This window comes from Chamaea fasciata, unplaced genomic scaffold, assembly GCF_029207755.1.
Source record: "Chamaea fasciata isolate MVZ Bird 193981 ecotype frontalis unplaced genomic scaffold, bChaFas1.0.hap1 SCAF_3, whole genome shotgun sequence".
Taxonomy (NCBI): domain Eukaryota; kingdom Metazoa; phylum Chordata; class Aves; order Passeriformes; family Sylviidae; genus Chamaea; species Chamaea fasciata.
In genome coordinates this window covers 101,069,638-101,141,726 of record NW_027094088.1, presented here as the reverse complement: position 1 = coordinate 101,141,726, position 72,089 = coordinate 101,069,638, and the positions used below count along the sequence as shown (strand labels likewise).

General features: G+C 35.8%; 1 long non-coding RNA gene across 1 annotated transcript; it reads right to left on the bottom strand.

The window, feature by feature from the left end:
- Positions 1–26,970: 26,970 nt before the first annotated feature.
- On the bottom strand, positions 26,971–69,327 carry LOC136287856 (uncharacterized). Its single transcript, XR_010720390.1, has 3 exons — positions 69,122–69,327; positions 28,061–28,171; positions 26,971–27,472 (listed from the first exon to the last, which is right to left on the bottom strand). It is a non-coding gene; the product is annotated as an uncharacterized lncRNA (long non-coding RNA).
- Positions 69,328–72,089: the final 2,762 nt, after the last annotated feature.

Below are 72,089 nucleotides of genomic sequence, written 5' to 3'. Positions count from 1 at the left end.
AGGTTGGACATGACCTCTAAGATCATTTGTTCCAACCTTTGACTGATCACCACCATTTAGTGTGGTGACATCCAGTCATTTCGTGAACACCTTCAGGGATGGTCACTCCACTACCTCCCTGGGCAGTTGGTTCCATTTCTTGGCAAGATTTTCAGTGAAGGAATTCTTCCTAATGTCCAAGCAGAACTTCCCTTGGTACAGCTTGAGGCCATTTACTCTTGTGCCATCATTTGTTGCCTGGCCCTACCTCCAGCCAGTTACAGCCTCTTTTCAGGTGGTTGTAGAGAGTGATAATGTCTCCCCTGAGCCTCCTTTCCTCCAGGCTAAATATCCCCAGCTCCCTCAGCTGCTCCTCATATGACCTATGGTCCAGACCCTTTCCCAGTTCTGCTGGTGGACTTTCTCCAGCACCTCACTGTCTTTCTTGTTGTGAGGGGCCCAGAACTGAATACAGCACTGGAGGTGCAGCCTCAGCAGTGCCCAGTACAGGGGGACAATCGCCGCCATGGTCCTGCTGGCCACACTATTCCTGATCCAGGCCAGGATGCCACTGGCCTTCTTGGCCACCTGGGCACATGCTGGCTTTTGTTCAGCTGTTGTTGACCAGCACCCCCAGGTCCTTTGCCACTGGGCCACTTTCCAGACACTCTTCAGGGCGTTGGTAAGACTAATATTCATGGGAGGGGGGGAGGGTTTGTTAAATTAAACAAGGGCTCTCAAATCTGGTTAAGTACTAGGTATACAAAGATTTTGTCGGTGTTTCACATTCAAAATACAATGTATAGTCTAAAGTATAAAAAGATAATTCCAAGTCTGAAATACAAATTATGCATCTGAAATTATTCTCAAAATCATGCCAATGGAGGCTGCTTTTTTCTTTTCAATTTTCTTTTTTTTTCCCCTCTAAAACCAATTAAAATTTTATATGAAAACCTTAATAGATTTCACATGGCTCATAATTTTCTGTTTCATCAGTTTGCTAAAGGTGAAAATATCACATTTTTCCCTACTCATCAAAGGCTTACAGGTGAAACAATTTAAAGAAAATTTGTGTTTTCATAATCTCATTAAGGACTGCAGAAATTAAACCCATTCTGAGGAAGAGCTATCTCAGAACCTTTAGTGTTATCTTTCCCAATTTGGAATAAAATTATTATGATTTTTCTGTCATCAGAAATAAAGAAATATTTCTTCTCTCAGACTCAATTAATCGTGCAACTTTTGTTTATTTTATCTCAGCCAAGTCTCTGTTCTTTACTTCAGCTGCTGAATTAAATGTGCTGCTGTGACATAACCATTCCCACTTTTGTGTTTTAATATTTTAATGTTTGATTTTTCAAACCCTAGAAAAAGTTCCTTTGTGGCCAAAAATAAGCATGTCCATGTTTTATTGATTTAATTTAAATGTAAATGAATATTTTGTGTATAAATATTTCTACTTCCTAGACCTGATCAGGTCCACATAAAAGAAAAAGTGAAAGGGGTTATGTTTATGCTAGGATAAAGAAATCTGCAAAACTAAAAAGTAAAGTTTCTAACACTTTGTATATTTCTTTAAAATTATTTAAGATAATGGGTAATAAAATAGGTCATAAGGACAAACCTGTTACTGGTTACTATTTCTTTCAATTTTAGAACTATTTCCAGTTCAGACCATTTGAAATCTGTTTGAATTATTTCTTTCACTCTACAAATATAAGTATTTTATACTTGTAGTGAACTATTCAAAACACACAGAACTGTTGGAGGGCATGGACTAAGGCCTACTTTTGTCATTGTGAATTGGTACATTGTATCTCAAACTGGCTTTTTTTGTGTTTCTAAGCTTTCAGGCATTATACTTACGTCAGAAAGCACAATGTTTTGTCCAAAAAGGCATTTGAATTTGTAATAAGCTGTAGAATGAAAAAAAACCAATAAAGTATTAACGACAACAGGCTAAATACTTTGGCCATTCTAATCAAAACCGTTTGCCAGATATTGTGAAAATAGACAGAAATACAAAATTCATACTTTGAAACCCTTTTAAGTCACACTGATAAAAAGAAATACATATTTATGTGAAGTGCTAAAGCTCAAACAAAGCATCTAAAAGAATATTGTCCTAGGTAACAATTGTCAATATAACTAGAAGGGTATTTTTTTAAGCTTTGAATATCTGATATTACCAGATGAGTAAATATTGATTAGAATGCATTCTTTTTTAAATCCTTTCCATATCTGAAATAGTTTTTCCTGGAGGTTTCTGCTTCCTTAGAATCTCCATGGAAAATCAGTCCTGCAATTCTGGTTAGAGTGACATTATAATCTGGAAAGTGACTGTCACCTTCTTAATCAATAAATCTACTCTTCAACTCTTATCAGCTTAGTGACAAGAATGAATTTTTTAAAGTTTTTTAGCCATGCTGTGCTAACAGACTTTATGTGCGATGGATTGGATTTTTGTCTCGTGGTGCCCATCAGCTGAATTATTTCCAATGTTTTGCCTCCAAAAACAAGCTCCAGCTGACTATACCATTGTAAGCCCAACTACTTCAATTAACAGGTTTGTGGATGGACTCTGACAGGATTCTGAAAAATCCACTTTTCACAGAGTACCCAACTTTTTCTAATGGAAAATTTTCTGCTGGTTGTAGATTATTAAAAGATGTAATATGTATCCATACAATTTTTACTTTGTACTTAGCTTATAATCCTTGTAGCATCATTAGCTTTCCTATCTACCAGAAAATAAAGCCTGCTAATATCCAATGGAAAAAAAAAAAAAAAGTCATTTCTAACTTAATTTTAAGGTTCAAAAGAGAGTAACTATCCACTTAAATAGTTTAAAACTCTGAATGGTTACTTCACCACTATTATTAGTAGTTGTATTTGTCCTGGTTTAGGGCAAATTTTGGAGGAAACCTCTGAACGGGGTCCCTCTAGAAAGAATATTCAAGTCACCCCAGGACATTATTGTTATTATTATTATTATTATTATTATTATTATTATTATTATTATTATTATTATTATTATTATTGATTTTCTTTGCCTTTTTTAGCAAAACTACCCAATCTACTGCAGGTGAGAATTAATGTAGGGAAATTCTAAATTCTCTGACATAAAACATAGAATAGCTTGTGTTGCAAGGTACCTTTGAAGGTCTTCTAGTCCTACAATCCTGCAGTGAGCAGGGACTTCTTCAACCATATCAGGTTACTCAGAGTCCCATGCAACCTGAGCTTAAATGTTTCCAGAGAAGGAGAATCTACCAGCTTTCTGGATAACATCATCATTGTAAGAAATTTATTCTTTATATCCAGTCTAAATCTATCTTCTTTTAGTTTAAAACATTACCCCTTGTCCTATTGTAACAGGGCTGGTTAAGAAGTCTGTCTCCATCTTTCTTATAGGCCCCCTTTAAGTAGTGAAAGACCAGGATAAGGTCTCCCCAGAGCCTTCTCCAGGCTGGACAATCCCAATTCTCTCAGCCTCTTTTCAAAGGAGACGTACTCAAGCCCTCTAACAAATTTTCTGGCCCTCCTTTAGAGCACCTCCAACAGGTCCATGTCCTTCCTGTGCTAGGGATCCCAGAGCAGGATGCAGCAAAGCAGAGGGGCAGAATCCCCTCCCTCACCTGGTGCCCACAGTGCTTTAGATGCAGCCCAGGGCACATTTGGCTTTCCATGCTGCAATGGCACATGGCTGGGTCATGTCCAGCAGTTCAACCCCCAGCACACCTACATCCTTCCTGAGAGGGCTGCTCTCATTCCCTTCATCCCCCAGCCTGGACTGATACCAGGGCTTACCTTGACCCTGCATGGCACTTTGTTGACCCACACAAAATTCCCATAGTCTCACTTTTCAAGCTTGTCCAGGCCCTTCTGAATGGCATCCTGTCCCTCAGGAATGTCAGCCCCACAACTCAGCTTGGTGTCACCTGCAATCTTGACGAAGGTGCATTTCATCCCACTGTCTATGTCACAGATGAGGACATTGAATGGCACTTGATCCCTGTAGGACACCACTCATCACTGAATCTCCATGAGGACATTAAGTTATGGACCACTACCAGTTGATATGACCATCCAACCAATTCCTAATCCTCCAAAGACTCCACCGACCACATTTATATCTATCCAATTTGCATAGAAGGATGTGGTAGGGGGAACATGTCAAAAGCTTTAGAAAAGTCCAGATAAATCACATCTGTAGCTCTTTGTCCACCGATTTATTCAGTGTATCATAGAAGGCCTCTGACTTGGCCAGGCAAAACTTGCCCTTGGTGAAGCTGTGCTGGTTGTCCCAAATTATCTCCCTGCCTTCCACATGCCTTAGAGTAGCTTCTAGGAAAATCTGTTCGAGGGGAAACAACATCTTAAAAACATCCAGACTCTTGTGCCAAAACTGAACTTCGGCATTTTTGTTTGATTGTTTACTGCCCTTTCTCATATAAAGTCAGATGCTAGAGGACCGATAGTTACGCATCAATTTTCATCCATTGGCCTTTGTGAATTACTTCTAATCCTATATATTATGAATGCGGTATAAGACTGCCATTCATTTCAGGATTTTAATCCTTCCTTCTCTGTCTGCCTGGAATACACACTCAGCCTCACTACTGGTTAAAAGCGCAAACAAAAACATGAGCCAGGAAAACAGCGATGGGCTGCAGCACACAGGCAGAAGGAATTGCCAGGTCCAGGTGTCTGGGGAATTTGGCAGCTACCCATAACATTCTTCATGGTGTAAGGTTCCCTCTGTCGCAATGATGTGAATTTGGGAGGATGGTTTAAATTAAGCTCTCTGATAGAGTCAGAAGTATGGAGAACTCAAGAATGTGTGTGACTCACACCCAAGAGCTGTTATATGTAAACTTATGGCTTAAAAAAAAAAAAAGTAGCTTTCAAAATAAAGAGTTAAAAGGCCATTTATATTTTTGATTGTTTTGCAAGGTTTTAAAAGTGATCTGTTCCTGCGTGGTTACAGAACTGGTTTATAGTTTTTATTGCAAGTTGTCAGGAGTTTAAGAGGTCTACTTTAAGACCAATTCCAGTTAGAGCAGCTTTTTTTTCTCCAGGATAAAACGGTAGTTTCTAAATGAAGGGGTCTAAATCCTCTGTTTCAAAATCAGTGCCTTGTTTTTGGTGATCACCAAAATAATAATGCAAGTTTTACTTTACAAAGCATTTTAAATTTCCTTTCAAAATCTTCTCCAAATGTTCATATGGAAAGAGGAAGAAGAAAGCAAAACAGACATAAAAATATACATCAGGGAAGTGGTTGTGATCAATTTTCAGCTTGCAACTTGTAAGTGTGCACTGTTTTCATTCAGAAAAGCAAATGGGCCTTGGAGATACAGAGAAGGATGATAAAACCAAGTTCAGTGTTTGGCAGAGAACTAAAGAGAAAAAAAATAAACAACCTTAATTTAAAAAAAAAAACCCAACCTTAATTAAACAAAAAAAAACTCAAAAACCAACCAAACAAAAAAACCACCACCAAAAACCCCCACACAAAACAAAACAAAAAAATACCCAAATAGAATAATAATAATAATAAAAATTATATATATATATATATATATATATATAGATAGATATATATAATGGAGTCTTTCAGACTAATGAGATTGCTGAACCAGCTGGTTCTGTTACCAGGTAATTGGAGAGCAAGAACTGGACAAAGGACTACACTGTTCAGATGAATGAGAAAACACTTGCATTGAAAACACCTTCAACCTGAAAATTATAAAATGGCAGGCTTGCCACTGATGAAAAAACATCATCCAAGTATTATATTGAACCTGGATTGCCTTGAGGGAAACACTTTCTATTATAGACAGCAGAGTCTTCAGGACAAAACTCTTCATCTGATAAAAATTAATTAATTTGATTGTTTGTGTGTTTGTTTAATTAACAGTACTTATTATAATAAATTTCTATTTGCCTTTCACTGCAATAACTTTAGTTTTAAAATCTGGTACAAAACACTGAGACAAACTTACCTGTGGAGCTATAGCTAACAGCAAGACCTTTGCAGTCATTGTAATAATGTAGACACAACTGATATGATATGCTATCATGTGGAAAAACAGCTATCTAAGACACACATGTTCTGGCAATCAAAGGCACACCTTTATATTTGTCTAGGAGGACTTTTGCTTTCTTTGAAATGCACACAATATATAACGGGTTGTTCTTAGAGTGAGATTGGCTGAAATAGGAGTGAGGTCATAATAACTGCATAATATCTAAGAAGTTCTGACTTGTCATTCTTTTTTCAACAACATGTGTGTATGTGTGTGAGCAGAAGCAGCAAATAAACGTTGGTTGAATACCTGGTAAAAATGTAAATAGATGAAAGAGGTGTTAAATTTAGAAATGCAAATAACATCTCTACTCAAGATTCTGACTTAAATCATTTAATCTCTCCATATAAAGAACAAACTAACAATCAGTATCATATTTTTAGGCTTTCTTTTAGGCACAGTAATAGTCATCTCCCATCTTCCCATGATGGTGCCTTTTCAAAGCATTCACTTAGAGACTTATGTTTTTGCAAAAGTAAAAGTTTGAATACCGGAAATATCAATGCTTCTCAGAAGCTGGAATAGTAAAATCAACCTATTGTTTCCTGCTCTGCTGGGAATGCCTTTGAACTCAACATAGACTAACACAGTCATGACTAATTTTCAGTAGACTTTTTCAACTGTTGCGGTTTGGATTGTACTTAATCTACTTCTACTTTGTGATGTCTGTTGTTGGCCCTGAATGGCAGCAATTAATTTTATAGTAGGAAAAATACCTTTTCCCAAAACAGAAAGGGTTCAGAATCTAAAGGACAGAGGAGACATGGATTCTTTTCTCCTTGCCATTACATCCTGCAAAGACAATTTATCACAAACAGTTATCACATTATGGCTTATCTACAAAATGAAGTGCATTCTGTAGATCATTATGTCATTCCTTCTTGTCAGAATCCATGAAAAGCAGGCTGCAACACTATCAGCAACCATGTTTACCAAATAGACTCAAGTAATCTATTTAGTTTATTACCACATGCCCAAGACTACATGGGTAACTGAATACAAGAGTACATGTCCCTTGTTGTGGTGCATTTTGTGTTTGGCCAAGTACTGCATGCCTTTGTTCCTTGCTTTAAAATGGCTCCTCCCTATACCCTCATGTTAAGCCCTTCGGTCTTTCCCGAGTCATGAGTCCTGTCCATCACTCTGCACCCCCGCCCTGGTAGCTGGAAATTTCTAGTGAGACTGTAGAGTGATTTGGCAAGTTCTCAGTTCTCCCACTCCCCTTTTTTATGTATCTAATTGTTCTACTGATGGTCCTTTTGTCCTGGGTCACTCCCCCCCCGCCCCCTTCCAAAATGGTTCCAAGCAGTACCCTTCCCCTGTCGCACCCTGGTACTTAAGGTAAGAACAGAGGGGAAAAAGGGCTTTCTGCGTGTTCCCGGTCAGGTGAATAAACCCCTGTTCAAACCCACAAGAGTCCGCTCTTCATTCCTCGCCGCAGCTACGCTTCTGCCCAAGGCAAAAACCCACTGGATCAGAAGGTATCTTAGCCTACTGAACTGTATCTTTAATGCGAGCTTGGTGCAAAAGCTAGCCGGAGAACAGGACGCGAGTTCTATGAAGGCAGCACTGAACCACTGCAGTCCCTCTCCCTGGAAGACAAAGGGAGTATGTATTAAATATCTAATTTTTTAGAGTTAAATTCAGGTATGATGAATCACAATTCAAAGTATGTTTGACAAAATCCATATGGCAAAATTGTTTGAGAAACCAAAACAAAGTCCTGTTCTACAACTCTTTGCTGAAGTTAAGAACTATAATTATTTGCACAACTCTTTTGTAAAGTTTAACAATTTTTTCAAGTACACTGCTGCGATGGATTAATTTATATTTTCTTTTTAACCTTAGGAAAGTAAAGAAAATGGATACATATTTTTGCAACTAATATCCAAACCTGAATATTATAATATATAATACAGACATGTACAGTAGTGCTGAAAAACTATAAACTGCTGTAGCATGTTTTTAATGTAGTCAGAACAATTGCTCCATCAGAGAGAATAAAAAAAAAATCATTTCTTTCATAGAGGGAACACATCTGGAATCTGAAAATGCTAACCCAGCCAGCTGTCTTGCAGTTTCACAGCTGAAATTAGAAAATAAATCAATAAATCATCCTTCAACTGACAAGTGTATTGTAGGCATTTTTAATAAGCAATATTGTTCTACTTCATCTCTATTAATGACATTTACTTTGGCAATAAAATAAGAATTGCAAAGCTTTGGTCAAACACAGAAATAATGGACTGTTGTATACATTGAAAACATATTAGACAAAGACCAGGAAATGCACCTTTGACCTTATAAATTAACAAATCTGTAACTCCCAATGTCCAAAAAGAGTGTTGACATCTATCTTTATCAGACTAGCTGCCAAGACCAAAAATCAATACACCCAAGAGATGAACATTGCTTTTTGCAGATGATGCTGTGCCACTTTGAGACACGGCAAATCATAAAGGTCTCACAACTTAGAGAAAATAGGTCAGTTCATAGGTAGGGTGAACCTGGAAGAAAAAATTTTCCTTTAATAAATACATACATACATACATACATACATAAATACATAAATAAATTCATCTAGTCATAGAGTTTTACCAATGCATTTTTCCACAAATTTGACATTTTTTTTTCTCTGGGGTTTGGGGCTTGTGTTTTTAGTTTGTTTTGGTTTGGTTTTAGTTTTAAGGTTTTTTTGATATAGTACCTGGAATAAGGAGATGGCAGGTGATTTAAAGGTGGATAACTTACCTGGGACTGATCTAGGAAATTCCCTATAAAATTTATTTACACGCAGTGCATGCAAATATAATGCAGAGGAAGGAGGAGGTTGGGTGACTTTTTGAGAGGTGAGAGTTGATCTAGCTGCATCCATAGTGTAATTCCACATGTATATGTTATGGTTCAACCTGGCAGGCAGCTAAAAACCACGGGGCCATTCATTCACACCCTCATGGTGGGATAGGGGAGGGAACTGGATAAAAAGCAAAGCAGGTGGTTGAGATAAATACAATTGAACAGGACAGAAAACGAAGAAGAAAATAATAATTATAAAAGAATCTGGAAAACAAGAGATGCACAATGCAATTGCCTACCACGAGCTGCCAGATGCTGAGGCCAACCTTGAGCAGTGGCTGCCACACCCAGCCAACCGCTCAGGGGTGTTTTTGTTCAGCATGACAGCACAGAATGGAATGGCCAATAGCCCTTTTGCCAGTCTGGGTCAGCTGTCCCAACTGCATCCCCTCCCAGCTGCTTGTGGACATCTGACAGGACAGCTGGCAGCATGAGAAGCTGAAAACATTTTAGTGTAAGTTAAGTATCAGTATTTTATCAATATATTCACATCCTAAATCCAAAGAACAGCACTATATCAGCCACTAGGAAGAAATTTAACCCCACCCCAGTCAAATGCAGTACAGTATATTTCCAAATTTCTGTTCATAGGAAAGAGTGAAGTGTGCTTCAAAGTCCCTCTCAAGCTCAGATTCTTCAGATCCTTAGGGAGATGGACAGAAAGGAAGCAGGGATTATGTAAACAGTTATTCAGAATACCTCTGAACAAAGAAGAAATGATTGTGGGTTTTGTTTTGGGTGTTGTTTTTTTTTTTTCCCATTAAGTGCTTCTTTATTCTGATGGCCATTAAAATCACTAGTATTCTACAATACTGATGTTGCTAAAGATCTGCAAGCATTTCTTCTGCAAAAGGCATAACTATAAACATAGCAATAAGGTTCTGTTGCTTGGATCCTGATTACACCTTTGTTCTCACAGAGGATTGCTCCTTCGCCATTTTGTCATTGAAGCAAATACAGTCAAGTTGGCATGCCCACCAGTATTTCTTTGCTGAAGTACCCAAATACTTAGAAATCTCAGCTCTGAAAGAAGAGTTGTGTTGTCTGTCATTGTCAAGACGGCCACTGCTCTCAAAGTGCTTCAATAAAAACTTCAGAAGGCTTCAAGAATCAGCACCTTGTTATCTAAAAGCCTCTCATATCTTTGCTATATAGCTATCCTATGGGCAGCTCCACACATCTCTGACTCTTTCTCTCCTTCTTCTCTCTTCCTTCTGCAGTTCCAGCTCGCTGCTTCCCGTCCTTAGCACAACCACCTAACCCTATCTGTCCCTCACACAACCTCCTGTCCCTTCCTCCATACAGCATGGCCAGCAAATACTAACTGACTCTCTACTACCTAACTCAGTCTTTTATCACACCCAGCTGGGAGGGCAAGGTTGTTCCCACTCTTTGGTAATTAACACAGCTGCAATATATCAGAGGCAGGATTGCCTTCAGCACTATCTCTGTCTTCCCGCAGTTGTCCTCTGAAATTGCATAGATCTCTCAGTATAAAAGGAAAAATTATGCACAATGCTCAAGAGGGTGTCTTCTCTCTTCATGTTTCAGTGTTATGTCTTTATCTGTCAGTCATTGCCTGTTACATATGGGTAAAAACCTTATAAAATGACGGCCTTGTTGCCCTTGTAAAACCATGGCTCAGGCCTGCTACTTTGTCTAAGCAGAAAAGGACTGTGGGAAAATGACTCAGCTGAATTTGAAGTAGACAAACAAGTTATATAACCATTAGGGGCTCACATCATGGTTTATGGTGCTTGATTTAATTTTATTTGTTATACCTAAATGGAATGTACTGATAATGGGCCTAACTGCTTAAAAAGGCCTGGTTTTTGCTATTAAGAAGCTCTCCTTTGCACCTGCCTGGGGACTCTCCACCACTTTGCTTGTACAATTCACCTTGGCTATGTGGGTCGAACACAGATTTGAGTGGTGAAACGTTTGCTTTATGCATCGCAGGCAGGTGAGTGGCTGTGCTTTGAAGAAATCACTACCACTGGTAAAAAACAAAGTACTTGAAATCCGTGAGACGTATTGAAGACGTGCAGCAAACAATAGAAGAAAAGAATATTTGGAACAAAAAACCCTAAAAAATCTACCCCAGATTTCCAAACAAAAAAACAACAAAATGTAAGTACAAGCCCCCTAAAAATAGGACAGAAAAACCCAAACATCACAATCCTTTCAAGATGCAAAACATTTGGTGTAAAAAAACAACAATAACAAAAAAAAAATCATAAACAACTCACCATGAAGGTAAGATGAATTCCCGTGTGGTGGCTCTGAAGAACTCAGAGACACTGGAATGTCCTGGCTGCATGCAGACAACAGATGCTGAGGTAGAAAATACCCAGTAATCCTACTAATGCACTACTGAACTGTTCTCCACTTCCAGAACTTTTAAAGCTGTGGATTCATACCTGTAGCAAGAGATAGTTATGGGAAAACAAACATACACATTTAGTTTGGGTTATAGTTGTCCACATGGCAAGTGCAATTGGTATATTTGATATATTTGTATTAAGACCTCTGTGTCATTACCCCATACCATTTTTTCTTTTTGTCTTCAAGAGCATATTCTTTCTGATTTTTAAATATGAACTTTGGAAGACTTGCAGATGATTGTTTTCCACAACTTCAGAGAACAGAAATATTTTATCAGGTGACACCAGCAAGTAACCTAAAAGAAAAAAAAGAAACTCAGAATTTACTCACATTTCTAGCTATTCAGGTAGAATTATATCAGAATTATTATTATTATTATTATTAACATTTCCAGAGACATTGGTAGGCATTCTGATGGGCTGCCATATTGCTGAGGGTCCAAAAATATATTTTTACAGACCTCAATTTGGGAGTCATTTGTTTTTCTTGCATGTATAAATAGAAAGAAAGCTTTGATTGCTTTCAAAAGAATAGGACAAATCAGATGCTGACAGATAAAAACAAATTTTAAGAAAATGGAGGCACAGAGCTGATGAAGCATCTAACTATAGAAACACCTGATATTAAAATAGAGTAATAAATGGAGAGAAAGAGAAGGCAACCTCAAGAGATTTCATTTTGAGTGTTCACTTGTACAGATTTACAGTAACTAAATTTGGAGAGTCAAAGGTGTTGGTTTAAAATTTCACTAGTCATCACACATTTTATTTGCATTACAAATAGTTCAAACTGCAGAAATTAGTGCAGGCTAAACATAAATGAATAAATGTGATGTAACAACTCTATTTAAAATGTAGATTGTGATTTGACAATATTCTTTCTCCTTAGATAGTTGCAGTTTAAGAGATTATTAAAGAGTTTCCCCAAAATTAAGTCATTTGTCATGAATTTACAAATGTGATACCTGAAAGCACCACATCCTATTACATTATCCATTGCTTCCAATCAAATTTCTCTTTTTAAATTTTTGGCATATTTACAATCTTTTTTTTTTTTTCTTCACTATGTTCTTCATTTTTAACCACATAAGTTCAATTTTGAGGAGGTATCCTTTAGGTGTTTTGATGAATTTGTTGTATTGCTACAATAATGTAATTTGCCAATATTCGTAAACTTCTTCAGCAGAAAGGCTTTCCTTAATTTAATTCAGTACTTCTACATCAAGTTTAATTTTTTACTCTGCTTCTCAAAGCTGATAAGAGGAAAATTCTTTAATAACCCCAGGTACTTAGCTCATATTAATAAAATGTCTTCTCCTTCCCTGCAGGGACAGATTTAATATTTATTACTTCACTGACACTACCATGTGCTATAAGTATAATGTCCACTTTTCCTGAGCCACGACAGAGTTCAACAGCAGTTCAGAGAATTCCCTGTGTCATTTTACTATTGCCAGCATCATACTTCTTTTATTTGCATTACAAATTGCTTGAACTGTAGAAATTAATACAGGCTGAACATAAATGATTAAACTTGGTGTAACAACTCTATTTAAAATATAGATTGTAAATTGACAATATTCTTTCCCCTCAGAAAGTTGCGGGTCAAGAGATTGCTATAAAGGTTTCCCAAATTTAAGTCACTTGTCATGAATTTACAAGTGTATCACCTGACAGCACAACATCCTATTATATTATGGATTACTTCTAATCAAAATTCATTTTACTGAGTTTTCATTACGTTTTCTGGACTAAACCACATTGTTAAAATAGTCCATTCTGAGCCTGCATCTCAGTTTTATTGAAGCATTTCAGTGTTACGTGTCTGTACATGTTTGTATTTTTGGAAATCACAGACAAACAAGCAAACTTACCTGAAAACCAAAGCAGGACATCTTAAAAAAATCATGCTGAATATTATTTTTTTTAAGATTGGTCACTACTAAAAAGGATTTTCAATTTGACATTGTGATGCTATTTAACAAGCTATAAAAGTACACTTATTACCATGTTGTGGTGTTCTTTAAAGGGAGATATGTGGGTTTGATTTATTTTAATTTTTTCTTTCCCCATAAAAAACTTTCACTATCTAATTGAGTTACACTTATTGAAATTTATCATTAAAATTAGAAACGCTGAGTTGCAGATGTTCTGCAAACATTCATTAAAATGGATTAAGTCCCCAAGTATGTTTATTTTTCCTTCTGTATGCAACATGCGACCCCTGAGGCATGCTTGGGTGCTATCTGGGAGAAAGTCAGCATGAATCAAGAGTATGTTAACAGCTTAACAGCTTGGATGGCTGCAGACCAGTGTTGTACCTGTGCTACAGGTCTGTGCCATCAACTGATATAAATGCCACTTATGGATGGCACAATATGGATGGAAAATTGCATACACATGTCTTAAAATATTTCATATGAAGATATCTTGATACAAACACAGAATAGAGAAGAGGAAATATAGGAAATTAAAAGAACAACAGGTTTCAAGGTGTTGCAAAAAAACTGTCCTGGGTTTCCTCAACACTTGGTGGAAGGAAATGGTTGCAGACAATCAGTGTCTTAGGAGACACTGATTATCTGGGCTAATGGAATGTGCTGCACTGTCTAGAAATTCCACACCAAATAGGAAGACAATTCCCAACCATATAGGAAGCATCACTATCAGTCTTCTAAGTGGCTAAAATTTGATAGAATAAATCATGCCTATCAGGGTATGAGCACAACACAGACTCACTAACATGTATATTTTAAAATACAGTATACAGGACATTTAAAATATTCACTTTTCCCTATTTCTACAAACATCTGTCTTGTTTTATTACCTGAAATATTTAAATAATAAATCTGAGCTTATTTTCTGAAGTCTTGTCACTTCAATATATCTCATTTTTAGTTGTAATATTTTTATAAAAATTCATCTGGAGTCAGCTTAGAGAAGTGTTTTCTTCATTTTTGTCCAAAATGTGAAGTTCTGGCAGGAATTTTCTTCTCAAATTTGCTATCAGCTTGTGTAAAACTTCTTTAAAATGATAGCATAAGAAGCATACCTACAGAGCACTGTTCTACAAGTGAAAAACAAAGAACTAGTTGTGCATCACTTCTCCATTTCATCTCTAGCTCACTTGTAATGGCACGTCTGTTTTAGTCATGCTGGGAGAACACCCTTAAATCTGTTTTCGAAACTTAAACCCAAAGCTGCTATCTATGTTAAAACATGCAGAAACTGTAGTGTCCCACAGTGTGGTTCCATGCTGTACATTCAGATGCTGGTCACACATTGGCAGTTTGAAGCCTTAGGAGAGTGCTTGTAATTCCTGTATTATTTATCGCACTATGGATGCCTGTCAGTTAATAGTAACCATGGTTCTGATCTTTCTCTATTGCTTGGCAATAATTTTTCAGATTTTTCTTTCCAAAATGGATAAAGAATCCTACACAGCATCATGGAATGTTGTCTTCAAGGGCAGATCTTCAAGAAATATTTTATTTTCTCTTTTATTGATCTTATTAAAAATTACTTAGGAAGATAATAATTTTTCTCAAGTTTTCTTGTGTTTACAGTAACAGTTTTGCTACCAAATTCCTTTATATAAAAACCTAGTCAGAATACATATGGACTTGTGAAGAGAAAAAAAAAAGAAAAGAAAAAAAAATATTGATCAGAGCTTGGAGCTTTTCATAAAAAGCTAAAACAGCATGCACAAGAGCAATTTCTGAAAACAGCAAGCTTTCCATGTGAGACCTCAGAACTTTAGCTTCTTTAGTGTTAAATGGCAACACTTCAACAGCCGGTGGTCCATCCATCACACAGTGAACGTATTCAAACCGTACTGGTCCTGTGAGACGAAGTTACCAGCATCTCCTGTTTTCTCCACACTCACAAAGACATTTATTCTATCTTTTACTTTTGTCAGAAATTGTTTTCCTTCAATAAATCCACGTGAAATATTCCAGGGCACCTTCTTGTGTTCCAGTATTTTCTTTCTTCATCGTTATTTAGACCAGCTGTCATGTGTAAGTTCAGCCAATAAACAGATATTTTTAAAGTGTTCCCCAAAATGTCACTATTGTATTTGTGTACAGTCTTGTGGAATAAAGTCAATTCATCAGTTTATGTTAAATCTCTTGTACCTGTTTCCAAAATCTCATTATGCATATGATGAACCACTCCCTCCCCTCCCCCCCCCCCCCTTAAAACCTCAAGATCCTACCTGGTTAGTAGATAATTTGAATAATAAGAAAAATATGTGAGAAAGAGACTCAATTTCTATGAGACCAAAAGAATTCTTTGGATCTATGATTAAGTTTTGTCCAAATTTTATTTGGATTTCTTATAATAAAATCATGAATCAGATCTGATAAACACTTTAAAAGCCCAAAAATATTACTGATAACAGCTCTAAGTGTTATGCATATGGAATTGCTGATAAACTATGCACAAGACAGAGAATAACCCATTAAATATTTAGAATTAAATTAAATTTTGCTTAGTTGCTTCATTCACAATTCTCTATGCACAGTAAATGAATTTTGTAAAAAAAATCTATGATAACACTCTTACATACATCATAGCAAATATATTTTAGGGACAAAAGCATGCACAGGAATGTATAACTGATGTTCCTTGATACTGCCACCTTGTTTACTTACGCAAAGTAAATTGCAGCACTCAAAACCAAAATAAAATCAGCATTGTTAACTTTCTACTCACTCTGCTTTCTGCCTCTCATTTCTGCATTTTCTGTGGGTCCCATTCCTACAACTAGATTCATAAACAGATTTTGGCGACTTGCAGGGGCCTACTCACCAAGATTCATAAAGGCAAAGCACAATAAAGAACATGAGGATTTCTGTCTGTCCTCCTCTATGTATTACATACCATGGAATTTGCCCTTTTATTTGTCTAAAGCACACCTATTGAAAATACATCCAGTTTTTGGGCATCAAAATATAGTGAAGATCTAACAATTTTCTTGGTATTTTATTGCAATTACGCATTAGTCTTGTTTCTTTAAAAAATCATCAACTTCTCTATTTCAGAAAACTTGGTTTAAGTTTCTGGTACTTATTTCTTCTTTCTTGATAGATGTTATAGCCCTTGGTATATAATATTCTTTTATGACTGAGGATATTTACATTCAGTCATGAAGTTATCTCTCAGTCTTTTGATGAAAGGTAGGTAGAGATCACCACAATGTCCACATTGGTAGATTTATCCCTCAAACATCTTTTTGCCACATTTACAGTTTTTACCGTCCTGAAATTTCTCTCAGAAAGTGAAATGCAAAATGTCCAAATTGCTATATCATGTAGCACAATGAATTTCAGAATTTTTGATGCACAACATCATTCAATTTATTCTTTTTGTGTTTATTTTCAATTATTTAATTTACTTAAAAAATTCTCTGAATATAATTTGATTTATAAACTAATTAACAAACAGAAAAGTGTATTATTTTCATATCTGAACTGGTAACTCAATATGAGTCTGCTAGTTTAGTTATACTGCATATTACTAATTACTAAAATTGTGCTAATTGAAAACAAAGTTGCAAAGTGAGAAGATTTTGACACTTATGTTAATTTTATTTCTGAATGAGGCTTTAATATAATTTACTACTAATTTGGCAATAAATATACTTTGGACACTTCTAACAAAGCAGAGAAAAAATATTTGCAGATGTATTTCCATCAGATGCAGTGGGAATAGTTGTTTCAAAGTGAACGAAGAGTAACCAGAAGCAGGAGAAGAAAGTCCAACAGATAGAGAAAATTTCTTTCTGCTTTCTATTCTTCTGTTTCAGGGTCTGTAGGTTAGAATCTGTTTACTCACTAGAGTATAGAATAAATCTCTGTGGATAACTATTATTAGAGTGCTTTGTCACTGAGGCGTAAGAGGCAACATTGCAGAGCATTATTCTTGCGATTTTTTTTAGTATATAGTCCATCGGTAAAATTTCCATTTGTACTGCTGACAGGCCTTAATTGCACTTCTATGAGGACTGCATCATGCAATATGGTATTTGTGTTTCTCCCAAATAGTAGTAATAATGAAGGAATGAAAGCCTTCAAGGAACATATATGGGCAAGTTAAAAATGGTAAGACAAAAAAAAATAGAAAGTTTGAAAATGAAAAATTAAAATGTGACTTTGCATTTGGGAAAATTTGTAGGGTGTTTTATACCCCATTTATTAGGCATAAAATGTACATTGCTAGCTGATGTTAATGCCAGCAACTATGAGAAAAAGTCTGTGAAAAAGGTGATAACAACAGTGGTGAAACATCTTTAGATTCCTCAGAGAAGCGGGTCTGGAAGGATCAAATTCATCAAACACAATCCTGAGTGTTTCCCAGGGAGAGACATGGGATCCTGAATTAGAACCCAACTCCATGAGGATTTGCCTGCCTGTGCCCCAGGATGGAGATGCAGGGTGGTGCCCCAAAGCTGGGGTCAGGATGAAATGAGATGAGCTGTGTGAGCCAGGAGGGTGAGATGTCCACAGGGCCATCCTCCATCTGGGGACTGTGTTCCAGCTCTGGCCCTTGCCCCTGCATCTGTCCATGCCCTTCATTCAGCCATGGCCATGATCTTCCAGATGGACCTGACAATAGCTCCAGTTCTGGGGCTGAGCTTCAGTTCTGGTTTTAGAAACAGTGACTGAATCTTTTCAGATTGGCAGTGAAATGCTGGGGAAAGAAGCTCAGCAGGGGAAACGAGAAGACAAGGGATGGGTTTCATCTGACACTGTCAAGTCTCTAGGGTTGTCATTTGTGTTACTCAGGATTCCTCAAAATGCAACGGGGAAAAAATAGGCACTCTAGAGAGATTCATCCTATACAAAAAAGGGTCTGAAATACAATTCAGATAAAAGGCTTATTTGTCTCTGAAGACAACTGGAACACAGAGAGATGAACAGAAAGCTGCGTAAAATAGAAACAGTCCAGGCTCTCCCAATGTGAGTGAGCACTGTCGCAGGACCCTGTAAAAAGCCTAGGGCAGAAAACTAAACTCTTAGACTGGAATATTGACAGACTAAGACACGAAGCAGTACATCAAAAAAAAAATTCTCTTTATTTAGACAATGATCTGGAAAAATAATTTCTGTTCTAAGCAGCAGCATTGCATGGAACTGTCTTTTCATTATACTACTTTACCAGCAATTAGCATAACCTAATGGACAAAGAACTTTTTTGGCAAACAAGTCAAAATAGAAGACACAATATACTCATGCCAATAAAAGATAAATATGTAATAGAATTCAGATAGTACAAAATAGAAATATTTTTAAAAATAATTAACTTAAATACTTCACAGTAAGCTTTATTTTGTATGGGATATTTCAGAAATGTTTACTGCTCTTTGAGTACAGTGCTAAAAGTTAGCTGCAAAATAACAATGCAGAAAGAAAATCTTAAATGAGTATACATCTGAACTTCAGAGAAGAAATTAAACAAATAACCCAAACAAAAAAACCCATCAAAAAACCCATCTAAGGTCTTTGGTTTCAGACCATCTAAAAATAAATACAAATTTTATTAAGTGTGATACAGATTGAAAGTCTAAAGAGCAGGGCAAATGATAGTCCTTACCTTGCTTTTATTCATGTCTTAGACAAAAATTTCATTGAGGTCATTAAGGGGATTTTATTTAAGACATGAAAATTAGATGAAAAGTTATTTTATTGCTTGGCAGCTTGTGTAATAAAAAGGAAGCAATAAGAGGGGAAAAAAATTAAAATAAAATTACTAAGGTAGATTTTGGTGGAAGTAGCATGTATGTTTGCCTTTAACTCAAATAATGGTGAAGGGAATCTCATCTCTTGTAAGGTGCAGTGATCAAGTATTGTTTAGGAGGGGAGCCATTCATTTTTTTCAGCAGGAGAACTCCTCTCCTTTTCATTTGCTTAGTGTTGATTACATCCATAAAGTAATTTAGAGTTCTGAAAATTCAGTCAGTATTCTGGAGATAAACTTGAAGAGTTCAGAGTGTAGTTTTCTATATTCAGTAGGGTTCCTTTCATAGTTAGAAGTATCTTATGTAATCTATCTTGGAGCTTTACTTCTTTCTGATGAGAATAATTTATAGAAATGCTTCTGATGAGAATAATTATAGAAACATTATGTATTGGAAAATCTTGATGCAAGTTAATGCTGCAGTTTCCATGATAAATTGTTCTATTCTATAAGTTGAACATTTGCAGAGCATTGTTACATCACAAGAACTTTGTATAAGTGTCCTTCTGTACCATGATTCTGGGTATTAAAAGAGAGTGGCTGCACAGTGGTTTGAAAAGAAAGGTTTTAAAACCTAACCTCCAGTCAGTTCAGTCTTGCACCTTTGAATTCATTGGAAAGATTTCAGGAATAATAATTATAAAAATTAAAATCGAAAAAAAAAATTTAAAAAAATCTCTTTCTAGATAGTTGGGAACACCTTTTCTACTCAATGCAAATTTCTACAGAAGTAAAGATTTTAGAATTTCTAGAATCATAGAATAACCTAGGGTTGAAAAGACCTTTAAGATTATCAAATCCAATCATGAAACTAACACTGATAAGGCCACCACTAAACTACATTCGTAAGTGCCACATCTACACATCGTTAAATTACCTCCAGAGACATTGACTTAAACACTTCCCTGGGCAGCCTTTTCCAAAGCCTGACAAACCATTCAGTGTAGAAATGCTTCCTAATATCCAGTTTAAATCCCCTCTGGCACAACTTGAGTCTGTTTCCTCTCTTCTTATTGCTCATTACTTTGGAAAAGAGAACTCCTGTTCTCCCATCCCCCTCAGCCACTCCACATAAGATCTGTGTTCCAGACCTTCACCATCTCTTTCTGTTCTCCGGACTTCCTCCAACTCTCCTCAGTGTAGTCATGGCCCCAAAACTAAACACAGGGCTTGAGGTGCAGCTTCACAAATGCTAAGTGCACAGAGACATTTTTTGTCCTGCTGGCCACACTATTGCTGATACAGGACAGGATACCATTGGTCTTCTTGGCCACCTGGGCACTCTTGCCTCACGTTCAGCTGCTTTTGATCAGCACTTCCAGGTCCTTTTCAGCTGGGAAACTTTCCAGCCACTCTTTTCCAGCCTGTATCACTGCAGGGGTTGTTGTGACCCGGGGGTCACAACATCTGGCACTTGGCCTTGTTGAAACACATATGATTGGTCTCAGCTAACTGACCCAACCTGTTCAGATTCCTCTACAGAGCCTTCCTGCCCTCCAGCAGAACAACGTTCCTTCCCAACTTGGTGTAGTCTGCAAACTGACTGAGGGTGCACTCAATCCCCACTCAATGTTTTCCAACTCCTGCTTACTGCCCATACTACATGAATTGCTGTTAGATGGACTTCAGTTGGGTAATAGATCACACCACCTTTTCAGGGGAAGAAGCCCTTATTCCTATGTGACTGTTCGTTTTCCATGGTTTCAAACACATTAACTCTTTCATCTTTTCCAGCTCCTGATATTCCCTCCTTCTGATATTTCTGTGGATTTTTTATTCTGTAATTACTCCTCACAGACATTTTTTGTACAAAGATATAGTATTATCTTGGGTTGCTGCATCAAGAGTGGCCATGGGGGTCTTACTTCACCAAAGCTGAATCAAAATGTGTGAGAAGAACGTATTATAAACCTGAAGGCTGTAATGTTATGCAGAGCAGCAGTAATGTCTGAGAAAATAATTACAGAAGTTAAAATCAAATCATATCCATAGTAACACTTCATTAGAAGACCAGAGAGAACTACTAAGAGATTATTCATAATAAAAAGCTAAATTACATGCACTACTGGATAAAAGCCAATGTATCCCTCAAAAACAAGTTTTGGTATTTTCCATTCTAAAATACAGAGATGCTACAGATAAAAAAAAAAAAAGAAATAAAAAAGAGAGATGTAACTTCTTTTTAAAAAAGCACTAGGTTAAAAAATAAACAGAAAACTTCAGCTCATTTTGAAGCTCTAGTAAGTTCACAAGTCTAACTTTTGACAAATGGTCTCTATCACACTAATGTTTTATCAATTAAGCTGTGTCTTCTGGGAGACTAGAAATTGTTTCTAATGATGCGAGGCAGCAGTGTCTCTTCACTTACAATAAAAGTAGCTTTTATTGGCCTTTGCTAATACCAGTGAGATTTCTTTTAGTTAGGACAGAGAAAATCATTCCATGAACATTATTGTGGTAAATGCCTGAAAAGAAGACTTCTATAGTTCCTAAACTTTTTAATTTCACTCATGCAACCTTGTATCATTTTTCCAAGTCTTCTTTCATATGCTGTTTTTTTAAAAACTAATTTGGTTTATATATCTTCTTAATTTATCTACTTCGATTCACTTTTTTAAAAAAAAAATTAAAAACATATAATCAGCAATATCAACTGGATTAAACAAAATAGTAATTAGTGTTGTTTTTCTTTCACCTAACAAGATAGACATTAAAAAATCTTAAAATGACACCTTAACACGTAACAACAGTAATGATTTTTGTAAAATCAGTAGTGGCAATGAGAAGAAATTGGTAGAAACCTCCCATTCTATTCAATCCAATTGGTTAGATCCCAGACAAAGACAATAGTCTTGGAGGTGTTTTTAGATTATAATTAGGTTCCACTGACCTCTCTGTTCTAAACTCTTCTGGTTGTGGTCTAGTCATCAATGCATTTTTTATACATTATAAAGGCAAAAATAAGGGTCAGTTTTTAAGATGTGACCAAAATTTCTTTTACAGTAAGTTAGCTGACATATAGTAACACATATAAGAAGGTGTTTCCAATTAGTGTTCTGGTTTGCAATCTCATTATATACTCCTTCAGTACAGGTGACTGCAAAGCAGTTGAGGATTAGTTTAAATAAATAATTCTGGGTGAGAGAGTGATAAAGTAATGGAGAATAATTGCAAGATCACAGTTGTTTAAACCTGCACAATGAGGAAAGTTCAGCATAATCACGATGAGTTTTCCTAAAATAAACTTCCAAAGGAGTCACCGGGACAATTTGAGCCTCTTTTGCATTTTATTTAGAGTTTCCACTATTGAACATATAGAGCACTAAAATCGTAAAACATGGGCAAATATTGGTTTCAGAAACATAAACTGATTCCTTGTCACTCCTTTTCAATATCATTGATCCAAGATTTTGACAGCATCCACAGTTCCTTCTGCTGGTTTTTTATTAAGAGATTATTTAATGCTTTGAAGAGATGGAAAGAAATGAAGTGTATGCCTGAAAGCTAAAGCCACTGGGAAACAAAAATATCCTTAAGATTTTTTCTTTTTTGTGTGTATCTTTTTATTAGCCAGAAAATGCACCTTCTCCTTAATAACTAACAGTTGGTAGTACATGTACTGTAATTGCAGCACTCAATTTGGGTGTCACTAGGGGCTTTAGTTGCACTTTCCTTAAATGTAAGCCATGAAATCTAGACTGATGTAGTCAAGAAATTTTTTTTCATGTAGATAAGCTGAGACATCTAAGTTGAATCTCCTAATTTGGGAAGTTGAAAATACCTCAGCTAAAAAAGTTAAGAAGAGATAATTACAACTTTAATTTTCTTAGAGCCAAAAAATAAGTACTTTTGACTATAATATCATATTTGAACATCCTACTAATTAGGAACGTATTCTATTCCAGATTTAATGACAGATATTAGGCTGCAGTTAGAATGTTCAAAAGTGCAATAAATATTTTATGGAATGTAACTAGCACTACATACCTGCCCAGAATAACTAGTTAATCCCAAACCAGACTTTTAATTTTATTTCCTAAATTAATAAGGTTACAAAATAGCTCTGTCTTTTGGTTCATCTCTTTCTCTCCACATCTGTCTGTTTCTTTTAATAAGTTTTGGTCTCACTGGGATTTTTCAATCAAATTTGACTGGTGGGTTAAGGTCTCAAAGATACTAAATTTCTACGAAATATTAAGTTCCATGAAGTGTGGTCAATGGCAGGGACTGAAGATGCAAATTAATATCTTCACAAAAAAAAATAAAATGGGTGAAACTGTTAACTGTCCTTTTGGTCTGCCAACCACTCTGTCATCATATTAATATCTCCCAGTCAGCTGCAAGGTTTCTTACCTTCTTACCTTTTACTTTAGATAAGCAGGGGATGAAAGAAAATTAAAGGGGACAAAAGGAATGGTAAGAAAATGTAAAGGGAGATGAAAATACTTGTAAATAACTTTTTTTTTTTTTTTTGAAAGGCACTGGAAGAACAGCAGGAACAGAAAGATTGTAGATGTGTTTCATAACTGGAGGGTTTCGGCAGAAGGGAAATAAACAGTAGATTCCTTGAAAGAAAAATAGTTTTCTTTCTTTCCACTATTCACATCTTCTACACAACTTGGTGTATTTTTTAATGCACTGTAGAATACAATAAACTGATATTTGAATCTGACTGTACTAAATTTTACATGGAGTTATACTTTTCATTCATCCACAGGATACACTAAAAGATAAATAATTTTCCTCCTTGAGGGATATGCATTGCCCAATTTTGATGATACTGGAACACTTTTTTTTCTTTTTAAATGCAAAGTAGCCCTCTCAAAGTGTTGGCAGTAAAGAACACAAATAAGATCTTAGCAAACCTGTCATATTTTTGAGCATAGGCGCACATAATTAGAAAAAAATGTTGTGGAAAGAGAACAGATTAAATGCATTAATCAATTATTTTAATACCTTTTGATATAATTTTGACATCAAATAATCATAATAAAGTTATGGTACTTTATGATCTTTGAAAATATATATTTATTCAGAATTATGTACTTGTTTATTACAATACACCAACATTATTACTATATAAGACTATTTCCACTATATATATAGGTAATTCTAGTTTAACATTTGAAAACTCATAACCTTTTAGATAATTCAATTTATTACAAAATGAGCACTGCTTCCTTCAGTAACTGGTTTATTTGGTGGTGGTGGAACTACTGCTTCAGACTGGGCTTAACACCGCTAAGTTCTCTGATCTTTGGAGATCAAAACCTGAACAAGTGTGATGGCACCCTTTGAACCCAACAGGAGTCCTCTCACATTTAATAGCAGTTGTACCTAAATACAACACTAAGAAAGAAAATTGCATATTGCGTAATATTGGTATGTGTGGTTTTCAATTCCGCTGAAGTGCTGTTTGAATGTAATACAAAGATTTGAAGATGATGTTCACTGCACAGAGAACTGGATTCACTTCATTATTAGATCTTTTCAGGTTCATACTTCTCATTATCCTTACTGTATTTTGTCTTTCTATCTGTCTTTATAATTGTCCTAGTCTTGGACATGTGGGGGTGGAGCTTGAAGCCATGTGATCTCACCTAAGTTGTTATCTGAAATAAGTAGTGAAACTATTCTGGTCACTCTAAACTACTCTGGAGGTGGTGAAATGCCTTCATAAACTGTCACATAAGAACAGGAACCATAATTTGCTTATATAACAAAAAAGGTTTTCAAAGTTTCAATTGAAAAAATCTTGATGTAGACACTTAAAATTTGAAAAGTTTTGCCAGTTTAGGAGGTGGCACCTTTTGAACAGCCTGAGATGTATCAGGACATAATCCCAAAAAGGAATAAAGGAATATACAGAAACCACTGATGAATGAAGAAAGAGGAAATGTGGCAAGGAAGCTATGTGTGTACCAAACACGATCCAAAGTAGTTTCATAGCTTTATAAAAAGAAAACCATGCAGACACTCCTTCTCTTAGGATTTTTTTGTTGTTGTTGTTTTACTTACTGGAGCTGCAGTAAAGATTGTTTTCTTCTTTTAATTGTTTTTATTATTATGCAGCCACTTTTCTTTGTACACTCCAATCCCAAGAGAGTCATTGCTGGGAAAATCACATATTTTGCAAGCACAGCAAAACCTCTAGACCAAAAGAGGCTTCGAGTGAGACCCTTAAACTTGCTCTAACTTCCTAGAGATGTTTAAAATATTCATGTCAGTTTGAATGGATTAATTAGCAGTTATTGATTAGCAAGGGTAATTACTGTGTCAGATGTATCTAATTTACTGACTGCTGCATTACAATGTTCATAAAATAATTTTTCATAGAGTTTAAAAATCATTTGATGTAATTATTTTCAAATATAGTTTTAATTTTCTGGTTATCATCATCATCATAAATTTTCTCCACAAGCTGAAGACAGAAAAACATGATCAAAAATATACTTATGTGAAATGAACAGCTATTTGATTTACATTTATATGTATAAGAACAGATACTATCCTGCAGGAGATACTTTGGCTTTGCACTATAGGACCAAGAATCTATTTTTCATATATCCAGTGATTTTACTGATAGTATTATAAAAAATTTCTGCTAAAGAAAAAGTCACCATAGTCAGATATTGATCTGGTTTCTCCTACTGTTAATAGTTTACTTCTATAATAAACATTATAAATAAACATAAAATTCTGTGGATCTAGAACTGAATACTTTTATGATCTGTCAAAAATTGTCCCATTAGTTTCCTTTTATTCAATTAATACTTAAAATTGGGTTTTAAAAGATCCAGATGACACTCAAGGATGCACTACGATCAGATTTTATGGGTGACTTTAGCTAACTGTTGAAGTTCAGGCAGCGCAGAGCTAAGCAGTGTTCAGGGCCTTTTCTTTCATTTCTCTCCATTATGGACATTCCTACAAGAAAGAAGCCATCAGACACCACACAGCTTACCTTTGCTAGGCTCTTCTGATAAATGTTAGTAGTCAGAAGAATGACTATCGATAAACAAGACAATTGCCATATTAAAACAAAGCTACACAGAACCAAACTAAAGGACAGAAAAGAGAAATAATTTCTACATTTATAAAATAAAACTACAGCGCAGCTTGAAGTAAGGTCAAATGTACAGAAACATGAGCTCAGGCTGTCTGATTTGAAGGGTGTTTGCCCTTAGCAGCATGGGCATGATCATTCTGCATCACTTGGGCAGTTACTCTTAATGGTACAATACAGATGGTGCAATTGTATTTTTTCCTAATATTTTTCCATATTTTTATGTACAATTTATGACAGTCTTAAAACCAGAAGAAATAATGATTGGGCTTTTCTAGGATTTTTCAGGCCCAAGGCTTGAAATCATGAATGAACTTTCAATCTATCAGAATGACATTTTTATACTACAGTAAAAGTGATACAAGTTAGATGTGTTAGGAAATATCATGAGGGTATGTGAGTGGGAGAACTGCAAAAGACCTGCTGGAATTGTGTGATAAAATACACAGATGAATGACATCGCTCTGGGTGTGAGAACTTTGATATTACCCTTACAGGCAGTGTCAGGAGTGAACTATCACCAATATAGCACGTTTCATTGAAAATTGATTGTTCACTTCAAAATAATGCCTGTGTGGTTATATCTGCATCCAGGAAATTCAAGAAAGCAAGACCCTGGAGGAAATGAAGGAGACAATTTATTTGACATTGCAGTTTATATATTGAAACTTCATGATGGCAAATTTTGGAATACACAAGGAAAAAAACCCAAAACTATGAATGAAAGAACCAATCCAATAAATGGACTTTTTTTTTTTCTAAGTAGCTTTATTTTAAGAGTAGATATCATGGTCTAACGGAAACATATTTAAAATCAGTTTATGCTAAAACCATCATGGCACTACCTCCAAAATTCTGAAGCTAACTCACATTTGAACCCATAATCATAGAATCATAGAATTGTTTGGTTTGAAAGGTACTTTAAAGATCATCAAGTCCAACCACCCTGCCATGGGCACCTTCTACTAGCCCGGTTTGCTCGAAGCCCCATCCAACCCAGCCTTGAACACTACCACAAGTGGGACATCCACGGTTTCTCTGAGAAAGATGTTCCAGTGTCTCGAAGTCCAGTGAAGAACGTGTTTTTAATATCTAATCTAAACCTGTTCTTCTTTAGTTTGAAGCCATTCCCACTTGTTCTGTCACTACAGCTCCTGATAAAGAGTCCCTCTCCAGCTTCCTCATGGGCCCTCTTCAGATACTGGAAGGCTGCTCTCAGGTCTCCACAAATCCTTGTCTTCTCCAGACTGAACAAGTCCCAACTTTCTCAGCCTTTGTAGGGGAGGTGCTCTACTCCCCTTATCAAATTTGTGGCCCATCTCTGTGCTTGCTACAACAGTTCCATGTCCTTCAACCTGGAAATGAAGAACACAACAGTCCATGGTTCTGAACAACATAGCTTGGAAGTAAGGGGAAATTTGAAGACAATCAGAAAGAGAAATAATCAGGCTTGTAATCCCTTAGCAGCAGACAGAAAATTTTTACAGGAGTGAAAAGTTATTAGTTAATCCTTTTTAAAGGACTGAGAAAGCAAGAGATGGATAAAGAAATTAAACTATTAAGGTCCTATAATTATATGATTTGGTTATTAGTTGTAAGTTATTCATTTGTGTGATAGTGTTTAATATATCTGATCATTTTGAGTGGTTGTATTTTTAAACACATATTTTTAAATGGGACAATTCTAATGAAGCTCTTCTGGGAATCTGTACTACTGAGACAATTAAGAGTGTTTATAATTTACTTTTTTTTTATTTTTACTTTTGAAACATTTATACTATGCTTCAAACGTGTCCATGGTCCACACTGAACAAATAGATATTGCCAGACTATCTAAGGAAAGATTACCACACTGTTACAGTGGTAAAAATCCCAGCAGGAAAACTAATGTTGCCTCTGGTATCTGAGCTGAATTCAGATTAGCATAATTGAATTTCAGCTACCTAAATTTGTCCTGCAGGTTATAAAGCAGCCAGTTCAATCTTCAGTCATGTAGGCTACAACCTCTTTGAGAAAAGCAGTAAAGGTGCCAACAAAGCTAGTTATGATGGAATCTGAAAAAAACCACATATAACTGTTCAGATAAGAGTGGCTTTACATGACAATATAATTAATTTATCAAAATAATGATTATGATGCCATTAAAAATAAATTTTCTTTGAAAGTCAAACAGAAGGATGTCTGGAGATTGATAATGGTTATATAGTAATTGTGCTGACCTTGAATTGCATCTCTGTGCTTTGCAATTTTGCTGTTATTTACATGACTTTTCCATTTAATTCCTAAAACCTAAACATTTTGATCAGCTTTCCTGGCAGGAGAAATCAAAATAGTGTGCAGGAGAACACATTTCCTCAGGGAAGCCTGAGGCTCTACTGAAGTGGGAATCTGGGTTATGATCCTCTCTAGAAGGATGTGAGCCTTGAAGCTAAGTATTTGCTTGTAAACTAGGGAAAGGTTTTATTCTCTGCTCCTGAGGTCAACTACATGGTCACTTCTAATCTATAGCAACAACATTCCCTAATCCTCCAGTGCAGGGCAACTGTATCCACACTGCTTATGGGGTGCATGTATCCACACTGCTTACTGGTCAGTGCTGCGTGTGGAAATTTTGCAAATGAGTTTCGTAAGTCTCAAGCCAAAACTGAACCAGACACCATTTTGACAGTGGCCCAGAACAAGGAATATAATTCAAAGCCTCAGTCATTGACTTAGTGTAATTTGCTACATCTAGCATAGACTAAGAAATTAGAGCAAACAAAGCCATGGAAAAATTACTCAAGTATCCAGTTTCCCTTTCAAAAGAATGGAGAGAACTCTGGAATTGGAATATTCTAATTCACATATTACTTTCATATTTTTAGGTGGGATTTTATGTCTCTAGAGAGAGAGAGAGAGAGTCCACACCCTCCCTGGGCAGTCTGTTCCAGAGCTATGACACCCTTAATGTAAAGAAGTTCTTCCTCATGACGAGGTGGAATTTCCTGTGATTTAGTTTGTGGCTCTATGTCCTGTCACTGGGAATTGCTGGAAAGAGTCTAGCACCATCTTCTTGGCACGCTGCCTTTGAGATATATGTATGCATTAATGAGATCCCCTCTCATTCGTCTCTTTCCTACACTAAACAGGCCCAGGTCCTACATTCTTTCCTCGTAAGAGAGATACTCCAGACTTTTAATCAACTCTGTGGTCCCTGCCGTAAGCTCTTCAGTATCTTCTTCAGTATCTTCTTCTGAGGAATCCCCAGCCTGTGCTGGTCCCTTGGGTTACTCCTACTCAACTCCAGTACCCTACACTTGACCTTGAACCTCATCAGATTTCTCTCTGTGCAGCTTTCCAGCCTATCAAAGTGCTAAACAGGCTTCAGCAGCTCCTCCACTTTTGTATCACAAGCACCCAGTTTTTGTATCATGACTTGTTGAGGGTACACTGTATCCCTACATTGAAGCCCTTGATGAGCTGAAAAAGACCCAACCCAGAAATGATCCCTGGGGATCACCACTGACCGCAGACTTCGTACTGGATTTTACTTTGCCGATCATGACTTTCTGAGATCTGCCATTCAGCCAGTTCTTGATCCATCTCACTGTCCATTCATCCAACCCACATTTTCTGAGTCTACCTATGAGGATGCTATAGGAGGAAACATTGCCAAAATCTTGGCTGAATCAAGGCAGAAAATATCCCCTGCCCTTCCCTTATAAACCCTCCCTGACAAATTATAGAAAGCTCTCAGATCGGTCAAGCATGATTTCCTCTTGATCAATCCAATCATAATTTAAAACTGATCTCTGTTCTCTGGTGACTAGCAACAGCACCTGAGGGAATATCATGAAGATCAGCCAGGGAAGATTAAGTCTGGATCTTTGGAAAAGGTTCTTCATCCAAAATGTGGTTGGGCACAGGAACAAGTTGCACAGTTAAGTGGCCATGTCACCAGACTTGAGAGTTCAAGAAGCATTTGACAAACACTCATGCACATGCTGTGACTCTTGGGGATAGTGCTGTGCAGGGCAGGGAGTTGGATTTGATGGTCCCTGTGTGTTCCTTTGAAGTCACGATATTTTATAAATCTATGATATTTATCACTGTCTATTTGAAATTATAAGTTACATGATCTGTAGCAGCCCTACTCAAAACAAACATAAAACTGATTTGTCCTTGGGAATCCTGCACGATCAAGAATAAACCAGTGGCAGAAGAAAGCCTATTTAAGAGTCACTAGAATTACTCAGAAAACATTGATATATATCAGAGTAAATATCAAAAATATTAATCATTTATTGACTATATTTAATCAAGACTTTGAGATAATCAGAACATCAAAATTATCACACTTTTTCATATTTAAAGTTGTATCCTTGATACTTATAAATCTAACACTCATGAAAAAGAAATCACTCTCACTCACATATACGTCCAAACGCTGTAAAAGGAACAGTTAGTGCATATAAATTCCAGCTGTTGGGACTGCTTATTTGAAGTTCTCCACCTCCCTTTTCTCTCTCTTATGTACAATCTTATAGGAATAACTTTAAAACATTACATAGAGATACAGAGTAAACATTTTAGATAGAAATGTCTTGCATTTTAAATATCTAAATTTTTCTATTTTTTTTTAGATTAGGAAAAACCCTACAACTTTATTTCAAATAATTTACTATAGTATAATACAGAAGCCTTCAAAACAATAAATGCTTAACTAACTCCTATCTTGAAAAATGCTAAAATATTTTAATAGAATTTAAGTCCAAAAGTAATATAACAATGTTACTTGCCAGTGTGAAATTCCCTTAAGATGGAGAACTTATCAGAAAAAAAATATTTGAAACGTATTATTGGAAAAAAATATTTCGTCTAATTACAAAAATAAGGATTATTATTGTTTGTCAGTCTTGTTTCCTCTTGTTTGTACTGGTGCAAACTTGGGGAAGTGCCAGTAAAGTCAATGGACTTGAATTTGTATAAAACCCTGATTTAAAATTGGGATGAGTAAGAGCAATGTCTCTTGTGAAATATATAAACTTTATAATCCATGCAAAATTTATGCTTCAGTGATTACGGTTAAGATGTATTCTTGCAACAATGTGGCAATTTGCAAAGATCATGAACTGGATATTTTATGTTCATATTTATTTCAAGCTTCATTGGTGGAAAAGGATCATTAGGATTGGAGATGATTAAAAAGAAATAAGAGGAAAAAGAGGAAAAAGAGGAAAAAGAGGACTACACAGCTTTTATGCATAAAATTATCAGTTAACTTTTGCCAACAGACTCTGTGAAAGTCGTCTGCACTCAGTGAAATTTCACCAGGAGGGTTCCTTACATACAAAATAACATTTCTCTCTAAGGGAAAACAAAAACAAAAACAAAAACAAAAACAAAAACAAAAACAATCAAACAAATGACAGGATAGGTAGGATTCATATTCAAGCTCCTTCGTGTCTTTTCAACACCTGAGTAGTCATTTAGGGCAAGCAGAGAGCTTTATCTTTTCAGACATATGTTCCACAAAGGACATTCTATTTGGAATTGTCTCACTCTTATCATTTCACGTAAGCATCTCAGAAGGGATGAGAGGTGAAGACAACCATCAAAGTTTTCAGAAAATGATGTTCCTGTTTTCCATCTTGCCTCATTGAGGATGAATGTGCAAGTGAAAAGGTTTTGCTGATAACAAAGCTCTGACTCTAGGCTAACTAGCTGCTCATTAAAATGATATAGTCAATGTTCTTCTGTGCCTTGACATTAGTATGTCTGTTTGTTCAGCTTCATCTCACTAATTCTTTTATCTCACATTTAGATTTACTTTAAAGAAACAATTTGTTCACAGCAGCACACATTTATATTGCCAAGAATACTTCAAACACTGCAAATTAGTACCCCTCACAAAGGAAAGCAGAATACTGTCTGAAGAATTAATATCTTAAATGTGAAAAGAATGTGAAAAGACCATATTAATGTTTCTTGCAATTTGATCTCTATTGTATAATTTTTTAAATTACTCAATCACAAATGTCAATAGGAGATTTCATAGTCCCACTTATTGAAAATATGTATATAAAATCTTTGCCTTTTTAGAATCACTGGAAGGATTTCTGTGTCTGAAGAGCAGCAGGGGTTTTGGCAAAGGTTCATTTCTGTCACGAAACAAGACTTGTAGCATCTTTTAATTCTATTGTAGGTAGTAGAAGTTTTCATTACACATATAAACCTCTAGTCTTTTTTTAAAACACAGTAAAAGTCTTGGTCTGAACAGTAATTGTGGCAGTCCTTACTACAGGATGGCATTTTATGTAATATATTGTCTTTTAACATTATGTTTGTTTTGTATCAACTGTACTGCACAAGTCCTTATTCTTGTAGTATGAAAAGTAACACAAGAGAGCCAGTTTATAGATTCTAGAGCATACGTTACTTCATGAGCGTCTGTCATGTCTCTTTTTACTCAAATCCTTCTATCATGGACAAGATCACACTTTTTAAAGATACATCTTCAATAGCTTTTCACTAGCCATTTTTGAATGCATCAATTTAAAACCTTCTGCTAACAATTTGTCTAGAAAATAATCACAGTAAGCTGTGTTAAGCCATGCTTTTTCTACCAGTAATTCAATAACTCTGATACCAAATCTAACCACCAATCAGGTCTAGATACCTGCATTAAAGCAACTGTATGAATGAATGATATTTTCCTGTTCACACTTCAAAAGTCCATTCTTCCAAATTTTATATCTTTCTGTAAAATTTCAAGATAACTCATGGCTATATGACAAGCCAATGGTGTATTGATTTCCTGAAATGTATTCAATTGTTTGATAAGGTTACTGCTCTGGGGCTGTCTGCAGTAATTATAAATCCTTTCAATTATAAACTTGCTTCTGATTATGTGGTAAAAGTTATGACCTGGAAGACCAGCCTCATCCGTGTGTACTTACCTTTTTATAGATTCCATACTAGAACACTACAACATTTTAAGAGATATCCTACCACCTTAGTTCTAAAATTGTGTTTCTCTTAAAACAGTTGAATTAACTGAATTACTATTGGCAATAGAGGGAGATATATCCAAAGTTAGTGATTTGTGTGTAACAAGTCTGATCTAGTTTCTTTTAATGTTCTTTTGGCCTCCATCCTGTCCATTAAACAGTGATATGAATCAAATTGCTTTATTAATTAAATCTCTAATTGAATCAATTCAAGCAGGTCCAGGCATGCAAATAGGGACAAGAGAGTAGAACATGCTTTGTTAGACACCATATACATGCTTAGGACACTTTCTAATGGAAAAAAGTTATTGGTTAAGTATAAACAGAGCACAAGAGAGAATATTATCCTGATAGTTGACAAAAGCAGAGGATTTGCACAGAAAATCAATTAGAAATTCAGGGCTTTTCTTGCTAGTCTGGAAACTATAGTTCTGACATTCCAGTTTACAGGACTGGGAGTTTCATCAAAACTCTGATTTACTGATTTCAATTGAATAGAATTGTGAATTCTATGGCAGCATATTCACATCCACAAAAATATATTTAATACCATGAGTTCTTTTCAAATATTTTTCATGTGGTGAAACTGAAATATATTCAGATATCATTTATAAAAAAGCATATAGGTTTTAGCATTTCAACCACATATTTACAGAGCTGATATTTATATTGTCATACAGAATTTTCAATATACCTTGAAGATGGAAAAAGCAAACCAACCTTAAGTGTTTTAGTAGGAAACAGAATACAGTTTCTTATATAAGATTTGTACAGCTCAGCATAAGGTACTAAAATTTCAATTATTATTATCACGGTTGTTATTATGGGAAAAGAAGGGACTGAAGTATGTGTTTCCTATATCATGCTGAAAATCTGCCTGTATATAGCACATAGTTTCCAATTGAATAAAGGAAAAAATTGCTCCCCTATTTCCCAACAGGCAGACATAATCTACATGCATTTCCACCTATTGACAGACACGTGATCTTGCCTGGAAACTGAATTAGACCCAAGGAGTATTGTATGAAGTCCCATCTTTCCTATGCTTTGAACTTCTCTTACTTATTCCAGTCCAGTAACTATTTTACCAGGTTTGAATTTATTTACAAAACTGTATCCAACAGAATACAAGCACTCCTTATACTGGGATTGTAGATCCCCAGACTCATTTAATGACAAATTCTTTCTACAGAAAACTTACTTATGGTGTACACAGACTTTATAAATCAGAAGAATATTCTCTTCACTTTTCTTCCAAATTAGGGAATCTAGTTTTCAGTCAGAGTAGGATTAATAGTATATACATTTAAAATGTATCCAAGCAAGTCAAATGGGAAGATGTATCAGTTTCTTTTTGAACACTTGGAATCAGTCTTGCTCCACAGTGATGTCTCTTTGCAGCAGAGTAATATCAGTACAGAGATAACAGACAGGACTGCAGAGTGGAACAAAGTACTGCAGCAACATTGTCATTTAAGATTTTTCAGGTTTTCTATCTCCCTTGTTCCTTTCACTATGTTCACCTACCAACAAATTTTTCACCTTTCTCAAATAGATTAGACTGTCACCATGGAAGACAGCTTGGTGTAAACCTCACATTTAATGAAAGTTTAGGCAGGGATAATTTAATAAAAAGTGTTTGAGGGCTGACTATGTTCCAGTGAGAAATATGTCAAAGTAAGAACTTCAGTTTGCTCATTGGAAAACAATAACATCAAGAGTTTGGTTCTCCTAAAACTTTCTTCAGTTTAGTATTCATCTAATATCTTGAAATACCTGTATATCTCAAGTATTCAAATGGATTTCAATGGAATCTTGGAATAATTTTTGAATGAGAAGAGGCCACAGAACTTTGAGCTTCAACTACCTGTGGCTGGAGGACACTCCCTGGCCACTGAGAGATATAGGAAAGTATGTGCTGAAATACAGCAAGAAATGAGACCAGTATACCCATGAATAAAAGGAAGCATTTAGGTAAAAAAAACATATAGCAAGTGACAATTTCCCATCATATTTCAAATATATAGCATCTCTCTTTTTTGTAAAATCTGCATCTTAAAAGGAATTTTTAAGATGCAGATTTTACAAAATCCACCCCTCAACCAGAGCTTGATTTGAAATTTAAAGACTTTTATGGGTTTTCTCTCTCCTTAATATTTTTCTAAATATAAGCTCCTAAAACTTGTGGAATCCACTACACCCTGAAGCACTGATTTCTACAATTTAATGATATATATATAGGATAATAGAAGTTCTCAGATATTTTGGTAAAACTGCTTAAGTTTCTTCTTATGGTGCCTATTGTAGTGTTTTAGGTGAAGTAGCAGAAAAGCAGTAACCACTTAATTTTTTCAAGGTAACTAAATTTAAATGTCCCTTTGCCACATGCCCTCCTTATACACTTCTTCTTTTACAGAAGTTGTTTTCATAATTTAAGTAGTCTTCCTGTATGTTTATGGCATTTTTTTTGAGAACAACAAATTTGGTTAGGGGCAAAAATCAATTTCCTAGAAAGCTGGGGAGTTATCAAATCTTTGTTTTTGTTTTTTCTTCTGAATGCTATGATAAAGGGTATAACAGAACTGAACAGCACCCTGAAAATAAAGGTAACTATTCAGAAGCTTCCAATTTAAAAGGAGGAAATAAAACAAGATCATTAAAGGAGAGTTGTTATCACACTGTCTGCTTCATGAACATGATGACTGGTGACCCTGTCTGTGTCTTGAAAATCCATTTTCTATTGATTAGGTCAGTGCCTGCCTGGTAGTTGCAAGATTTGCTGAGGTATCTTAATAAGTCTGTGAGTGAGAAAGACATCACAAATTCCTTGTGTTTGGTCTTATCCCTACCACAAGCAGGGACAAAACTTAGTGTGCTGTCAATACCGTCCCCTCCTCTTTTCTCCTTCTCATCCAAATTTCTCCATGAATGCAAACAGTGAAGTCAGCAGCAAACTGATGTTGTAAGTCAGTGGTATAGGTTGCTGGGCCAGGACACAATTGTATAGATGCACTCACAATGGTCAAATTCAAAATTAATGAAACTAAAGAGATCAGAGGGATAAGTTGGCTCATGAATAGTGCTTGTCAGAGAGTGCATCTCTTTCTCCAGTTTACAGAGGACTTTGCTCTGCACAGCCATTCCATATGCCAGCCATGACCTTTTACATCATGTAACTATAAACTTGCAGTTATTATATATCACGTGATCCACAGAACACTTATTTTCACATCGGAAATGCCATTCCATCATGGAAGTCAGACTGCATACCTGCTTGAGGAGTATATGAAGTTAATTTCTATAACCTTGGGACCCTAGCCAAGGTGCACAAGACAGCTCATGTCCCTGAGTGCCACATCTTTGTGTTTAAGATACCTCCAGGGCTGGTGGATCACCCAGTTCCCTGGGCAGCCTGTTCCAATGCCTGACAACCCTTTCCATGCAGAAGTTGTTCCAAACATCCAAACTAAACCTTCCCTGACTCAGATTGAGGCCATTTCCTCTCATCCCATCACTTATTATTTGGGAGAAGAGACTGATTCCCACCAGGCTACAACGTTCTTTCAGGCAGTTGTAGAGAGTGAGAAGACCACCCTAGAGCCTCCTTTTTTCAAGGCTAAAGATCTCCACCACCTCGGCTGCTCCTCATCAGATTTATACTTCTAATCCTTTCTCATATACTTTTTTTATGAGTACTTAGTAAATGGTAATAATATGCCATTCATTTAAGTTACTGACTTTTCTTCCATAACCTGATCAGTTTCCATTAACACTCTTATAAGACTGGCAAACCTCTTTTTCTAATATTTGATAATAATACTCCTTCAAACTGATTCTTGTAGTTGGAGAATATAGCCCAACTTCTGTCATTTCCAAACTTTTCTGGCTTCCAAAGAGTTTTCAGGTGAACACCATTTTATTTGGATTTGTTATGTCTGTGGAAATACAAGAACTATCTGTTAGAAACCTCTGAATCCACTTTAAAATTGAGAAAGACATAAAAGGAAAATAAGTTTTATCTGAGTGAAGCCAACATGTCAATTCCTAAGTTTTTCATTTCCAGAGTATTGTTTTTAAAAAAGTTATAGTCATTTTTGACTAAAAATGAAATATCTGAACAATTTATTTTACTTTTTCTTTAACTCTTTTTTCTTCTTTCAGTTTAAAGTGAAGGGATATGTTTGAGCTTTGGCTGACACTGGTTGTTTATGAGAATACAAGTAGAATGCTCTTTAAATATGTCAGTTTTAAAGAGCTGTCATTATAGCCTTGTGCTCTCTCAGTTACTAAAATTACATAAAATTTTATGTAACTCCTCCCTTCCTGGACAACAGATCAGCCGTTATAAAATATTTTGGGCTTAGCTAAACATTTCAGGGAAACTTTAATTTAAAAACTGCATCCTAGAAAATGAATTCACTTGTGTGTAAAATCATCATCTTAAAATTCTCATTAAGATACTCATTTTTCATTGATATCATACATAGTATGTTTATGTCCAGATCTTCTGCCATTTTGAAGCTTGTGTCAAAAAGATTTGTCACAGAGGAAGCTTTAATAAGCCATTCTTAGTTCTCAGTGTCCTCTAAGAGAAATTAAAACACATCCACTAATTCAGACTTTATAAACCTTAATCAGGAGCCCTTGATTTTGAGACACACAGCCCAATTCAAAGAAACTAAAGAATGGATGAGCCATTTCAAGAGAAAGAAGTGTATTGTTCTCTTCCATAATATTTCTGTCACAGAATCATTTAGGCTTCTGTGACAAAAGACCTCCAAGATCATCAGGATCAAGGCTGATCCCCACCTGGTTACAGCTTCTTTTGGCTAGTGGCAGAGAGTGACAAGGTCACACCAGAACTTCCTTTTCTCCAGGCTAAACACCCCCAGCTCCCTCTAAGCTGCTTCTCAAAGGAACTACTCACTAGAACACCCATCAGCTCTGCTGCCCTTCCCTGAACATGCTCCAGCACCTCAATGTCTTTCTGGATGTCTGTGCAGTGCAGCGTTAAAAGCTTATGTATGATACTAGAATAGCACACTGTACTACATAATAGATATGTCGTCTCAAAGCAAGGCAAACAGCTTTTGAAAGGTTTTCCCAATTAATGCCACAAGAAACTTCAGGAACATTATAATAATTGATATGGGAACTTTAGGAAACAGAACATGGAAAAATATCTCAAAATAAGATCCTTTAATATTTTTATTTATTTCATAAATAAAATTTATTATTTAAACTTTAAACTTTATTTTTAAAATTTATTTGAAGTTTGATTTTCTTTTAATCAATTTTTTTCCTCAACATTCATGTTCATATTCAACAAGAAAAAGTCCTTTTACTACAGACTATAAAACCAGAGTTACAAAGTGTTTTGTCTGTCCATCACAGAGATGAAATAAATACAGCACAATAATTGCTCTGAGTCACCTCTAGCTGAATTTCTATGATGAGTTTAATGACCCATACTACAAACATCATGTCATCATCCATCTCCAGAGTTTCAAATTGACATTTTCACATTCTGTGATGCGCCACATTTAAGCATTGCTACTCAGAAGTGATTTCTTCTTCATTTCACCCCCCCCCCCCAAACTTAGTTACCTCAAGATGATGTAACTAGGCTTAGATATATGGGGAGGATTGACTAATCTTGCCCACATCTGTCTGACTGCACCACTGCAGGAAGAACCCCATTGCTTGCCTGGCAGCACCCAAATTGATGCAATTCCAAATCCAGGGTAAGAAAAAAAACTGGCACCAATTTCCCTTAATACATTGTACCAGGCTTGTAGTGTGTGGCTGTTTGACAGCTACTAGTGGCACAACAGAACTGTCCTTGCAGCAGAGGTACAGACTGCTGGATCTCGGTTGAAAGAATCTGCATATATCCAAGAGTGAGCATTTGCATCAGAACTGTACAATGTATTATTTAAAAAAAAAATAAAATTAGAGTTTGTTTCAAGTGTCCAGGTGTCCACACATCCAGCCCTGAGCTACAAGCCTTTCTGCTCATTTGGAGGGGCAGAAAAATATAGTTGGGGGAGGTATAATTGTGATTATTTTATAGTGAATCAAATATTGTATGATAGCATCTCTGAATCCCATATTCTGGGATATATTTTTCATATCCACACATAATTTCTCCTGTCAACCTGAAAACAGTCACCACAAGATATTAGGATGTTGGATTTTGAAAAAGAATTTCTCTGACAGATACAAAGCATTGTTCCTCTTGTGGAAGCACAGAGAGGTGTTTCAGCAGCTCATATATTAGGAGACTACACAGTGCCAGTGCAGGTGTCCAAGCACTGGAACTGCATCAGCTGGACAATTAAACTGTGAGAGCGATCCCTGGCAGGCACTTGGACGGTTCAAGTAGCACTCCTCGGTTCAATGGTTTTACCTTAGTCCGGAAATAGCCATCCCCTTTAAAAAGACAAGACTTGACACTTTTCAGGTTGTTGGTCTTTATTGGACTATACAAAGTCTTTCTAATGCAGAGAAACCCCTTATTTCTCCTGTTTTGTTATTTGAAAATCAAGTTTAAGCTCTTTTTTATCCCAACAATTTTTTGGTTATCTGTAGCTTCTGATGTATTTAAGAAGAGTACTCATGTACATTTGTAATGATGAGATTGCTCAGATCAAAAAATAAATGAAGAATTAATTAATACATTTTTAACATTGCATATATTGCAGAGGATTATCTGTCAAAAGTATCATTCATGCAGTCACAAATTTATCTTTTAAAAAATATTATATAAAGTTTTCAAAGGGAATTATTTATCCTTCTATCACTCTTGTGCTTTTAAGGGTGGGAAGTAGAGAAAACACTCTTTTATCAATTTTGACTCCCTTTTATTTTTTATATAGTAATAAAACATATATTATTAATTAATGAGAAAAATTTTTGGGAGGAAATATATCAGCTCGTGTTTAAATGTACAGGGTTCGTTTCTTCAAAATGATAACAAGAGATAAATATTTTGCAGTGTTTCATCAGCAGAACTAATAAGTTTTGTTAGACAACCTAGTGTGAAAATAAATGTTTTGGTTTTATATGGATAAAATCTTGGAGATTTCAATTTCGATATGTCTATGCATCACTCTTGGAGGTGATTTACTAATAAAGTTCTACAAAGAAAAGCCACTTATTAAAAAAGAATGATAAATGATATCAAATCCGTGTACTCCTTTGACAATCAGAATGTTCTGAAAAAGGTACCACTGAACAGATAAAGTTTTAGAAATCAAATGAAACCTCAGAGACACAACTAGGAACAAACCAAGAGATTTCTAATAAGGTTTCAGGGTGATTGGTGACTGCTACACTTTTGTTTTAAAGATGCAATCCATGACAGATAAAATACAAGTTTTATAAAAAAATTCTGCTGCACTATCCTTATAAAAAGCACTTTTTCTGTCCTTGGCTCTTCTTGTATTAGAAAAAAAAACAGTATGTATGAAAAATTATAGTATTGCACAGAGACAAAAAAATCATTATGAGCTGTTTGAAGCTTTCTGTGCTATATCTTACAACAGGGAATCATGGGCATCTACTTCTTAATGGAGCACTTATTAAATTACTTGAGGGATGAATGGCTCAGAGAAACAGCAGTGGGAGGCAGAAGCTGCCTTTTCCTTGCTGCTTGTCTCTGCAGTATTTCCTGGGATGTACAAGTTAATGCACTACCAGCATTTCAAAAATATACAGAATGTGTGTGAAAAGGAAATGTGGAATACATTTATATACATATTGAATATGTACATGGAACACAATTTCTTCATCAGCAGCAAATAAAAGGGGAAAAACTGGAATATTTGAGATCTGTAAAAAGGAGGATACATTATTACAACTGGCAGCCTAATGACCAATAGAATAGTCATGAAAGAGCTGCATAGCTCTTCTTGCTTAGTAAAATAAATGAACATATATGATTCTTTTAAAATTGGCTGTTTTAGCACAAACATACTAAAACATTAAGAATGGTAATTTATTGTGCAAATATGTAATTTCTTATAACCAACTGCAGCATAAGGGGCAAAGGAGTTAAATTATCTGTCTGGTAAGACAGGTGTTTGTAATTCTTAAATATATTATTCAGTATGCCTGTGGAATCCTTCTTAAAGGATTTTTCTATTGAATTGTAATTCACAGCAAAAAAAGTGTGAACCTTTGAATACTAAAGGGAAATGAGTGAGTAAAAAAATACATTGCACTAGACAGCTAAACTGCGGTTGGGATGATTGGAAGTAGACATATGCCTGTGAGCTAATCACCCTAACTCTTCTTATGGTTAATTGAGAGAAATTGGCACTTCCAAAGGAAGATAGATATCTTCTTGAAAATAGGATTTGAACAAGGTCAAAGGAAAAACCTTTTGAGCTGATTTTATTCCCTCATTGATTTTAAAGGGAGCCTAAGGTGATTATGTGTAGAGTGGGACGACTAAAATTTAAACATACAATAACTAGAGAGACAAAGCACAAGTTTTCACAATTATTTCAGGGAATGTAGATGTGCTGTACTAAACTTTTAGAAAACAGGCACAATATCTTTAATATCTGTTGTGACAATTACATGGAGAAATGAAGTAAATCTAATCCTGAATAGATCACAAAGACAACATAAGTATTAATAAACAGTGGACAAAAATTGTCATGCTGACAGTTAAAAGGAGAGAATTTGTTTTACAAACAGTGTACAAGGCATTCAGAATCTGAATTATATTTACAGATTCTTCTGAGGGTGAACATAGGAAGACTGCTATACTGACATACATGCATATATATAAATAAACGGTATATATATAATTAGATTGGTGAGTAGATGGGGAACTATACTACTACAGTAGATGGGATATCCACTATTTTTAGGTAAAAAAATTATGACATCAAACTTGCTTTGAATGAATCATGAAAATATTCCTAAGTAGAACATGAACTCTAACAACGATAAATACATTCATCATATTTGAGGCACCATATTTTTCATATAGGATTTACCACACATGGATCTTTAAACTGTCTTTCTTCATTTAAATGAATGCAGCAGTGAGAATCTGATGTCTTCCCGTAGTAATACAGGAGCATGAGCAGAGCAGGGATGCAATTCACCCATGCTCTGCATGTTCTCCCACCCTGAATTCTTGGTACAATTTAGAATTCATACTTATTCAATAGTTTCCAGTTGAGGCTTCAGATCTACTCCAATCACTTACTTCTTTGAACCTGCACCTGCAATTTAGACGAAGACCTTAAGACTGAAATTATTCATACCAAACCAATAAAATTAGTCATCTGCATACATTTTTTTTTTTCAGTGAAAAGGCTCACACAAAAGAATATAAACTTGGAAGCAGGAAGACTTTAGGAGATTATTTTTCTGCATTCAGTAGAAATTACACTTTAAAATTACATCCAAAAGAACACAATATGCATAAATGCTTTTTAAATATAAAGAAATTTAAAGACATGATTCAAATTAGACATATTTTCCCAATTTCTGGAGCTGAATTTGAATTAATCTACCTTCAAATGGACCCTAAATTTGCATTAAAATCAAATGAAGGTCTAAAACATACCCCCAAATATTTAAGATTTATCTTTAAAATATCTTAAAGGTCATATCTAATTTTTTTTAAAAAATGTAAGCATAAATTATTTTATGTGCTATAAAGCACAGTGTGTCTTGACAATTTTTCTAAGAAAAAATAAATAAGCAAAAAAATAAATTTGTTATCTTGACAAAACCATTCAGAAGAGGAGTTAGATGAAAGGCAAATGATAGATTGCTGAATTAAATCTACTTAAAGTTGAAAAACTTCCTTTTATTCAGCGTCCTTATGTATTCTCATTAGAAAGCATGACATTGATCCCTGTAGACTTTAGAGTTAATTACATTCTGATAGCTCAGATGTTCCATCTAGATTTGTCCAGACAATTTGGTACTTCATGACTGAGGAGAACAAAGAAGGAAGGACAAATACAGGAGAGTGTAGATTTCTCAACACACTTTAAATGTCTGTGGTATGATTTGGTTCAATATAAAGGCAACTAAACAGAAATGTTTATATGTTTATTCAATCATCTATATCTGTGGATAGCACATGTGAGTCTACACTGGACTGGCAGATACAATTCAGCACCCATGGAAGCAGGTGTTCTTTTGGAGGACATTTCAAATGGGATTTTATGCTTTTGAATTGACAACTGAATTGCACTTTGAATGAAAAGTCAGTCATTTCCAATAATGGATATTCAGCTGTTCTCCATCAGAGAAATGATTCACTTTCTTAAAATAAACATTTAGTTGTGCTGGGTTTGCCTTGGGTAGAGTTAATTTTCTTCAAGTGCCTGCTATGGTGCTGGGTTTTGGATTTGTGCTGAACACAGGATTGATACTACTGAGATGTTTTTGGTTTTGCTGAGCAAGGCTTGCACAGAGCCCAGGCCTTTTCTGCTTTTCTTACTGCCACACTGGTGAGGAAGTAGGGGATGCAGGGGAGGTTGGGAAGAGATACAACCAGAATAGGTGACCCAAAATGACAGAAGGGAAATTCCAGACCATTTGATGTCATGCTCAGAATAGAAAACCAGGATAAAAAAAAAAAAGAAGTGAGGGATGTTTGGACTGATGGCATTTGTCTTCTTAAGTCACTGTTATGCATGATGGATCTTGCTCTCCTGGAGGTGGCTGAACACCTGCCTGCCCATGGGAAGCAGTGAATTAATTGCTTGTTCTCCTTTGCTTGTGTGTGCAGCTTTTGCTTTCCCTATAAACTGTCTTCATCTGAATCCAAATGTTTTTTGGTTTTACCCTCCTACTTCTCTCCCTGATCCTGCTGGCAGGAGAGTGACACAGTGGCTGTGTGGTACTTGGTTGTTGGCTTGGGTGAAACCACAACATTGCTGTAATTTTAGTTGGCCTTGGACAACCAACGTAATTTCTACTTTACTAGAGGCTTTTGTTCTCCTATGATCTCTGTTACATCTGTGGATGCTATGTGAATGTCCTGGAAAACTCATGTCTTCAAAGGAAACACTAAATAATTCCTTTAGCACACACTAATTACTCTGTAATTGCTTTTTAATAAGATGAAATATTTTCCAAGCCCCATTCACTGTAGTAACGACACCTACATTGCTGAGAGTGGGAGATTGATAGCACACCCATGTGCAGGCATAAAAAGATGAGCTTCTAACCTGCAGCCAAATCCCACATGAGACAGTTCCTATAAAACATGAATTTTAAATCATTTAAGGATGGGTTCTTAAAAGCATGCATGCAGGAACAGTCTCAAAAGAAATTAAATCTTATGAGATAACGAGAAATGCTCAAAACACATTATGGCACTGTTAATAGGACTCCAGCGAAGAGTTTGTACTTAAATTGTTTTCTATCAAAAACTTCCCATATAGCCTTAGAAAGTAACTTTTTCTTTACATCTGAGAAAAAAAGTGAATTTTTATTTCAATACTTTATACTCAGAAAAAGGGAAAACATGTTATTGGTTTGTTGTTTTTCTTACTAAAACAAGATTAGCTATCAATTAAATTGTGATAAATACACAAAGATGCTGTAAATCTTTCTTCTGAATAAATATTTATACAGGCAATCCCCAAACTAATTTGCGTGTACAAGGCCACGGATGCGTGTACAAGTGAATGCCAAGGATAGCATAAAATTTATTTTACAATTCAATGGTACACACATATATGTGAAATATACCTTTTTAATGTGTGCAATGGAAAATTTTACTGTGAATATTCATTAATCGTATAAATGGTTTATAATTATATTTTCCATTATTCTAAATTATTTAATCCTATCAAGTTAAAAAAGACTGCATTAGAATCACAAGAGCTGTAAAAGTTTTGGAGAAGGAAGCATCCAAAAGATAAACACTGCCACTTTGAAAAGGAAATTAATTCCATTACACCAGCTGTTTAAGATAAGCAGAATGAGTAGTTCCCCAGCTTTATGTCTTTGTTGGATTTAAAGAGATCACTAGCATAGACCAATCTTCTGACTTGCAGTTTGTGGAACTTAGTGAAATGAATCTCAGCCTCCCGGTAGAAAATATAAGATTTTTTTCAGAAATTTTTGAGAAATAAAGTTTAAAAAGCATTCCAAAGTGTTAGTCCTTGCACTCTGTAGCAGAAAATTCTTTTGCTCTTTTTTATAAAAAACACTCCCTCATTTGTCCGGAGTTAAAAATAAATTTGAGTTCTGGACTGGAAGGACAATAGAAAACTTCAAAGAAAGATGAGTCTCTTTAGAAATGAGATTAAGGAGTATATTACTTGACTGTGGCAAGTTCCTCACTGAAGTCTTTCCCTCGCTTTGTACAGTCTTTCTAAAGTATTGTCATTTCTCAAGTTTTTCTTCACCCGAGATTCAGGTGGTTGAGAGTCTTTTGCCCTCTGAAAGCCCTGAACCAAACACAAGAATACAGCGGAGTCTTCAAGGTCTTGTTTCTCAAGGTTTCTTGTGTTGTTTAATATTTCATATCTTACAATGTTCCCTATGCCTGGCCAAGGTCTGTTCAGAAGCACAGAAAACGGGCGATTCCCCCTGCGATGGGATGTCACTGCCCTTTATACCAAATATTACATGTTTCATGTTTACAATTACATGCCAATACCTATCATCTATACTAAAAAGGTCATTTTTTACTCTGACCAAATCTCCTAGAACTACATTGTGCCACTGTCACAGCAGAAGATGGTGACAAAGAAGAAGAAGAACACAGGACACCCCCCAGAACCCTCCATCTTGTTCCTCATTCACCTCCATTCTAAAACCCCAAAACCACACAATTTTCCACCCAGTGATAAGCTGAACTAATTTCATTCACACCTTTCTGGCTTTCAATTCCTCTCTCAGAGTTGGAAGCCTTTCCCATAGACTGAGATCAAAGACAGTGTCTTTCTGGGCTCTGTTCCAGGGTCTCCAACCCCCCTGGACAGGTTCCAGATTCCCCTGTCGAGGATTGAAACCCTCTTTCTCAGGCCTCAGACATCTCTGCTGATGTCCGTGACCTCCCAAGGTGCCCAAAGGGATGCCCTGGACTCTGACAGTCATTCCTACCATTTAATATATTTCAATTGGCAGCTTAGAAAAGGATTGTTGCTTAGCTAGTACTTAAGTAATGCAGTAAAAACATCTTTTCCATGACACCCAGTAGTGGTTTGAAAGCAAAACAAATGAGAAGCTCCAAGTCAGAGATACAATTTAATAGAAAGAATGAAAAAAAAAAAGGTAAAATAAAAAATAGATGCAATAATACAAAAGACTACTGATAGAGTCAGAATACTACCTGAGCAGAGTGATGGAAGTAGTCCAGATGAGGTGGTCTTCTTGAAGCAGTGATCCTGTAGAAAGATCTGGTAGCTCTGGTCCTCTGGGAATCCAGTGGGTAAGGGCCCCCTGTACTGTCCCAAACCCCAGATTATATCCAGGTGAGAATGCTTGGTTCCTCCCCTGGGTGGAGCATCTCACCATGGGATGATGAGTCATGCAGGGGGTCCTTGATGGCCCATTAAACAGAGACAACTCCCGGAGGGAATTACCTGTGAGTCATGACCAAGGCATTTGATGGGCCATTAACAGAAGATAGTGGCCCAGAGGTAGGGGGTCTGGGAAAACACTGTCCCACCTGGATTCAACAGTTCATGAAGATGGTGATAGAATACTTTGTGTGCATCCTATACTACAACCCAGGACACGCCCAAAATTGTTTGAACTTTGCCTGATTGCCCTTTTCCAAAATGTGTTTTCTTCACAGTTTGGAAATGCTCAAACTATACAGTCCTTTCTCTTTAATATTTGCAAGTCTCACAGCTGCAATAAAATAGACTCTGGTTTATTGGTTACCCAGGGAGTTTAGCTTTTTCTAGACTTGTATAACAAGTCCTCTAAATGATATCTATTTTTCTAAATTTATTTTTGAATTCAGTCACTAACTTTCAAATTGTTTGTGTCCAGGGTTTAAGTTATCTCAGGTGATAGAAGGTCTTTTTTTCATGTTTTCATGTCAGCTTGAGAGGCCTGGTTACAAAGGCACAAAATAGGACTGTCTATTCTTCTCATTTGATTAAAGTAGTCTGACAGGTAAACTATGAGAATAAAAAAAATAGAGGGTGTCAAAGACTGACTAAACACTGGCACACCTTTTCTTTTAAGAATATAAAAAATTACAATATCAAATATTTCAGGATTGCAAGAGCTGTGTCTGATTAGCCAGGTTCAAAACTTTACCATGTGTGTGGTATAGGGGAAACACAGCTGGAGAAAGTCTGTGGCTCACCAAGCTGAGCATTCTTTGTACAAGAGGCTCACTGTCAGCATATCCATAACTGATTTTGGCAATGTGGATCCTAAATCCTCAGAGTATTGATATTTTCTAGGCCTCAGACTTCCTTGCCTTCTTCTACCTTTCCTTATTTCAGTCCTGAACTGCAACATTCCTGCAAGGGACCAAGAAGATTATGTCTACACTGGTCTGTGTCCCTCCTGAACCAGAAATTTGTTGACCCTCCAATTTTTCCGAAAGAAAATTACAGCCAGCCTAGGTCACCCTAGGACAGAAAAACTGCTCCTGGGGTCAGAAAACATAGCAAACTTCTGTGTTTTCCCAAGAAAGATTTGTCTTCCTCTCTTTCAAACTAATCCAATATGTGTTGACTTACCTTGTACTTAGCCTAATTGTCATACATGTCCATGCCATGTGTAAATTCAGTTTTCCCAGAAAGGCAGAGGGAACTTAAACATTGTTAGGACTAGGATACTGATATGTGCATCAGGTGATTGAAGAGTAGAAGCACAGAGCAGACACTTTAGAAAGGTGGTTGGACACCTTCTGTTACCAAAAAAAAAAAAAAAAAATCAGCTCCATTCCTTAACCTTATTTTCAAAAAATGGACCAAGAGCCACTGAGTAAAAAAAATTAAAAAAAATCCCTATTCCTTAAATACTTTTTATGTACTAAAATTATGTCTTCATTCCCAACTTTTCCTGGATGCATCTTGTTAAATAAGTATACAATGTAAAAGTTCTATATAAAATTACCAGATTTAGTAACCTAAACTTTCACTAAAAATCTGTGCTGAGCTGAAGTTACATAACTAGCTGAGCCATTTTAAGAATCCATGGTTGCCAAAGAAGGTCCGTTGCACTCTTTTCTCATTCCCACTCACTTCTGTCTTCCTGCAAGCACTTTGCTTGGTATTCTAGGGTTGTCACAGATTATCAAACCCATAAGTTCCTCAAATCACATAGAGGAAATATACATTAGTAAACTGAAGCAAGCTAGGGTTTATGCAGCCAAGCTGGCATGATTTGTCAACTTTCACATTACTGAACACTTTTACTAGCCAAAACAAAGGGGTGCATCCAAATCAGTTTTCTAAAACGGTTCCTGCTAAATCATGCTTACTAATACCTAAATTAGACCTGGGAAATGTTTGTATAGTTCTAATTCACATTGCCCAAACCCATGCCAGGGATCTCTCTAACAAATTAACGGTGTAGGCAAGCCAATCTATCATTTTGTGCAATTTACTGTGCAGGTATATTCCATTTATTCCTAGTTTGTCTGATTGTGGAGTTCAGTAGCTTGGCTAATATGTAAGAGAGAGTCAAGTAAGCACCAATGTGTTGAATGAGGCTTAGTTTGGACAAACAGAAAAATATTAAGTGATTCAGAAGACATCTGAATAATGCTCCTTTCAGACATGTATTTCGCAACTCTTGTCTATAAATCTGTTACCCTAAACTCTAACTATTACAATGCAAAATCTTAATGTTTGGAGATAGATGTTCTGTTATGAAGTTGTACGATATTACCTGTAATGGATATTTGCTGGGTCTTTATACTGTACATTTATATTGCCTAAAAAGCTTTTCCAAATCTTTTAAATTCTGCAAACACAATTAGATATGAATATTTTCATGGATATTTCTCAAAACCACGTGATTTCAAACACATCATTCAGAGCTGTGCATGTTATTCTCCACTTCTGTCCAAAAGTAACCCAGAATTTTGTCTGTTCAGTCAAAATGAAGCAATGTTTTTTCTAGCAGTTTTTGGATAAGACTAAAAGTTTGCCTTTAAAACCTATGAAAGAGCTGAAAGAATATTTTTTTTTCTTGGAGTAATTATTTTAGTGTTGCTGGAATAGCTCTGTATCATATAATAAATGTGTATAAGCACTATTACAGACCTGGAGAGAAGTTTATAATTTAAAATTATACAAATGACCAGAATATAATATTTTGCTTTGAGAAAAATATTTCAACATAAAGATTACAATTTTCATAAAGTGCAGGATTTATTGATTTATTGTAAGATGGCAAATTACACCTAAAATAGTAGGTTAAATATCTTTTTTTCTTTTCTGAAGTAAAATGTTATTACAAAATCAGCCAATTTCTAGACCTAGAACATAAAACTACAGATATATTGAACAAAAACCCAAATAAAGAAAAAACCTAACAACAAAAACCCCTAACAACAAAAAAACACACAACAAACAGAAAACAGCTATGCTCTGAGCCCAGCATAATTCCATTTATAATGAGGAAACATTTTCTAGAGGTTAAACTCAGCTCATCAATTAAGTTCTACTACATTTTGAATATTTTATTCTAATTGGACTTTTTTGTCTGATTCTTTGATACTTTTTATTTGTGAAAAATAATATAAATTCAAATATGCAGAAGTGGATAGTTTATATTCTGTAGTTGCCACTTAACTTATAGTTGAAAAGCTAAGCAAAATTAATTTTAGCTTTGGAAATACTGGAAGATGTTTGAATTCATTATTCATCAAATTTAGGAAAATGACACAAGAAATCCTGAAGCATTTTATAGAAACAACACTTGAAAAGCAGCATGTTTGGACACAAAATGACAACAGGGCAGAAAAGCCAGAAACAAACTTTGCACATTAAGTCTGTTCATGAGAGTTTGTGTGAAGTCTTAAAGCATTATTAAAGAATCACATAAATGGTTATCAAATAGACAGTGATTAAGAAAAATGGAAAAGTAATCATTACAGTTTGAATGGAGAAGATTCATCTTCCTTACCAGCCACCTCAAATTGAAATGGTGTGTTCAGATTTTTGGCTAGATTCCCTCAAAGTAGTGGCAGTAAATGGTGGCTTTCAAATAACAGTTTAACAATTTATCCTGCTCAAAAAAAACTGTCAAAGAGTTTTGAGATGAAGCACCTTAAGGGAGTACTGACTTCCCTCTACTGACTGCAGGGGAAGCCTCATCTTTTAGGTGACATATGAACTGGCATATCTTTATCATGAGGATAGGATTCTTCTCCTAAATTTTACAATATAAATTCCCATATCTCAGCTAGTCATCCTAGACTTTTGTTACCCATGAAGATAGAGAAACACTTCTGGAGTTCTTTAAACTAATCGATTTTAGTAATTTACCTTGGATTTTAAATAATCAGGTGTTTATATAATAAACAGGCACTCTCGGAAATGCTTTTGTCTTCATTGTCCATTAAAAAAAATAAATGGCAGGTTAAATATAGGCATTCACGCTTTGAAATTCTATTTTTTTCCTGGTGAATTCCTCTAAAGGTTCTCCAGCAGAAGTAATTTCATTTTGATGGGGTATGTTGGAAATTTGATATGAATTATACAAAACACCCCAAAAAACTAGCCACCCACAGAAGACATAGCTATGTTTATTCAATCCAACTTCTTGCTGATTCAAAAGGAAAATTCTCTGGGATTTGGATCTGGCAAGAGATAAAACAAACATCAGATCATGCCAAGATAAAGATTTTAAGAAGCCATTATTTATTACAGCTGAAATTATAACAGTATCTGTGTAGCGTCACTCTACATTTTCATGGGATCTTATGTAGGAAATTAGAAAATAATTTTTTAATATATAGTCAGGGTTAGGTAGTCAGAATTAGGAACATGGAATTCCTCAGAACCAGAAGACATCTAATGCCAGAATATGTACAAGAAAATAGGTATTTTTCTGAGTGGTCCTCTACAAGAAGAGTGCTTCATCAGCTTTGTGTTTCATTCAGAGGTATGACAGCAGGTGGAAATTAGATGGCAAAATTTGTTATCACCCTAGCAATCTTCATTATTTACTCACAGATGTTATTGCTCAAAACACAGATATCTGAGTTTTTTGTGCAAACAGGTCCTGCATCACTTAAGTTTTCAGTTTCCAATATATAAAATAGAGTCATTTCAATTGAATATGTTCAGTTAAACTCATTTCTTCTTGCCAGGCTGGTTTAGAAACTTGCTTCCTAAACATCAGGCATTCTGCTCAGTGGCAGAATCTATCTGAAGGACAATGCAGGAGACTGTCTGGTGGCTGTAGCTGCTTCAGCTGTCTGATTTTAATCCTCCGTCATATGTCTGCTGGAGTCTTTAGGGAGATAATGCACTGCCAAGGATCAGACAGACTATTAGTGGAATAGATCTTAATTAAGAGTATTGACTTATTGTGAATTTAGGCCTAAAACTTTTTCTCCTATTTTGCCCTGAAAATCCAAGGACAAAATATTTCTCAGGGGGAATATTAGCTGGCTTCAGTAAAGCAAAAAACAAGTACTATTTTTATTTAACTTCCACATAGAGTTAGTACTGGTTTCTACCCAGCACCTCATCTTAAATTGCACTAAGTTACTAGATTAATTAAAAGATCTTAAGTAACTTTCCTTAATAGCTTTTTTAAGTTAAGAAATCATTCCTATAAGCTAAACTTATTAAAGGTTTGTATTAAAATTAGTGAAATTGAAGCTCTACAGAATGTCAGGTTCACTTTCCATACACTGTCCTACTACAAGAGGCTTCTAATCTATTTATCAGTCAGGATGAAAAAAAACCCAAAAGTAATATGGACTGGCAAGAAAAATGTGGGAAACTTACTTCTCTCCAAGTTCATACTACAAAGACTGTCTTGCAGATAACAGAGTTAAATAAATTTAATATTATATAATTAAATGTCCACTGACCATCGAATAACTTTATGGTAGCTGAGGAAAATAATTTCATTTCTTTTCTGTCAAACCCAGAAATAAATAATTACTCAAAAACCTTTATTCTTATTTCTAGAGAGGCATAATTTCTCTAAAAGTCTTCTGCAGAAAATATATACAAAATGCATTTTGTGAGAAACTTTTGGAATAGAAAAAATATCTGATTTGATGTTATAGAATTATGAATATACCTAACACAACATAACATACAATACAGGGAAAAAGTCCTTTGATAGCCTTTTTATATAATAAACACTGTCACATGAAGAAAAATAAGGAAGTCTTTGTATAGAATACAATATTACATGCTGTCATTCAGTTTGCCACAGAGACTGGAAATTTTATTGGGAAAAATACGGTCAAGGACAATAATATTTATTTGTTAAAAGTTACTAAAATGAGGAGAGAGTTGTATAAGATGAATTGATAATAGCCTGTTGTGTTCATAGTATTAGAAACATTATTTCCAATAACCATAATTGAGTGTGCATGACTTCTCATTCTAATGAATTTGCAGTTCACTGAGGAAATATGAGCAAATGTAGATAAGAAAAATTTACGATCTAATTTTAACAATATTTCTCCAAGGCTCTTTAAAATTTGATAGTTGAGACAGGTCAGTATGGGTGTTTTTATATGACTTTTGAACACTGAAAGATAAAATTATGATATTTCTCCACAATACAGCTAACCTTGTCTGTTGTGCAAAACTACTTGGGCAAAAATTCATATTTGCTATTATACAGTTTCATAAGCACATTTTGACAGCCGTGTTACACTCACAGATTAATCCAATTTGCTTTCTTTTGAGCTATATAGAATTTATCTTTATGTGCCTTGTCCTGAAGAGTTATCAGTTCTTTTATGCATAACACAACGATTCTGCCTTAACTTGCTTTTTATCAAATTTATCCTCTAATGCAATTGTCACTAATCAGCCATGTGAACCCACACATGAAGGTAGCTGTATGGCAGACTAAGGACACAAAGCATACCCACCACATAACTAGAGCCAAAGGCAAGAGATTCTGAGAGCATTTTACAAAGGGAAAATTTAAACAGCTCCTCCTTCTCCCACTGCACTATGGGATTAGGCTTCTTTGTACTGGAGAGGGGACCAGGTCACCCACCTATTAGTCTTTGCACAACTCCAATAGTGACATGATGCGGCTCTGAAAAACCCAGTTTTGACCCTCGTTTAGTGAACAACATGGGGCTCAAAATCCATGGACTGGTACCTTCTACAAACAAGCATTCACAAACGAGCAAAATAGTCAATTTTGTTCCATTTTGTTTCCTATAAAAGGTGAAATACAACTGGAAAGTGTGCTGGTTTTGCATTGATTGAAGAAAAGCTGTGGCAAAACCAATTAGTGACTAGTTTTGAATATTGACCACCCGTGGAACCAATTAAAAAGCTGGATAGACCTCTGGGACTATACAGGTTAAAAATAGGGAAAAATCCGTGTTCTCATTCCTTCCGGCCTGGGAAGCGGTAACATGTGGGCCCGGCTCCCTCCTTGTCATGGGGGCCGTGCCGGGCGGGCCCTGCCAAGGGGCCAGGCCCTTCCCAGGAAGCTTGCTGGATCCCCTGGAGGCTGCTGGGCATGGGGAGGGGAGGAGAGAATGCCCTGTCCCAGCCAGATCAGGCCCAAGGGGCTCCTGACGTCTTGTTGCTAAAGTCACCCCCACATAATGGCCCCAGGAGGCCCGGCATGGCAAGGCCGGGCCCAGCAGCTATTTACATCCTGTCATTAAGCCCTTCCCTGCCAGAGCCAGCGGCTGCCAGGCAGAGGAAGGGAGGGGAGGAACCCCAGCCGTGGGCATGCAGCTGTTGGGATCTTATCCTCTTGTCCCATCCAGGGGCAGCTCTGCAGCATGCAGAGTCGCCTCACAGCAGCCAGAACCCCAAGATCCTGGCCCAGCCTCAGCACAGCCTGAATTTACCACTTTCGGCCGCTGCCCGGAAGAAACCATCATGCCCTCTGCAGGCTTAGGTGAGATATTTACTTTTTCCTTGCACAAATGAGACTTGCAAAGCACTAATGCTGTCTTAAGTGAGAGAAAAGGACAGAGTGAACACATGTAGCGATACAATATGAATACATCAAGGTTAGTGAAGGAAGAGTCAAGGTGTAGATGGAGGAGAAAGAGAAGATGCCTAGTCTTAGGCATCATTACAAATTCTCTTGTAATGCCATGGTAATGGACTGTAATATACTAGAATACCTCTTTAAGTCATGGAAAACATATTGGGGAGGTGAGAGTGTTCAGATTGAAGACATGAGCAAAAGCATTTTTGGTGAACTAAGTAAATATTGAAGTAGCTGTGATCTTATGAATAGCTTGAATAGAGAGAGAGATGAGATGAAGATGAAAATCTGCCCCCAGGAAGAGAAGATATCTGTTCCTAAAGATGAGGATGATTTTAAAAACAGATGTAGAGAACCTTTGCTTTTGAACCACTCATCCTTGAAATGATACCCCATGAGTTTACATGGACCCTAATGCAGTTGTGGAAAGGCTGTGTGATATGGGAGGGACTTCACAAATGCAGACTCCCTGGTAGCTATTATTTGTGAGAATTGAAGCCATAAGAGAACTGTTCTTCTTGTGGAGAAGTTTTCATGGCACAGAAAAAGAGATTTCTTTCTCTAAAAGAACTGATGAAAGATTATTTTTAGAGGTGCTAAACTGACCTTAAGCTTTAAATTTTGTCTTTGCACGTTGTCAGTGAGAAGGGAAAGAAATGTTGTGGGGGAGGAAGAAGTGTTTTAAAGGTTTTATTCGGATTCTTATTAATTTTTTCCTCTCTTGTAGTTTCATTAATAAACCTTTCTTTATATCCTTTAAAGTTTGAGCCTGCTTTACTTCTCTCCTAATCCTATCTCACAGCAAAAAAGAGTAAATAATTCTAGTGGGCACTCAAACCACTACACATAATTCAGGAAACAAATATAGGCAAACTGAAACCACTACAGAAGGAAGCTTAGCAAGAGAAGAAATTGACTCAGAACGAGAGACAGATGATTTGTTTAGGCCTGAATATTTGTCAGATATGTTCCATATATAGAGAGAGCAGAATTACTTCTCATGGACTCAGGTAGTACAGAAGAAATGCTATAAAATGGGAGATGAGCAAATTTCTCCCCAAGACATACCTTCAAGCCATGTTCAATTACCCTTGCACGTGTAGCTACACAATGCAGGAAACATGTCATTACATTACATTACATCATCTATCATATCTAGAGTTTATGTGTTGGTTTCCAGGGATCTAGATTCTCACTTTAAGTTCTGTGGAGTAAGCCAAAGGCATCCAGACTTGTTTTTTGGAAGTAGCCCTAACAGTAGGAAAATTATCTTTCTCAATGAGCCAGAACAAACCTAACTCATCAAACATAATTTTGATAATGAACATCACCATTTTACATTCAAATACTCCCAAAATGGTGGCAATTTATTAATGTCACATTAAAGGGCTCAATTCATTATTCCGTTTCAGTAAAGAGGCAGTTAATGAGTGATGCACACACGTGGACAAGCTTCTAATTAGAGCTTCTGTGTGTTGAAAGCCTGGTGCTGGGATACTGAGTGTCTGCCAGCAGACTATTGACTTCTTTCCCTCTTTGCTGAACATGCCTATTTATACAGCTTATTGCTAATGAGATGCTAATTGAGTCTGCCATATCTAAATAAAAAAAACCCCTTGAGTTTATTGCTGAATCCACTAAATGGAGCTCCATTTCAGAATATTCTCCCCTGATTCATTTTCCTCTGCACTCTGTGCTTGATTGAAAAATAATTTTGAACAGTAGGAACAGGATGTCAATTAAAAAGAAAAAAAAAAAAACAAACACCACCACGTTATTTCTAATATTAGTTTAGAAGAGAGCCTAGTAAATTTATGCCTGGGAATTTATATCTAGTTTTACTTAAAACAATGCCAAAATGTACTCAATATATGGTGGATACTATGCAAAATGTATAAATGCAAGTTTCAATGCCCTGGAGATGTTCCAATATAATCATTTTGCATGGAATGCAAGCAGTCTAAATGATCAGCACAAAAACAAGAAAGCACATTAAGAAAAGTAGAATGAAGGCAAGGATTAGAGCAGTTAAATCATTTGGTTAGCTAGTTAAGGTTTGCACAGGAATGAAAGCAAATCTAATGTGAAGATAAACTCCTGCTTTTATGACCTTTAGCTTATTATTCATCTGGCACTAAATTCAGTTGAGTGCATTTCACACGCTTTGTCTGTATAAAGTTTTATATTTTTAGGATAAATTTTGGAAACATTTTTAGCCCTGATTTTGGAAAAAAAAATCTCTAAAACATGATATTTCTGATATTTTTCAGGTATCAGTAGCTGAAAAATTATTGAACAATGTCTTTGGGATAAAATGCTTTCTAGGCATATCATCTAAAACAAGACTGCAAAACCCTTCATTGTATCATTCATCATAATTTTTTTTTTTTTTTTTGTAGTGGCAGCAGTTCACTGTGATTTGTCTTGTGATTTTATTTGAATGCTTTTCCATGGATTGTGAATTCTTCTAGGCTATGTGAGTAAAGGCTGATCACAAAGACTTGGCAAGGAGCAGAGGACAATGGCAGCTGAAAAGACTATAGTGACCTAATAAGGAGTACAGTGGATAAGCTCCTCCAAAAACAAACATTGGAAGAGACTAATCAGATCACTGCCCCTGCTGTGAAATACACTAAGATGCATCAAAAAGAGACTTTCTCTGGAAAGCCATCAAATCTAGAGGGATATTACCTAAAGAGTATTAGGACTTATCTTGGAGTCCAGTGGGAAGAGAACGTGCAGATTGTGTAAAACTTATGAGCTGCCTTAAGGGAAATGGCAGAACATGTGAAATGTCTGGGGAAAGGACCAAAAATGGTAAAGAGATTGGTCAGTATACTCATCTGAAAAACTCTGCATCTGTTCAGTGCAGTCTATTTTGTACTTTTATTGAATCCTTTTTCTATCTTGGGGTTGACTGCATTTCCTACCTGAGGCTCGTGTATATGCTAGAGAACTCACAGCCAAATAAGCTGAGTCCTAGGAGAAGAGTTCTATTTGACAAGCTCCTGGAGTGGAAAGTTGATGTTGGGGGGCCCAGCTCTGGATGACAGCAACTAGGGGAGACTGGGGTCTGGGCACCAGCAACTGGCTTGACCATATAAATCTCACTGTAGGAAAAGGTCCATGTGCACATGTATATGTATACATATGTGTGTGTATGTGTACATGCCAGTATATTCCACTAGCAAGCTTTATCCCTGCTCTGCAGGAGGGAAGGGACAGGATCAAGCCACTCATGTTGTTTGCTGTGTTTCTGCATGTGTGGCAGCACTGGCATGGCTCTGTGTGCTATTTCTAGTGTGTGTGCTTGTGGAGGGGATGTGGTTATCCTCACTGATGGCTGGAGCTGAGAGCATGAAAATTCAGTGGCCCTGAAAATATGGGGCTGTGACAGGAGAAAAGAGCCTGGGCCCAAATTTATGTCTCAAAATATTTTACTAGAAATCTCAGTCTCTGAGCCAGATAAGTTAGAGAGCCCTCATTATTAGAGATGTTCAGATTAAACAAATATCTGTCAAGAATGGCATAGATGCAATTGATCTTACTCGGGGCAGAATGGACAAGGTAAATGAGGTCACTTCCAGCCTTATGATCTCATTAATCTCCATCATTTGGACCATTATTCACACTCTAGGAAATAAAAACAGCCACTGACAGAGTTGGACTTGTTTTTTCTGAAAACAAGGAGGCTAAAGGGTGAGCTTGTGTCCTGGAGGAGACTCAAAGGTGAGCTGCAGCTACCTGAAAAGCAGTGACAGACCAGAGTGTCATTCTTGTCAGTAAATAAATGATGAGAAGGATAAAGGGAATGAGAGCAAACTGTGGATCAGATGGTTCAGATTAGACATTTAGGAAAATATTCAACATTAGAAAAGAAATGTAGCATTGCAGCAGGATTGCCAGAGCAATTGAAGATAACTTTCATCCTTTGCATGGTATTTAAAGCTCAGTAGGATAAATTGTTAGATGCCCTGATCTATAATTGTCAATGGTCCTGCTTCAAGTGGGAGCTGAACTGTCTGACCTGCAGCAATCCCTTACAACCTGCTGTTCTGTGATTCTGTGACCCCTTTGACAGCTGCCTTTGAATGACACTGGGCAGGTCATGTTCCAGCAGTTTGTTAATGGGGTGGACACAGGCTGTCATGACTTAGCTGGGTAACTGATATAAGCATGACTGGAATTTTAGCACTTCTGAGTGACCAGTGCTGAAATTTTCTGTTTCATCTTGAAGATAACCCCTTTCACCGCATTAAAAAATGGTACTACTACTTCACAGATGTTATATCTGAATCAGCAATGTTGAGTTTTTCTTAGGACACTATTATCAAGGGGAACAACCTATACTATGGACTACCCATGCCTTGTAACAAATTATCAACTAAATATTTTGTGTTTGTATTGAAATTAAGCTATTTATATTGAAATTAATTAAATAGGACTTCTAACAAATGTGTTTGTACGAAGGAAGTCCATGGCAGTTCAGAGCAGTTTAATGCAAGTACAAAAGGCCATTGAAGAGTCTTCAGTTATTAAAATTAAATAAAAAAAAATATTTTTTATAAATCATCTTCCTCCACTGCTTATGGGCTTCATCAGATAACATGCAGATGTGCTGAACGACATAAGCTCTCTTTACAAACAATAGAGAGACATAAGTACTGTGAGGGTCTCATTTACGCACCCTGAAGTTAATATTTAAAAGATAGAAAGGAATTGTATCCATTATTTTCATTTTCCATAAAAGATCACTAAGGAAAGTAGCTTAAATGCATTTGTTCATATTGTAATGCCTCTGTATGCATAGATGCAAGATGAAGTAGAAGCCTTTGAAGCATTACAAAGCAAACAAAACCAGCATAGTGTGTAGAATAAAAAGAAACTCATGATGGGCTTCAGAATCCTGCACTCTTAGGAACTGAGCAAGAAAAAGAAAAAACTTCCTGGCAATTTTTACCACTCCTTTATAGCTAAGAGGTACTAGACAAGTTCCACAGAGGATTTTTGTTACTCACTGGTGCTCCTGGGTTTCCTTATCCATGATGCATGAAGCTTTCTTTAGCTGATGATGAGAGTTAAAAATGGTAGGGATTTCCCCAGACTTTTTTTTTTTTTTTTTTTTTTTTTTTTTTTTTTTTTTTTTTTTGGTCTGGGGATATTTTTGGACAGCAAAATGGTGTAATTCTACCATTTCATATCTATTTTACCAGGCCATATAACTACTTGAAACAGAAAGAAAACTTAGAATGATTTCCAAAGATCTGCCCATTGAAATGACTATTTAGGGAGGAGACCAAGCAAATAAGTATACCAGAGCTTCAGTAGCAGTTCTGTATAGTATCCCAAATGAGCCTTTCAGTGCCTTTCACATAATGTTTTCTCACCCCATCCACTGCCATCACAAGCCTATCAGTTGAAATAAGGAAAGGGTTGCTTGCTTGAAGATTTGGATAATGTTAGGTGCAGTGAAACTGAATCTCCTCTCAACACGTCTAGAAGCTGAAGCCTAGATGCATGGAGAATTTTGATACCAAAAGCTTAAACTTGTCCTGAAACTGTTTTAATGTGTCTTTGTTTATGTAACAGTCTGGCACATACTTTCAACTAGTCATCTGGTCTGAATAGAGAGAGACAGATGGCAATTCATCACACCTATCTTAGACATATACATTTGGACAGGATGAAAAACCTTCTGGAAATGCTTAACTCTTCACTGGATGTAACTCCTATTTATGTTATTAATTCTGACTTTGGAATTTATCTTTGAAATTGTGCTTGATATAATAGCATGTCTACACCATAAAGTGCAACATGGTTTAATGAGGTATGCCTTCCTGAGGTGGATAGATCACATTATGTAGTGTACTTCCATGAAGAGAAAATGCTTCAAGACACAAAATTCACAACCTGTGGAAATTATTTGCTCAAAGATTATAATATTACTTCTTGATGTATGATACCACATTTGCATAATTCATCATTGCTCTGTGATGTGAATACTTGTCAGCTGGACCATATGTTAGGGAACTTTGCATCATGTCTCCCAGTGCTTCTGGACCTTAGAGAAGTCAATAAAATATTTTCTTTAAAGCTATAGGGTTGGCTTGCCACAGGTGTCACTGAAAAAAATAAGGATTTAGGTATTTCAATTTCTTTTGAAAAAGTTGTTTTATGGTGGAGTCACCTGACTACATATAATATCTGCTGTACCTAATATCGTGAAATATTACCTCTGCAAGCAATGAGATGCACCTTTGAAAATAAGGCAGACAGGATCAATAACAGGTGAGATAAATTGCCCTACAAATTACAACCAGACATCTAAATTTAGCCAAAATAAAACCCACCCTCATAGCTTTAACAGAAGTAGCCAAACACAATTTAAAATGGCAGAAAAGGCATCAAAAGATAGTAAGAAAACCTATGTTGAATTATTTTTTGTACATGCCTCCCTATCTTTATTTGAACAGGAGAAAGACCTCTAATTGACTACAAGGCATAGTATGATGTCATTTCCAAAATGATAGCACATTAAGAAAGGCAAGATGAATCATGTTGTATGACATATGCATTATAAAAGATATCTCCAGTTTGAAAGTAGTAATGCAGCTATGAAAGGTGCTGATGAGAACTCATCTGAATTGCTGCACATTCTTAATAATTTACTATCAAAACCAATGTATCTGCACTGAAAGAGGAAGAAAAAGAGATTATCAGAATGATCAGGAAGAACAGCTGTGTGTGAGAGGGCACACAAAGAAAACACATGAAGTTGGTGAAGGCTTGAGAGGCTACCTAGAACAGAGGCTAGACCATGTTAAAGGAAAAGAGTAGGTATTTATTAAAAGGTCTTCAAAGGATACACCTTGGGTAGTACAAGAGCCTGGCTGTGGCTAAACCCAAGATGGACGACGGGTCACACTTTTTCAGACTTTTGTAAGTTTTGGTCCTTTTACATATTTGGGTTAATTGTCCAGTTGCAGTTTCAGGTTATGAAGTCCCATCCTCCCAGACTGCTGTCCTCAATTTGCTGTTATTTATACTTTTTGGGTCTGATGCTGCAATGGTGTCCTTGGTTCTCTGGCTGGAAAAGGATTGTTTTGTCTAACTCTACCCTGTGAAGAGAACTTTATATGAAATTCGGAGTCACACATTAAGGTAGTACAGAATCTGGATAATATGAAAGCTAAAACTTTCATATTATCCAGATTATCAGTGGAAGTGAATGTTAATGCCCACACCAGGAAGTTTTCTCTCAGCAACACACAACATCTCTGCATGACACCACGTGTTGAAAGGGCCAAAGTGCTACTAAATCTCTCAGCCTCCACCAACACTTCTGTCTCAGGGATTTCCACAGCATACATGAACAACATCTCACATGCCAGCTGGCCCGCAGAGCACATAGTGAACCAAAATGCACTGCAGGGATTGTTACAATCTCTGTTAACTCCATCTCTGGGGTGCCTCTCAGTCTGGCCATGTAAATAGATGCCACTTTTAGATCAGGTTGAATAAACTATTCTTTTTCTTTACTTGGATACCTGGGGAGGGGAAAAATAGTGAATCATTGTAAAGATCCTGATGCCTTAGTCTGACAGCAGCTACTTATGTATGTGTCCTTGGCTACAATAAAATACATTTCAGCTCATTTACACCAAATTTGATGCTTCAAATAAAAAACAAACAAACACCGAAACCCCACACCACAAGAAACCAACAAAGCAAACTTTTCTATAGACTATGAAGAAGTCATTATCTTTTAAGGGTAATACTGCAATCTTAAATGTTGCAAATATAATAAATACGATAGTAAAAAAATGGCTTTGGAAAGGTACTGGATATATTAAGCAGTCAGCCTTAAAAGAGACTTCTAATAGATAAGTTTATCGGCCTGTGCTGTTATCTAAGCTTTCGTCTTCTTCTACTGGGAATACCTGCAAATACAGAGATAATGCACTCAGACTCCAGCTAATTTTTATCTGTGGAAAACACTACTTCTTAGGGGCCAGCACTTCATGTATCAGGTTATGCATATATAGGATATGTGTGCATGTAAATATATAAATATATATTTTGAAATATTTTTTCATTCCTCTTTGTGTGTTTTTAGACACAGCAAGAAAACACATAATAGCTAATCAAGTATAATTTCATATTATTTAATTGATGTATTTATATTCACCTTGTATTTATGTTCATCTTGTTTTTCATAGCTAGTGGCTCCACATCTGTTTGCCAGTATGACGTCTTATTGTAAAAGACATTTTTCCAAATAGATTTTCTGTAGAAAACTTCTCTCTCAATAGTTTATGATTTAAATGTGAATTATCTTGAAATACAGAGACACTATTTGCAGTATACAATTACATTTAGAAGAACTGAATATCGTCATTATTACAGTCAACGCTATGTTGCATTTACTTAATTCTTTTTAGGATGGTTTCTTACATATTACATCAATATTACACATATTTGATGTGAGTTCAAAAGAATTGAATAGTCTTCCCTTTTTCTTTTTAAAAAATATTCATTATTTAAAAGCTTAATTATCTGGGTACTCTTTTTGATAATCCTGTAGAGGAACTTTATTTACAGAGGCTGAATGCATCACATTATCTGAAAAAAAGGCCCGTTCTAAGATCAGTCCTGTTCTTACATGGTGATATTCCAAGAACAAAAATTATTGTCATAAAGTCTTTGAAAATTCAGTGTGATATTTAACATGTTTATTGAAACTTAGTATCCATATTGGTTTTTGACTGCAAAGCGAAAAGATTTTTACAACACAGTGAAAGGGATACTCACATCATCCATTTTATGCAGCTGCAGGCTTCTACCTCACAGGTGGTTCCGAATAGCAGATTTTATGCCTCAAGTATGTACTGCACAATAAAGGAATTTTCCACGCTTATATGTTCACAGAATAATATAACTTTTGAAAGTGTTTTCAGATTAAAATTTCTGCTGAAATCAATGAAATATGAGCTATGAAAAACACTGAAAATAGTGTTTTACCTAGCAGCTGACCTAATAAATATTTACATCAGTTACACTTTCAGTTATTTATATTGTAGGGATTGCATTAATATGTGTATTGTTTCAGAATATCTTTTATCTTCAACCCAGACTAACCACATTTTTTAGTTTGCTTTTTATTGGCTACGTAACTGCATAAAATACTTCTATTTTTAGTTCATGTCTGTACTTCATTAAGTTCTGGATGGTATTTTAGGAGCTCTTAGAAAATACGAATAACTTTATATATACTGAAATGTTCTTGATTACAGAAATTTACCTGAAAGGAGTTTAGTTCACAGCAAACCCATGAAAAGATGGAATTCAGTCATTGATTGGTGCATAAAGATAGAGAAAGCTAATTAAATACCCAAGTTGTAAAATGAAGTTTAACAATTGTTTAGTAAAGCATGTAAAAGAAATCAGAATACTATAAAATGTGACAAGTAAACCTCTCTTCAAAATCACTTAAATTTGTAATTTGATTGGCAAATTCTCAACAGACATAAAAATACCAGTGATCCAGAGTACATTTTTATGTCTAATATTAATTTGTAGAAAATGAAAGTCATCAGCATTTAAAACATTCCTGACAGAAAATTAAAAAAAAAAAAAATCAAAGGTAAACCAACTATTACATTTGGTTTCATACAATGAAGTTGATATTGTCTTTATTTGCACATCATAACTGTTCTCAGTCTGACTAGTGGTTTTATTTTCAGACCACACTTGTACGTGACCAATAAAAATACAACTATCTGTAAACCTGGAGAGCTCAAACACATCCAGTACAACAGACAATTCATGTGGATGTCAAATAAAGGGTATTTAAGGTAATATAGAATATTCATCTGCTAATTGCATTTGCATTTCTGTAGGTTTTAAGGGTGAATTGTTCTCATTTTAATAATGTATTCTTTCAAGAGAGTCTGTATTTCTGAAAAATTGACAACTTTCTAACAGATGAGCTGGTTAAAAGTTGTATGCTCTCTCCACAGCCCTTGTAAGTATATCCAGCTCTTTTTTATACAACTCCAGGTGATGTAAATTAGACTACCCTGAATTAAAAGCAAGGAGAAGTTATCTTATTTATAATCTAGGCATTCCAGCCTTGTGTATGAGCTGTTGTACTGAAAAAATTTGCCTCATTAGGTAAATAATTACAATTCTGCCTTTGAGGTTAATTTTTCAGGAAACAAAAGAAGTCTTAATAGCTCTTAAGGATGGTGGTCATATTTTTTATGCATTTATTAAAACAACAGTAAGAAATTTAAAAATAGAAATTGCAAATTTTTTATTTATTTTGTATGGTCATAACACTGAGAAGTCAGAGTGATGAAGCCGGGCTCATTTTCACTAGCTTTATGCAAACATAAAGTGCATATATATAAATTAACTTTAATAAGCTTTGTAAATGTTTTTGGTTCTGGAATTTATAGAGTATTTGAACAATGTTTTTCATACTGACATTTTCTAATTTTTGCCATATTAGGATCATAAGTTTAAGAAGTTTTTTCTTTCTTGTAGAGAAGTAAACAATATTAATGGATGATTCACCTACTTTTTGCTTTATAACCCTAGTAATAATAGTTGTTGCCTTTTCTTGGTCATTTGGCTTAAAAAAAAAAACCTGTCTATGTTCAAAAGAGATGGATCATTGTAAATATTAATCACAACTCACTCTTTGTATGATGCATTAGGAAAGTTCAGTATCTCACAAAGTGAGAAGACACCAAAACTGGAAAGTGGAAGCTGCCCTTGAAAAAGCAAATGTAAATCACATTTCCTGGGGGGAAATTAGGTATTTTCTTTCACTTGAGGATTCTAATCTTTAAATTGCTTTGGTTTTGAATACTTGAACTGGCTTAGTCAAAACATGGGGGGACTTACAGGGTCTTCCACCATTATGAATAATACCACTCCCTGTTAGAGATGGGTGTCCTGCATTCTGTTCCCTGCTCCCCCTCACAGCAATGGCCGTCATTCATCCTCTACTTCACCCTTGACCAGTGAGATATAATTTATTAAGGGCTATAGCTTTTCCAGGCCTTTTTGTTTTGATGTATTGTAACAGTATAGAGTAATCCAGTCTCTGCCAAACTAAAAAACAAAAAAGCACCCATGAGGAACTGGAATGCACATAAATTCTAAAAATGCAGAATATATTATATTTAAAACATATTTAGATTGAAAAAGGAGATGCTTACAGTTCCCAAGACTAAAGTAATACACAGAGAAAGCCACACTGGTAGGAAATATAAACTCTAGTCTCAGTCCAGATGAAGTAAAATAAGTGTTGGAAGATCTAATTTATGTTAAATCCCTCACCAATGAGCTATTTTTGTGTTTTAATGAGGTTTAAATGATATCTGTACTCTAAGAAATGCTGCTCCACAGGCAGTATCAACTTTCTGATGCTGAGCACATTGGTGCAATTAGGATTCTACCTAGAAGCATAAATTTAAGTTACATCTATTCTAGTAAATTACAAAGTTTCAGGGACCATTCCCAGCACTGTGATCCAATAATCTGAAGTGTTTAGTGTCACCCCTGAAAAAGCTGTGTCTTGGGCCAATTCCTACTTCCAACAACCTTTTTTTTGAAGCTTTCTCTTTCAAGGTCTGAGAGACTTTAATAGCATGGATTTAGGCCATTAAGCACCTAAGTCCAATTATGGACACCAGCAGTGGACTTGTATATCCTGTACACTGCAATTTAATGGTTAATGCTACAGCTCAGGTGACTGTGGAGCTTTAAAAAACAAAATTAAAATAATTCTGGAATTAAGAAGCTTCACAAATAGGTTAGAGTTTGAGGAATGAACACATCCAGACTCATGTTTTCTAAGTCTCAGTTTCTTCAAGGAGACTCCTGAAATTAGGATAAAAGTAATCTCAAGTATTTTTTTCCTCCACTACAATAGGAAACTACAGTTTTGAGGTTAAATATAGAAGATTCCCTTTAGTAAATTGAATGAATTTGTGATATTCTATTCCACAACAGAAAGCTCCCTATTAACCTTCATCTTATGTAGATTGTAAATCTGAAAAGATTAATCTAATCTCATATACCATTTCCATAAATGGCTTTTCATTGAGCATTATGAGTAGAATTTTTTTTGCGTTTGTCTGCAGGGTACTATGTCATCATTCAATCTAGAGCTTTAAGACTCTTTTAATTTTTTTTTGTTTCTTTTAGCCATATATTTTGTATGTTTCTAGCACATTTCTTCTACCACCTCAGGAAGTCGTTATTTCACAACTATCTTTATGTTCTATCAAGAAGCTGAATATGCTGTTATAAAGAAAATGAACCCATATATATATAAAAATTAGTGCATCACACAGACATTCTGTTTAGGACAGAAAGCTAATAATCCAGCATTTCCTGCAGAGGCAAAAATCACTTGCAAGCAAATATTAGCACAAGACACAGAGGGGTCCCCAGGACCTGGAAGTTCTGCTGTGCTTATAGCTGCTGTTTCAGTGTCCTTGAACTCATCTGTCATAAGAACTACACAGTTTCAGACTTCATTAGTATTATTGTCTCATTTGTTGATTTCCATGTCATTTGGCACAGGATGTAATTTAAAAATACTGAAAACATTTACAGTTTTGTTCATTTGTTCATTTTGTGAAGGTTTCTTATTTCAGCAATTTCATATTTCACTTTATAAACACTTTGTAAACCAAAAAGTTGGCATAAATTTGTTCTTAAATTTTGTGCTAAGTGTGAACTTTTTTACTTTAGAAAGAAGAAGTTTTGAAGAAAAATTTAAACCCCATGATCTTTGCTAGGAATATTTTCTAATTATTGAAAAAAAAAATTGCGGTGAGAGTTTTTAATTTTTTAATACACATATTTCAAGCAGCAAAACTTCACTTGGAAAAGTTTTGTCTATAACCTTACTCTTATTAAGACTTTCTTCATGACACTGAAAACGTTTGTGTTTAATTCCTTTTAAAATTTGCCCTGTGCTGCTGAGATTGTTTATGTGCTGATCAGACCTTGTTATTAAAAGAGTGAAGGCTGTTCAAAAAAGTCAGAGTTCTACTACACAAACTTAAATTACAGATTCCTTAGCCATGAAAAATGTAAGAAACGCATGGAAAACAAGAAAGGACATAAATATCTTTCTATCCAGACATTTTAAGAAACAAAAACCTCATATGAATTACAGTTTATTCTGTACTCTTGAACTTCCATTTAAAATTAAAGCCCAAATCTCTTGCATACATCACCTCCACTATCAGAAAGGTATGAGAGGAACAAGGAAACTAAGGTGTGTCAGTGGAAGGCAAATCAGCCATGGCTTATAAAACATACATCTGGAAAGAAGCTTCTCCTCTTTCCAAATTCCAAGGTAAGTATATCAAAGATCGTTTTTCCTGAATTAATTTTCCTGAATTCCTACTTGTTGTTGAGCTAGTACTGGCTTTCAACTTAAAAAAAATCCCAAACCCGCTTTTCCCTTTCTATCATGTCTCACTTTAGATGCATATATATGTATAAAGAATAGACCTAGAATAATGAAAACACAAACAGCATGATACAGCTGTCACAAGGCCTTCTGGCAGCAGTAAGGCATTCTTACAATCAATAATTTTATATTTATCTTTTGCAAAAAAATGTAATAGCTTTTATTTTATAAAATCTTCCCGAAGCATATCTAATCACCGTGTATAGAAAAAAAAGCCTCAAATACTGGTTTTGATGACAATTTTGCGCAGATATTTTAAGTTTTCATAGAAGTTCCTATCAAACACATGACAAACAAAGGATTTCTGATTAATCTGCTGTTGTGTGTGTGTGTGTGTGTGTGTGTGTGTGTGTGTGTACACATACATAAACGTGTATATGTGTATGTATAGTTTTTTATATTTATAGTAATCATTTCCTCTGGTTGTCATATCCAGTTGGAGTTCTGTAAAAAGTCTACCCTCTTCAATCCTATGCTATTAAATATTAATGTAAGTTCTGTGTTACTTTTTCTTTAAAAATTGTTTTCCTAGGTTTCACTATACTTTAGGAGATAGACATCACAACTAATTTTAACTTCTATTAAATAAGAGAGACCTGTAGAGATTAGGCAGCCATTCGGAGGCATGAAAACAGACTGACAGTGTTCTCTGAGAAAATCTTGGTCTGTGATTAATGATCCCCTTGCACACAAATGCTTGTTTTGTTCAGATACATGGTATATCTGAAGTTTAATACTGAATTACAAAAAATAGTGTTTACTTTCAGGAGACCTTTGGGAACAATAGCAACCTTCAAAACCATTCCTGAAAGACTTTTTTGTCATCTATAATAACTGTTATTACTGGTTTATTTGTCAAGTTAATGCAAGTTGTTGTAAATATTATTTCAGTCTTACGTGCCTAAACTCATTTCTTGCATAAGTACTTTTAAAAGTAGCATTTTATATTTGGCTTTTTATCTCATAATCAGTGGTAAGGTAGGACTAAATTATTCAAAACTTCCGAGGTCATCTTCTGCCTTCAGCCTAAACCTGAAAGACATATATCTGAGAAAATAAATCTCCCTGCACATTCTTTGTTGTTCCTTGGTAAACATAACTTTGTGTAGGATATCTACCTCAGATAAGTGGCAGTAAGCAAGAACAAGGCACCTTCATAAAGAGAATAGACAAACCTTTCATCTACAGATGGAAGGTTTCTTGGTTTAAGGCACATTTGGGACAAAACCTCCGAATGGGGTTCCTCTGGAAAAGCAAACCCAAATGGCTGCAGCCTCAACTGGTCTGGGAAAGAATTTCCTTGGAGAAAAGTGGGGAAAACTATTTATTTACCAAAGTGCCCAGAAGCATAAAAAATTAATAATATGAAACAATCAAACCTCTCGCTGTTCTGAAGAGGGATGGGAAATTCCGAAAGTTCTTGCCGTGGGTGTGGCTCGGCTCACTCAGTCCCTCTGGTGCTGGAAAATGCCGTCCTGGGCCCCGGTGGGCTGCAGAAGTGAGCTCCCAGTGCTCTTCTGGATTTTCAGTCCAGAGCAGGTTTAAACAGTCCCAAGAAAAATAAAAAAAAAAAACAGTCCAGGGAACTCCTCTGCCTCAGCTAGGTAAACTAACTAAAAGCACAGGAGATCTCTGTCCCATTGTCTGTCTGTTCTAGAGACGAACACAGTTCAGGAGAAGGAATGAGGAGGAGTTAGTGCAGTTTCTGCAAACAAACTGCCTGCTGCTTCTTTCCCCTCTTTGCTCTTGGAACCAGTCTTAAAGGTACACAATACAATATCCAAAATAACAGAACAGACAATTGGGGACACAGGCATCATAAAGTCACCCCAGGACAGAAAGTATGTTATACCTTTATACCATGAACAACTACAGTGTAGTGCAGACACAGAAAGTGAGTTTTTTTAAAAGATTTTGTTTCTTGTAATCTCTAAATCTATTATAAAGAAATCAGTATTTCCTGAACTGTGTTCTTATGGTTCAGTTAGAACGCAGATGGTTGTATAACTTTGAGAATAAATGTAAAAGTTCAACTTTCATGCAGCTGGAGTTCTTGGCCTTTACAATGAATAAAACTACCAGTTTCCATCTAGAATTTGTATTACTCAATGCATTTATTTAAATGTACAGCTATTACAAGAACAACCCTGATGTCCTTCTGTGTGTGTAGAGCTAATTGAAACTGAAGTTTGGGCACTAAAAATCAATGGGAAATGACTTTCCCAGATTATGTGAATAAAATGCTTATATTCTGTAACTCCCTAATGTATTTTAAGAAATATACGCTTAATTTTCTATATGGGAAAAAAAACCCTGTCTGTGAGAACATTTTAACTTAAAGCAGAGAAAAAGAAACCCTTTCATAAGGCATACTTGAAGGAAGAGTCTACTTACTGTTTTAGTGAGGCTAAAATGCTCTGTGTTTTCTGGTCGTTGTTTCATCTTGATACCCAGGATGGCTTTTAACAAAAAGAGCAGTCAGTGCATTACTCTATGAAATATATGCCATCTTTAGGGAGATGATTATGAATGACATTTACCTGTTTCAGAATTATTATTGGGGATACACAGTCTCAATGCTACAGGCTGCAACAGGTTGAAATAGGTAAGAACACCATTTTTAAATACCTGGTCATGTGTTGAAATCTTTTTCTTTGTAAATGTAAAACTATACCTTTAGAAATAATGAAATATGCTCCAAACAAATCGACGAGTGCTCAGAATGGCCCAGAACATTCCCTTGAGCATTCATCTGAGGCACAGAAAAATCAGAATCAAGGTTCAGTTTTGCACGGTGTTTTGCTTCTGGCCTTGAAAAGTTTCTGCTAGTGCTCTGTACACTGCAAGTTACAGTATTTCTGTTTCATTTCTGCTATTTCCTAATAGTGACATTCCTTTGGCTATTTTCAAACTTCATTATTCATTATCCTGAGTTTAAAACTACGACATGTGAAGACTTTGTTTTAATCTTTTACCTGAATCAAACATGAAGAAATACAAGGAAAATAATGTTTTTGAGTGAGTTAAGCCCTGAATTAATAATAAAGTTAGGATGGATTTGTCTGTTTCTCTAGGCAGAACTTTCAAATGGAAAAATAACCCAAATGTCCAAAACCATTGATAACACAAGACTTATTTTAAAACCAGTATTGTTCAAGGACTGAATGTCCTTTTTCTTCCAGAAGTTTCTCAGTTAGTTCTAATAAACAATATAAGAGAGACAGACTGAGTCAGAAGATGGTGGGAAGGGAAGGGAAGGGAAGGGAAGGGAAGGGAAGGGAAGGGAAGGGAAGGGAAGGGAAGGGAAGGGAAGGGAAGGGAAGGGAAGGGAAGGGAAGGGAAGGGAAGGGAAGGGAAGGGAAGGGAAGGGAAGGGAAGGGAAGGGAAGGGAAGGGAAGGGAAGGGAAGGGAAGGGAAGGGAAGGGAAGGGAAGGGAAGGGAAGGGAAGGGAAGGGAAGGGAAGGGAAGGGAAGGGAAGGGAAGGGAAGGGAAGGGAAGGGAAGGGACCAAAAAACACACTTCCCTCCAAAAAACCCCACCAATCTTACTCCAAAGCATTATGTTCCCATTTGTAAGAATCAATTGCTTTTTTCATATTTTTTTTTTACATCCTTACCTACCAACCAATTTACATCTCACTCATTTGTCACAGAAGTATTTTTCATCTCTTCCAACCTGCAAAGGTGTTTTGAAGACAGCCTCATGTTCTAATCTAAATATGCCCACTATTACTTTTGCTTCAACAATTTTTATAATTTTTGTGATTTACGTACATGTACACAATTTCATATCAATCAAATTTAATATCAATTGATCCACCAACTCTTAATTCCTTTCATGGTATTTTTAATTGTCTCATTTCTTTAAAAATATTTTTCATTAATGATCACAAGTGTCCTTCAAGAAAACACTGCAGTTTAGGATATTTTTAAGGACATACATCATCTGAACGTTCCATGATTTTCATTTCCCATGCTGAAATGTGTGGTTTAAAGATTCTTTAAATTCAGCTGTCTGTGTCTCATTTTATTTTTGCCTGGATTACTTGTGGACAAATGCTGTAAGAACAGCACTATTGTCCAGTGTTCATTGACTTTTTGTGAGCACATTCTCCCAACTTTGCCACTGGTATCAACTCTATGCAGCATTCAACATTGGGTAGCTTTGAAAATGTCTTAAAAGTGTGAGAATGTTTTATTTCCTTATAACATCATCAGAGCTGCTCAAGGATAGTAAATGGCCATTTATAAACAAAGTGTTAATCCATTATCAAAACTAACAAAAATCTCATTATACAGTAATTAAGTCCAAGGTAGTACGTCTTTGTTACTCTTCACCAAGGACTCC